The 51,128-nt window shown below is 35.1% G+C and overlaps 1 protein-coding gene across 3 annotated transcripts; it reads right to left on the bottom strand.

Annotated features, from left to right (window-relative positions):
- Positions 1-454: 454 nt before the first annotated feature.
- LOC149923522 (dual oxidase maturation factor 1-like) lies at positions 455-32,186 on the bottom strand. Of its 3 annotated transcripts, none has more exons than XM_090160980.1 (9): positions 31,944-32,186; positions 23,377-23,584; positions 21,102-21,159; positions 13,848-13,982; positions 13,692-13,754; positions 13,001-13,154; positions 7,102-7,313; positions 1,732-2,191; positions 455-1,432 (listed from the first exon to the last, which is right to left on the bottom strand). In XM_090160980.1, the coding sequence occupies exons 2-9, from the start codon at positions 23,542-23,544 to the stop codon at positions 1,375-1,377; spliced, it is 1,308 nt and encodes a 435-aa protein (XP_090017106.1). In that variant the 5' UTR covers positions 23,545-23,584; positions 31,944-32,186; the 3' UTR covers positions 455-1,374. The 3 variants fall into 3 exon arrangements, with proteins under 3 accessions (XP_090017106.1, XP_090017107.1, XP_090017108.1); XM_090160981.1 differs by lacking the exon at positions 31,944-32,186 and adding an exon at positions 26,811-26,929; XM_090160982.1 differs by lacking the exon at positions 31,944-32,186 and adding an exon at positions 26,024-26,066.
- Between the last annotated feature and the right edge of the window lie 18,942 nt (positions 32,187-51,128).

Below are 51,128 nucleotides of genomic sequence, written 5' to 3' on the forward strand. Positions count from 1 at the left end.
CTTATTAGGAGTCTTTCGCGGATTCAGTACGTGTTCTTTCAATAGTTCAGTACGTGTTCTTTCAATAGCTTAGTACGTGCTCTCTCGTTAGTTCAGAAGTGTTCTTTTGCTAGTTAAGACTTTTTCTTTTGCTAGTTTAGTAAGACTTCTTTCTCTATATTAGTATGTTCAAGTGCTAATTTAGTACGTGTTCTTTTTCTAGTTCAATTGGGTTTTATTGATACGTTAGTCCGTGTTCTTTTCGTAATCCTTCATGATCTTTTGCTAAATAAGTTCATGTTTTTAGGCTTACATTTATTGCTAAATGGTTATATTGTGGTTTCGCAACAATGTGTATGACATAAAAATAAACACAAGTATAGCAAATTTTTAATGTTTTAATTTAATCACAATTTGTTTTTTTTACAAAACAAAGCACTTTGTAGTGACGAATAGGATAATGTTTTAGCCTATTCTAATCGGACCTATTTCACAAACTAAGTTATAAAACTTCATGAAATAGGCATTATCTTCTTTACACTTAAATGGATAACATTTAAATCCCTCATCCCGAAGAAATTCTTCTTCGATCAGATGATTTGTTTTTCACTTTCTCGACTAGTTAAAATTACACAAATATTTAAAAACACATTGAGGAAAAACAGTTTGTTTAAATTACAAAAATATAATCACACTAAGAAACGGCAGCTTTGTTTTAATTTTGGTTTTTGGGAAATTCCTCAATTAAAACGATTTAAAAAAAAATAACGTAAAAAGCTCGAAAAGTTTCTAGTAAACTATAACAGGGAGGGTTACCTTCCCTGGAAAGGTCTATTGTAATTAAATGGCAGTTCAAATAGAGTTTAAAATTTTCATTTTCATTCGGTATTTAAATCTAATATGGCTAAAATCGCGGAGGTGGCTACCATTTTTGTTACTCAACATTTGAAAAATTAAATCACATTTTATTTTCACGTCGCTAGTACTTGAAATAGTTCATTAGTTCAATCACAGTTCAGTTTCGTTATAAATTTATAATATTCGCACTTTCGATTATTTTTAATTCATGTTTTTGATTTGAGAGTTTTTTTTTTCATTCTTTGGCGTTTTTATTTATTTTGCACGCAAACTTTATATTCATAAATTAAAAGTTCGTAGGATAGTAGTAAACAACGAACTGTTTGTTTACAAACATTTTTGGCAGTTTAGTTCTTTAATACGATCCATTGTTTACCTTTTGGTTCGAAGTTTTTTCTTGAGATCGACTCGATGTTCATTTTCGCCGTTTTCGATTTTTGGCGATAATCGACTTCGATCGGAATTTCGACCAGATTCGAACGGTATTTTCAAAAGTGTCAAATATTTGAATTCTTTGTTTCCTTTTAAGCCTCGGTTTCACCATAACGCGGCTGAGTGGATATCGATGTTAACTTCCTTTAAGACCGGCGACCTTCTGCAAGGAGAAATACATTTACGTTAATATAGTTAACATAAGCTTCATCATTCTTTTACGAATAAAATATAAGCGGATATATCGACAAGAAACCGTCAATCATTAAGGATTAAGGGCAAGATCATTGAGTTCTAATCCTCCGGCTAGTTGACGCTGCTGCAGTCAAACGCGGACATAACCCACTATCTATCTTTGACTGCGCGGCCAACTCAAATACACTCGCAACATCATGAACAACGCCTGGTAGAAATATTAATTCTGAAGGACATGTTTATGGAAGGGCGGGGAAGAGATCTCACCTGTTGTTGACTGCGAAGATCGCCGAGGTTTTCCTGGCCGCTTCCTTTTGAGCGTATTTCTCGAAATGGTGAAGACTGACCGCTCTCTTGCCGTCGACCATGGTACTTCCATCGTCGCTCAGACGGTCTTCCTCGAAGGCTTCATTCTCGATGCCCTTGGCACCGGGGTCGTTGGACGACGCCGAGTTGGAAGGCGTCGTCGTGTCGTCTTTCGGGTCGTCGAGCTCTTCGATGGAAGCCTTGGACGATTGGAAGTTTTTGGGCTGGCTCATCTGTGACTGTAACGAGCTACTGCTTGTACTGGCGCTGCTTGAGGAGTTGGGCATCTGTTTCAGTTGGTCCTGGCCCACGAAATATCTGTAAGGCGTGTCGTAGTCCACCTCCAGGATGGTTGAGAATGTGTTCGGGTATAGTGTGTCTAGGATGGCTACCGCCGCTCCCACCACGAAGGCAATTATACCTTTATAAATAGGAAAGATAAATTGTATAATATATCCGTGACCTATCTATTAGCGAAAGCGTATCCGATATAATCAAAAATCAATATTGTATACGGTAATTATAATTTTAGACAACTACTTATATAATAAAACAGACACGGTAGGTTGATTATTGGTTAAGGAATGTCTAAAATTGTTTACCGTCGCTCCGTCTATGTAGCTATCAATTACTCATAACGATCCGAAAACAGTGTCAGTGTCAGAAGCAACCAACCCTATCCAAACAATGGCCGTCATTTTTCGAATTAACACGGAAAAACCAGGAAAAAAAAATTTAACCGTTGCAGGATAATGAATTTTTTTCAAGACATTTTTTTTAGCAACGTCTCCACCCACTAAATTATCCGAAATACATTCTCCTCGAAAAGGGTAAACCTTGGTATATGACCTACACGCTACACCTACACCTCGGCAACCTACTAAGCATTGTTTAATTCACGCCGAATAATATTTTCCAAATTAAATGGAAATTTCAACACTCTTGGGCGGTTATATAGGGAATGCTACTTTCAGCTTTTTCTAACTTTTTCCAACGATTAATATAAATGGCTGTAGATTTTTTTCCGTCCCTAATTCGTCAAGCTCAAGCGCTGAGGGGTTACGGTGTATTTTTGGGTTAGCTTAACTTTCAGAATAAAAAAAGTTCAAACGCAGTTGATGGTGTAATATTTGCAATGTCACTAAATGTAATGGCTTTGATACTAAGAGCTTTACGGGTAATCCTTTAGTCGACATCTGACACTAAATTTATTTCGTAAATTGAGATTTTTTCCGTCCCTCGCTATAAACCTTAATAATATTGAACCCGCGTATCAGGCTGCTTTTATGGCTAATGTCGACAGAACACTGGTATTGCACCATGTCCCTTTCAAGCTAAGAGGTTTTGAGATTAAATATCCACTTATAGCCGTAATAATAATAAAACAACGTGGCCTAGATTAGTTGTTTTCTTGAAGTCCCGATGTACTTACTCTCAAAAAGGCTTTTACTTTGAAAGCCAAATATTTTATTCGTTTTACTTTTATTTTCAACGTGATCCGCAAACAGAGTAATTGTTTTATTTACATTCTTTTTTACGTTTAACCTTCTTTCTTTCCGTTTAGCTGGCGTGACTAGTCGTTGAATAATTTGATTCATTTTGACTCAGTTTTTTCGGAGAATTTCAATTTAGGGTAATTTTGCTGTCGCGACTGCCTGAAGGGATTTTCCAATCCTTTTTTGGTACGAGTGTCTACTCGGTGATAATGTCATTCCACCCCGATTACCGAATTGAAAAAACAAAAAAAAATAAATAAAAAAAAAATATATATATATATATATATATATATATATATATATATATATATATATATATATAAGCTAAAATATTTGAAATATTTTGAGCAGTTATATGGAAGTTAGGGTAGGTTGGATGAAGAATAGAGCGCAAACCATAAGTAACATCATAAATCTAGATAAGTATGGTACTTGCTATTCCTACAATGATCATACAAATCAGTGGTTATGGGGACTGACAATCTAGATCAGTATGGCACTTGCTATTCCTACAACGATCATACAAATCAGTGGTTATGGGGACTGACAATCTAGATCAGTATGGCACTTGCTATTCCTACAACGATCATACAAATCAATGGTTATGGGGACTGACAATCTAGATCAGTATGGCACTTGCTATTCCTACCACGATCATACAAATCAGTGGTTATGAAGACTGACAATCTAGATCAGTATGGCACTTGCTATTCCTACCACGATCATACAAATCAGTGGTTATGGGGACTGACAATCTAGATCAGTATGGAACTTGCTATTCCTACCACGATCATACAAATCAATGGTTATGAGGACTGACAACTCGTAGAGATTTCATACTAGTCTTTGTTATCACCACCCACAACATGTTTTTAATAGAAATTGAAACGCTTTGGTTTGACTATTATAAACATTCGCTTCATTTCTAGTGTGGGTAGTTATTTTCGAATTTGACGCCTAAACGCGTTTTCACTCGTATTTATCGACATCAAACTAGTCTGCCAGTAATTTCACCCAAGATTCCAAAAAGGGAGTAGAGTGTGACGAATTTCCTATTCGTCTGTGACAGACTATCATAAATTTAATTCATTCAGTGTCTTACTTATAAATAAATACCAAACAATTTCTATTACTTTCAAAATCGGAGTCAAGGATATATTAAATCGCCGCTTATGTTAAATTCTTTAATTAAAAAAATCTTGGTGGTAAATATTTTTGTTTACTAAATGAGACTTTTTAAATCTTTATCAAAACCAATTAATTTCGTAATAATAAAAATAAATTCCTTGACCCGAATAGCGTTGTTCTTATTTATTCAAAGCATTACGGCTTAAATTTTACAGCTAAACAAATCCCTAGCTAGAAAACGAAAAGTATTTCATTAACCTAATATAACAATTACTTTCAATTTCTTGGAGCCTTTATCGTTTCTAATCTCAAGATAAAGCGTTCGTGAGACGAGGGAAAGCAGTTCAGGAGGGACAAGTTAAGCTAATAACGGGCGGTTGTAAAGAGCTGGCGTTTAAATGGGTAGCAACCTTAATTACGTAACAGCGATGGAACTGGTCATCCCTATTCCTCGGAATAATTGACGCCAGGGAGTCCATCCCACTTCAACCATCACCAGGACGGACGATAGGAGGTTTGTGGGTCACGATTGACACCCCGCGCGGGGCCCCCTTCCAAAATGCTACTTCGCTATTAGCAATCAGATAAGGGTCGTCCAAAGCATCTCGCTCTACAGGGTGTTGCGGCGCTCAATTTCTCACGAAAGGCTCTCGCGTTGTTGGCTTTTTCTATTGAAAATTTATAATAATTATAATAATCAGCTAGCCTAATACCTAAGGCACCACCTTAGGCCTAAGTCATTGGCGACTTTTAATGCCTTAAACAGGTGGCCAGGTTCAGTGGCGTAGCCAGTATTTTATTTCGGGTGGGGGAAGGGGTGGGCACGCCATTGAAAAAAAAGTAAAAAAATAAAAATATTTGTACGTACGACCATACGTTTCGGGGGGGCATGTGCCCCCTGTACCCCCCTGGCTACGCCATTGGCCAGGTTACAATCTTTTAAATAATTAAATGCAAATAAAGGTAAAATAAAAAAATCGACTAATTGTAAAAATAATCAGACTCGAAACTTTGTGAAAATGATCAGATCCATAAATTAAAAATTTTTTAAAAATAATCAGATTCGATTTTTTTAAATAATCAGATTAATTTTTTTAAATAATTAGATTCGACTTTTTAAATAATCAGATTCGACTTTTTTAAATAATCAGATTAAAAATTTGCCAGAATAATCAGCTCAAACAACTTTTAAAAATAATTACTTTCGAAAAATGGTAAAAATAATCAGATTTTAAAAACTAAACATAATCGGATACTGAAAACTGTAAGAATAACAAGATTGTAAAATTTAGAAATATTTTGGAAAATTAAAAAAAAAAAAAAAACAGATTCTAAAATTTATAAAAATGATCGTAGAGACAGAGAAAAAGTCAAACACCCTGTAGAGCAAGTTGGAATCGCAACAAATACCGTGATACATTGAGAGAAGTGGTTAACCCGACTTGTAATGAGGGGCATTTCAACTTTCGTTGTGTCGGATACCCTGACCTGGAAATTCGTCTTTTATAATGAACTCCGCTCTCTCCATCTCTTACAAGCGGCTTCTCAGGCCAGGACGCGGTCAAATTGGTACCCTTCTCTGCCATTATTTGGGGTGCTAACGCCCGGTTTTGTTGCGCGCGTTTTTAATTTTTATTTAAGAGGGTTAACGAACAGCGGTCGCTTATTTTGCCAGAGAGACAGAGCGAGAGGGAATACTATTTTCAAAGGAAGGTGGTTTTGTGGCTAATTAGTGGGGGACACGCGATGGGCGTTAACACAGACACCGTATCACCGAATTGACTGGAGCTATAAATTCTTTCTTGATTGGAATGCTTAAGGTTCTTACGCCTCCCCTAAACTATTGTTTATGGGTAGCAATTTTTTGATTTTACACGTTATGATTTATATTTTTTGATTTGCACTGTGTCTAATTGGAGTTCTTACGAAATAAATTGTTCCTTAGAACTTTAATTTTTAATATTCGTTCTGACATTTAATTTGACCTTTAAATTTTATCTTTGTTTTTTTGAAATTTATGGATTGTAGACCATTGGAAATTCCATTCGTCCGAATGTACCATTCAACCGAATTCCAATCGACCGAAAACCGCGTTTTGCGCGGTTTTCATTCAATATACCGTTAGTGATACATATTTATATATCGTAGGTTACGTGACGATAGTATATCTCATTTGGACTAAACTATGTCTTAAATATTTATTATTTCGTACCGACGTGTATTTTTAGACCTTCTTCCCTTGAAATTTGATACTTTCCTTGTTTAATTTTGGAAAATAACCTTGATAAGACCCGACGTGAAATAGTTGCCTACCATATCTAATCTAACCCAACCTAACCTAACCTAACCTAACCCAACCCAACCCGAACTAACCTAACCTAACCTAACCCAAGCCAACCTGAACTAACCTACCCGAAGTGAAAACAAACCAGATTTAAATTTCCCATTCAACTGAATCCCGCCATGTTGGGCTATAAACGAAAATACTTTTCGGTTCAATGGGATTCGGTCAAACGGGATTCGGTCCAATAGTATACAACCAATTTATGTATTAAAAGGATTATATTCCAAATCGAAACACCGTCTGCTAACAGTTTATTTTGAACTTAACTAGTGGAAATGACCCCAACCTTCCGTTATACCTGGTGTAGTTGAAATGTGGAATTAGGTACCCTGAAACAGTAGATTAGTCAAAGTGTCAACTTACCAGCTGAGAGTAGGAGCCAATAACACCATCCATATCTAAAGGTGACGGTGCCTCCTTCGAACTGTATGGCGAGCGGTTTCCTGGGCAGCAGGATGGCGTACAGGGCATTGGTCATCACCATGACCGCCCCCGTCAGTTGCATGACGTAAGCGCCGTACCTCGGCACGGAGCAAAGTAATACATTCATCAGTAACCACAACGCGAACGCCGTCCTGTAAAAACAAATAGTCGAAGACAAACCCTTTAAAACAGCGCCACCAACAATAACCAATTTGTCAGGTCAGTACTACAAAGGCGACCCCGAGGGCTAAACCTTTAGTTCGGAATGTCTCGATGAGTCCTCTAACACTCGACCTAATTATTTTCCTGTCGGGGTTCACGAGTCGACCGAAATCGTGAGCGTCGGAACGCGGGGAAGGTATCTCTCCGTAGGACGACGAGATTTAGGCTTCGCTTAATGGCCGTAGAGAGCCCACGATTTCGCTGCCAGAAGCGCGGGTTACCGGGTAATTCGATAGCGCCGAAGGCAGCTACTCATTTGGCCAAACGGTAGTCATTTAGAAGCTTTATCTATAGAGAAAGCGAAACGCGAAAACTAGGTTTTCATGTTAAATCCATCTGATACGCGGCCATATTGTTTATCTCGCGTTGTTTTGCCGTATAATCCTCCTTTTCAATTTGAATGCGAACTGGCCCCCCTCCTTTCTGCTGTTAAGCACGATTTAATACGCGAAGAAGCTGCCCCTTTTTTGTTGATTTTATAGACCATACCTATTGTTTCACTACCTTTTACGAAAAACTATTGTTTTGGGGTAGTTAACTGAATATTTTAGTTAAACAATTTATTTATATTTCCTTATAGCATTTCCATGTAAATAAATCGTGAATTTAGAAAGTGTTTCTCCCCTTCAAACAATCAAAAGAACAAGGTGTGTAGTGTTTGCGTGAAAGGTACAATTACGTGGATGTCGGTTGTCCATGTCTAACTTAGAAAGTTATACCGACTTTTGAAGTTTTCCTGGAAAATCCCAAATTACGGATCTGCTATCACGAGATACGGAAAAGAAGGAGCTGCATATATTTTAACCCATATTTCGTCAAACGCCCATTTGGCACTTTCAAAATTTAACACTTTCTCGGTTAGGTTAAGTATTCATCAATTTTAAGCCTGACATTCAAATGAACCCAACAAATATAATAATTTAAACCCTTACTTAACATTCTAGAGTAAGGGTTTACTCGAATAACCAAAACCAGATTCCACAGGGTCGCGTTAAACTTGGCACGAAGCTAGGCTATTCGTACATTTTTCGGAATTAAGTGGGCCATTTTTCTTTTTAATCCCCCATAATTTTAAGACCCATAGCTATTAAGCAAAATAAATTTTGATTAATAGATTGGCGAGCGGGAGAATTAGTAAGAGCTGCAGAAACTTCCATGAGAATCCATAGCTCCTTAATAACAGCCGTGGCTGCGGTCAGACACAACCCGTTTCTCGCGTTCTCACTTTTCTGTCGGCCAATAAGAGCCCTGCTGTTGCGAAAAATGTCCGTATAGTATCTACGAAAAGCCGTTCAAACAGGCAAAAATCATTTATCATCAAGAGAGAGAGAGAGAAAGTTATAACGTTCTCAACGGCAGACGAATCCAGTACTTGAGAAAACTGCGTGATAGCGCGTGGTTTCAAAAGTGAAATCGTTCTTCAAGCATCGCTGATTATCTGGGCTTCGTTACTTAATTTTCTTAGAAATGATTAAGCGGGTCTTGTTTGATTAAAAGGAGCTCGTAACCGGCGCAACAGCGACCAGCTACATAATGGAAAACAATTAAACCAAGATAACTTTGATAAACTACTCGCGTATTAACTCCTCCGTCTTGGATAGAGTCAGGGCTACTAGGTCGCTTATGATTGTCATTTTCTAGAACTAATGAGGGCTACTATATTGCCGTACCCATCTTTGAAAATTGCAAAAGACTTGTTCACACGGACAGGAATTTTGTTTTTTATCGTGTTTTCACAAATCGCTCCCAGTCTTCTTCAGTGTTGTTAGAGAAACTAGAGGAAATATACAACCTGTGTGAACAAGACTTAATCTATTCTTAGTGTCGTTTTATCAATTACACGTTATAAAAAATATATGCTTTGCATTCTACAATGGATGAAATCCACAAGTGGAACACTGCATAATGGGTATCTTACACTGCATAATTGGTATCTTACAGTGCATAATTGGTATCTTACAGTGCATATTTGGTATCTTACACTACATATTTGGTATCTTACACTGCATAATTGGTATCTTACACTGCATAATTGGTATCTTACACTGCATAATTGGTATCTTACACTGCATAATTGGTATCTTACACTGCATAATTGGTATCTTACACTGCATAATTGGTATCTTACACTGCATAATTGGTATCTTACACTGCATAATTGGTATCTTACACTGCATAATTGGTATCTTACACTGCATAATTGGTATCTTACACTGCATAATTGGTATCTTACACTGCATAATTGGTATCTTACACTGCATAATTGGTATCTTACACTGCATAATTGGTATCTTACACTGCATAATTGGTATCTTACACTGCATAATTGGTATCTTACACTGCATAATTGGTATCTTACACTGAGGATCTTAATGGGATCGAATTCACACCAGAAAGAAAATATTATACGTTCAACGCTGATGCCAATTGAAAGAGCCTATTAAAAGCCCACATGAATTTCGATAATTTACTGCCAATTTGTACCAAGGTTCCAATACCACTTTATTTTATAAATACGTAATTCTTTTATAGCATTCGTAGCACATTTAGTGTTTCATGAGATTACACTACGAGAGCTATCTGAGAGGACTCAGAGGGCACTCCGAGGGCACTCCGTGGGTGGTAAAAGAAAGATGACATAACTTAATGTCGTAGTATCGCATCGTGTGTACGAATACTTTGTAAAGTGCCCAATAAATTCAACAACGATGAATTCCAAAATATTACCCCCTTAAACAAACTGTTCCTTAGTAAATTTCCTAGCCGCTTTTGCTGTTTTGCATAACCTAGAAAGACAGAGCCTTCCGTGGCCATCCATCCATTCTTACCGCCATTCTTCGAAAATCATAACTTTCACTCTCTACAAAATAGTTTATCGTCGTACCACGTGATTATCTTTGAATTTTTCAAGTGAAAGTGTTGACCTAGTTACGTCACGTTTTTCCAGTTATCAGAAGTTCTCAAAGCCGCCGTAAGGGGGAGTCGCGAGCGATTGTCTCTCTCTCAAAGCGCTTAATGCCGATTGTTACCTGGCAGTAAATGTCTCCGTATTCCATGGCAATTTTAGTTTCGATTGTTGTATTCGATAACGGTTGATTTCATTTTTAAGGTTTTGCCCATTTAATTGCGAAGGATTTTTGTCCTCTATCGAGTAATTCGTAAAGAATTGAGCCTCCAGCGATTTGGGGTAAAGTTGAAGATATTTAACCAGGAAATCTTTTCTCAAAAATTGTCTAGGACGTCACGGATAAAATATTCGGCGTATTTTTATTATCAAGGATGTCCAAATTTAGACTTTTTAAACGTTAGAACTTGACATTGTAATCGATCTTAAAAATTAATTAATATCATCAATTATCATTGGTTAATTTGTCCACCTCAAGACTTTGTTATTAAAATAATGAATTATGTTGCTCTTTATTTTGAACCGTTGCTAACATCTTTAAAAGTTGGTTGTTGGCCTAGAATTCATTCGAATAAAATTTCGTGTCAGCGTTTGATAAGTTCATAAACATTTCCGACTATAAAGATATAGGAGTAATTTGGCTTTCTGTAAGGCTAATTTTTTCCCAACGAAATGAAAAAATATGTGGATCATACTTAAAAATTTTGTAGGATAATTTCACCCGTGATTTACAGCGCCCCGGGGCTCGGAGTCGTTTACGACAAATGACACGCTATCGAATACTAACTCCTAGATAGTAAAATTGGCTGTAAAATAATTTTACTTCTTTAACGTTTTATATCGTTTTACGTTTAAACCAACTATTGAATGATTTAGGTACCATGTCTCGTAAGATTTTAATTTTAATGTTTTTAATCTATATATTTAATATTTTATTAGCTAGCGGTCACATATATCTTTAGCGACTTAGTTTATGAATAGGTGTTCCCATAAAATAAAACAATAAAAAGTTAACATAATAAAATGTTTTTCTCTAGGAGCTTATGCTTTTCTAGTACTTTATTGGCACGCGCGTTTCGCACGTGGGCTTCAAATTTCTAAATCTTTATCGACACCGTCCCGCTCTCTATCTTCAATAGCTATAGCTTCCCGTATTGTACCTATTGTAGAGTGTTCTTTACGAAAATGGTGGGTCAAATTTGATTCCCAATTATATTCAAAATTGGGCCAATTCCAATTTCAAGTTTGATCGAAAATTATAATTTGAGAAAAAATTAGAATTTGATCGAAATTTAGAATTGGATCGCAAATTAGAATTTGATCGCAAATTAGAATTTGATCGAAAATTATAATTTTAATATTCGTGTTATAATTGATACAATTACAATGTACGAAATTCATCTTAATTAAAATTTTTTGATCCGAATAGAATTGGATTCAAATTGGATGGGCCTTGATTGCAGTTGGATTCAAATTTGGACATTGGATCAAGTCATTTTCGTGAGCGTTCTTTAAAGGGAATATAACCTGCAAATCAATCTTTATGGAAGACCCCTTCAATTTTTCAAATTTCCCTGTACAGTGGCGCCAAATATTTCTAAAGCCAAAGGCAAGAGCGGTCAGAGCTGCAAACGTTGGTGTTCCACACTAAATACCTGAGGTTATATTCCCTTTAAGTTATTAAAATCAATTTTAGAATATTATTTTCTGACGAAATTCGAAATGAGCTAAGCCGCGAATCAAGAACGGATCTGGAGATGATGAGCCTGTGGGGCACCAGAAGCCAGAGGACATTAGATATATTTTCCCAATTCTTTTTAATATAGTTTCTGCAAGCGTAAAGGGCGTCAACTTGCATGGCCTCGAGGTGGCGCCGGTCTAATCTTCGGGGAGCTGCGCCACCGATGCAGAACTAGTTTAATATTCGAAGATTAAGATGCAAAATATTGCTCGATTTTAAAAAACGCCATCCAAAAGAGCAGCCTCTGGCGGAATAGTCTTTGGAAAAAGCGTAGGATTAGATTCGGCCTAAGTAGTCAATTACTAGATTACGCTTAAACTTTTAATTGGCCCCTTTAAATCATTAAACGCTATCTTGGAATTAAAAAATTGGAGTCGGTTATTTATTTTTTATCAACGTCGCATTTGTTTATACGTTTTGAGCTCGTGGGAATATCGAGTGAACATGAGAGCTGCCATGCAGATATATATATAATTAAAAGGGGGTGTGAGGCTTCAAATATATACTATTTGCTATCGGATATTATTATTAAGGAGTTGTCTTTGTTTACAGCCCAACATTCCATTGGCAAAGTCGTTTTGTTTTGGCCCAGTGGCATTTTTGCGTAATATATGAAAAATAGGTTGGAAAAAGGTAGCTGTCGGAGCCAGACCAAGCCTTTCTGGCTTAAATAAAAACGATATCTTAAGCGAGGGGTAAGACAGTCTCAGATAATATGTACACCGAGTTCGTGCATTTAGCACTGTTAAAGGTACATATTTTCAAGAGTTCGCGAGTTCCATTTAGCACTGTCAAAGGTACGGCAGTGTACACCGAGTTCGCAGAGTGTCTTACAACTCGATCTTAAGCTTAGTTCCATACGTTCGCTTTGGTACGTAATTTGTATTTGTAGATTAGATTTAGACGAAGCCCGTAAAGAGATATTTAGAAGCGAGGGTTAATGGGTCAGTGAAATCAATGGTAACACTTACCACAAGAGGATATACGTGTAGTAACCAGCTAAACGATACCGTCTTCCCCAGGAAAAGCCCTCCAAGTCTTGGCTGAGGTATTCGGCTATGGTTAGGATGGGGAAAGGTAACCCTTTCACTAAAGCTTTTCGGTATTCGTCTCTGACTTGAGTAGCTGAGGGGAAAGAACCATTACATTTCGGTTACACTTGTACGATTGCAGGGCTGATAATCAAATTCATAACTAATTTTAGTGGAAATAGTAACTAACCTCTTGCAAAATAGTAACCTAAAAGTAACTAAGAAATAATAATAATAATAAACTAAGCAGACGATCTTTAAGACGAGATACAATTGTGGCTGCCAAATAGGAGTAGACATAAGTTGGTTTAGGGATCGGCCGTTACATTGCTACGGAATCCGCCGGTGGCGGCCTCTCCCGCTAGTTTTGTAACTTATGAATAAAGGATACTGTTAAAAGACGGCATTTCTGATTTCTATGGGCAGTGTTAAAATTAAATATGGTAAAATCTTTTTTGTAGAGATAAGCTAATAAATTTCGAAATAGAAATTTTTAGTAACCAAATTAGACAAATATTAACTTTTAGTAACCGATATAAAAAAATTCAACTTTTAGTTAAAAACGTAACCCAGTATCAGCCCTGCGATTGTAATGATATTAATATCGTGGTATAATGACAATGACGCTTACCTCCTACCCAGTAGAACCTCTCATTGTAATTGATTTCTTCATTGTGCCTGTGTACAGGAGTGGCTGCGAGAAACGAGGTTAAAAATTTCTGTTAGACTTTCAATTTTAATTCTATGATTTCCTTTATATATGCTGTTATTGGGTTATGTTTCTTACCTTTGAGCGTAATGTTGACACTGTTAAGGCCAATATGTACCCCTATATCTGCTGATATTTTCTCGGTGGAGAAAGCACGGTAGGGACTAGATATTGTGGCGACTCCAACTCGCCAATCTGAACCAAAATTGGTCACTGCAAATATAATAAAATAAGTTATATTATTCCGCGATTTTTCATAGAAATCAAAGAAGTTTGAAAGTCCTGAATATTTCGGGGTTTATCACAGATAAATAATTGATTTCTTGTAAGTTGTGATCAACCGTGTGTATTTGAAGCAATCAGGAACTCCGCGTTATGGCATAGCGGAAATGGACCGTGAATTAATGTCTGGGTTGGGATCCGAATTCGAAATTGTGTTATTATTTATCGATTACCCACGCGTGATTTATAACTTTGAGATGCCTTCAAAAATGGTATAATTTATTGTTAATATATGTGCAAAAATAATTTGTCAATGTGATTACCCAAATATCCTGATAGGCCTAATACTGAATGTTATCATAAATTGTATGTTGATAAATTCTAGGCTTGGAGCGATATTATTTTCTTAGATAGTTATTTTGGGTAATGTATTGGTGTGGATAATATCATGTTATATTTTATTTTCCATATTTCTGTTGCTGTAAGTTAAAAAAGTGCGTCGTGTGGAATATTGAACCTAATTTTACTGTTAACATTAATTAAAAAGGTTGCTTAGGCGATTTGAAAAAAAAAAAACACACGTTCTGCAGTGCCTAGGTCAGCGATGCCCAATTATCCACCTAATTCTGGCGGAACCCCAACCAATTTTTTACTTGTCTTAAAATACTGTTGACAAAAAAAATATGGCCGCGTTGCGAATTCTCGGAACCCCTGAGACCCTTCCACGGAACCCCAGGGTTCCGCGGAACACCTTTTGGGAACCGCTAGTCTAGGTAGGTAAAACTAAAATATGAACTTTCGCCAACAACTAAATCATTTAGGATCTACAATTTATTTAAATTTACGAGTGGCGTTTAGTTAACCTTCACTGTCTAGACATTTGCCGAACAAAAGGTATTTAACCATGGTATTGCCTTGAACTTGAATACTTCACTATATATTTGACAGGAAGATGTAAAAGCCTGACCAACACCACGTGACCTACGCAATTAGAAGCCCAACCAAACCAAGCCTTCCCGAATCTTATATGACCTTATGATCTGTAAACGATAATTCGACTTAAATAGCTAGACGACTAAATAAAACTACGTGACCTTGAGAATCTGGAGACTCGAATACAACCTTAATGCTTGGAGCTGGGACTGTAAGATAAGGCTTGTATGACTGGATAAGTCAATCGTTTTCCATCCATTAACCTACCATTTAATTTATTCTTTATTTCATATCCCACCGTTAGGTTAATTTTATTCGTCCTTTCTGCGTTGTCGGTCAATCATCCGACCTTATAAGACTGGGCATCATGAACACGAAGAATTAAAAGGGAGGGGGTGATACTACGCTCGTTTAGCGGGTAATCGATAAATTTCATCTGCATTTAAAAGTCGCGAGTGACATCCAAGGTGACATGGATGGTTAACTAACCAGAAAATCACAGCCACGAGCCTACTAGGCATGGTCAGCTTTAAATAATCGAACAGACTTTACCTCTTCCTGCATTTTAATACAACTGGCAACTAAAATCAGTGAGCGGTATTGTGAATGGTGAATCACGTACCGCGTCAGTGACTTCCGATGTAATTGAGTTTCCAAAACATAATTTTCGCCGCGCTTTTTTGTCTCTTTTCTAAAAAGGGGTCGCGTGTGTTCAACGTACATGTTTCGTTTTGTCTGAAAACTAATCGCGCTGGCGTTTCTTGAATTTGCTTGGCTACTCAATGGTGTTTACGTTGCACTTGTGACAAGGTTATACGCGTGCAGTTTGATTTAGGTTTTTGTTAGATTTAAATAAAAAGGCACCTTTTTCGCTCTAGTCATATTTAGAAATTCGCGGGCTTTTGTGAATCAAGGTTCCGTAAACAGTTTTTGACATTCTTTCTGACTGTTTTATTAAATTTATTGGCCAATTAAACACTTTTAACGTCTTAAAATATATTTGAAGGTTTTCGCGAATGATTTTATACTTAACAGGTAATTCAAAAAATTATACTTTTTTTCAGTGTTGACTAAATATTTAAAGTATCCTACACGTAAATGAATTTTCTGTTAATATTTATCGTTTTGGTTATATATTTTTCGCTGTGTTCATTGAACCAGAAAAATCTTGTACTGCGCATTAACTGACTATTACGTAAAACTCGGAAAAAACCGTCAATACCGTAGAAAATTTAAATTTCCGGCAAAACAATTTGAATAAAGACCTTAAACTTATGCTTATTTGATAAAAAAAATGTGTAAATTCGAGTCCCTGGAGTAAAATAGGTAACGAGGTTTGTTCCATGTAAAATAGCGGGACTATATATAGTAATTTATACGATTTCAATTTACTAGCTTTAAAATTCACTTGAGAAATATGAAAGGGGAGGAAAAATACCGTTTTTGCAGGCCAAAATTACGCAAGCTTATAAAACAAATTAAAAACGTGTCATTTACATAGGGGTTTCGGCAAAGGACTTTTTTAAAACACTTATCTATAATAAATTTACCTTAAATTCAGAAATGGTTTTTATAGTACAACTTTTTTTTTAAATCTAAAATACGGAACCCCTATATTCTCTGAACCGTAAAACGATAAAAGTGGACAATTTTGATATCAAAGTGGAAGACATATTGTATTTATTTTTCTAGCTATTGATAATTGAGGTCTGGGTCCGTTGAAGATTTTAAAGGCAAAAAAAATTGTTTTTGAATGTAAACTGCAATAACGGTGTCAAAGATTCTAAAATTGGATTGAAAACAGCAGATTTTTCATTGTAAATTGAAGAGGTGATTTTTTGGCCTTAGTTTCAATGATAAGCCCGTAAATTGTGATATCTTTGTTAAAGAAAATGCTAAGTCACTCTTAATAATATATAAACATTACAGTACATCCAAAGCAAAAAGTGAAAAGGAAAAACTATACATTTTGGGTCGATATTAATTTAAATCAACAATTCGCTTTGGGGTCCAATTTTTTTAAAGTGAACCGGCAATTAATATTGTGGACACAAGAGTAGAGGGCGCGGCAGATTCACGTTTACCCAATCTACAACGCATTGTAATCATTCTTTACCCATTAATCTCACGATATATGAAAGCACGTGTATTTTTCAATAGCTTTCAAATATATATTTTTTTCAAAGGGACTCGGTTCTTTTTCAAACTCGATTTTTTTTAAATCGATTCAGGCGCGAACGTGCGTTGTTGGAGTGTAGGTTGAGCTTATAATTTTCCTTCTCTCTTTTTTTTCTTTGGGGTTAAAATATTTATTCCATATTTTTCGAAAAAGGGGCTTATACTTGTCAGACTAGTTACTGAGAGCCGGAACATTGGGGGGCCGTCATTCGCTCATACACCCATCCGCTAATATGATTTATGCATACTAATTTAATTGATTGAAGGTGTTGACTGACTTTTTCTTGTTCAAATTTAACTTCTTTATGGTTTTTCCCAAAAAATTTTAACCGCTTCTACAGAAGCGTTTTCGAAGAAATATTGTTATTACTTATTTTCGAAATGAATCTAGGAACTAAGATACGAGGTTTCTGTTTGGTATTTAATTCACGCTTTCCTTATGGTTATTAATATTACCGCTTACCTCGCGTTAATTACGAAACGAGTAAAATCTTCAATTTAAAAACCATTCACCATTAAAATGCTTTATTATTATATTAAAAATTAAAAAAGGTAAGTTGTTAAGATTTTCTAGTTGGACGGGTGAACAATAAACGTCTATGAAAATGAAAGTGTAGCGTTGTTATTGTTTAGAAGCGGCTCACAATTAAATAACTTTCACAATTAATGTCTCGCGCCAAAAAAATGTCCTCGTCCTTAGCTTCGTACCACTTTTGATATTGGTAAAAGAAAGAGACTGTACCCATGGGCGAAAGCGGGCCTACTTTCACTGATTTCCAGCAACCCTTTGCATCCCCGACGTCCCAGTAATATATTCTACGATTGTATCACAGATCAGCACCAGCGCCCCGGGAAAAGAGAACGCCATTCGTGTCATTTATCATTACGCGGCAGAAAACGGCACTAGGCCGAAATAAAGAGAGCAAAGGAATTCAATTCGCGCTTTGAAACTTCACCAGGGACAAATCTAGCTGTAATCCTCCGCTCTCTCCATCCCAATTCTTTAGATTTCCCAGCTGGACGTCAGTAGAAAAATTACGATGTTTTTAATGCCATTCAGGATTGAATTTTTATGGATTTGTAAAAAATATAAATTTTTATTGAAATCATTTTTTAAATTAAAATCGATTTTCATTTGTATACGATTTTTATGGAATTTAAAACAAAAATATATTCACAATTTTTTTATAGTGAATTAACTTAGTAGTAGTAATAACAATAATAGGATAATACCTAAGGCACCTTCTTAGGCACAATTGTATTGGTTATTCATCAAAAATTTAATTTTTATTACATTAAATTTACCTATTGCTTATTATTTGGTTTATTTTTGAATTGGTGTTTTTATAAATTAACGTAGCTTTCTTGTTTGAATGTAGCTACTACGTCACAACTTTAACTTTGGTAAAATCCGAGCACACGCTAAGGGCCCGTTGCAAAAGTCTGCTTTGCTAGAATCGCACATGTTAAATTCCATGGGCTAGCAATTTGGCTAGGGCTTTTGCAACAGGCCCTTAGAGCGCGAAAAACATTGGATTTACACGTGCGCGTGCAAATCGCACGTGTCAAAACTATTCTAATAAAGTTATAACACCGTGACGTAAGAGTTACATAAAAACAAGTTCGGCAAGCGTAGCTGAATTTATAAAAAGAACTATTGGTATTGTTACAGAATCAATTTGTGTCATTTTAATAATTTTTCCATTAAAATACGTTATATGATTTAAATAAATTATTTATTTAAACAATCTTTAGTTTTATTTGATGAATTAAATCAAATGGATTTAAATCAGTCAACCCTGTGCTCATTCTCTCTCTAGTTTTGAATAATATTTCCTAATATCTAAATTTCGAAATAGCAGGCTGATTTTGATCGTTAGGGAAGTCAGATCTCGATATTTTGTATCGAAAGAACGTTTTGATACCCACGACTCTGTTTCGCGTGAATGATTAAAAGAGTTTGATAAGGGCGGACGCCAATGATTTATTGGGTTCGGGTCCGAGAGGTTATCGTTAATACGATCTACAGACCAGCCGCTTTTCCATTTAAATTAAGATTGTTTTTAAACTATTAATTTGCATGTTTGTAACAAACATCTCACGCCATCATTAAATTAATCTTAAGTACCAAACAAATGTAAGAAGTTTTGCAAGTCCATAAGCGAGTTGGTATTTTGTCAGACGTTATAGGAAATATCTCAGTTGGTTTTCGTTCATGAAGTACAATTCTAAAATATACTTCGAAATTTTAAAATTTTATGCAAAGGCATTTTCTAAAACGTCGAAAACTCAGATTTTCTTTGTAACTTTATTAATTTAAACTAACCTCGTATTTACCCAACCGTAAATTTTTTAGTTTTGTAGTGTAAACAAAAATGGAGGTAATATGCAATATCTCAGTTTTTTTTCTGACAGTCGCCTTTAGCTATAGCTCAAGAAGTGAACTTATAGGTTTCATTAATACAATTTTGCTGGAAATCTCGCGTAAACAAAATTTAATCCTAATGTACACTTTGATATTTCTAAAATATAGTCGAGTTCATTACAAATACGAAGATAATCGGTTCGAATATAAATGATGAAAACATTGGCAATTAGCGAGAGGCGCTAGAATCGCGAAATTTGGGCCATTCTTTTAAACGTTTTGGTTTTCTTTTACGGGTTTAATTATATTTTGATGGGGCTGCTTTAAGTTTGTGTGCGCGACCAGAGTTTCTTAAATTTATTCGTCTCTTGTTTGTCATTTTGGCCGGCGGCGGACAAAGAGAGGGCCTCCCAGAGTTGACTTAAAAAAATCGACCATTCTAACCTGTTAGAGCTCTACGTCTGGCTAACCTGATAACGGTCTAACCAGTTTTTATTACCAATTGAAACGATATACCCGGGCTCTTCTGTACGATGAAGAGCATTCAGATTTTACTCAGTCTCTGCCTCGCGCAGTACTGCCGGGTTAGTTATAGAACGGCGTATGACGTTGGAGTTGGTTACCTATTAGCTACGTTAAAAGCGAAACTCTATGAAGCGAGTCGTACATCAAACTAACAGGTAACTAATAGACAATAAGGGGCAGGTAATTTCCCACGAGTTGCAGGTTGATTAGTCGTTCTGGAAGTCGATGGCCCGACTGTAAGAAACGACCTTCTAACGGCCTTCCCAGAGAACCCCTTTGCGATTACGCGTTGATGTTAGAGACAGATTCCGCTGGTGCTAGATTTTTCGTATCCATTATCCCAACAGCGCCTCAATATATTTGCCGACCGGAATTTGGGTCCGCAAGAGTATTGTAACCATCGTTCATTACGCGGTCGGATGGGAGGGGACATTCTCGATTCAATTCTATGCTAATTAGGTTTTAACTGTTGTACTGTCGTTTAAGAAATTACGACTCTCGAAATTATGGGCGGTTTATTGCCCTTTCTCCCCCGTATAAGGGTACGTTTTAAACTAGTTTCCCGCATTTTCTACGGCGGAAGTATTACGCAAAGCTTGGCTCTGTTTTGTCGCGATACGAATTAACCGATGACGAATAGGTAGAAGTTGAGTGATCTACAAAGGTTCTTCGATACTTCAAATGTGTTGTCAAATGTATACGCGCACGTGTATATCTAACTTTCTGGCATATTCACGGTTCCGAATGTAAACGGGAAATGATGTATGTGTAATGATAAGAACTAACTTTCAGGGGTAGAAACATAAATGTCTTTGAAATTCTATCCGTTACAAATGCACTTACTCATTTGGCATCGTATGGTTGAAAGCCAAAACGTAAACACCTTAACTAGATAGTAGACGCGTATCATTCGAAAATAACCGAAAAAGAGCTAAATGTTTTTACCGGGGAAATGTTCTTGGTGCCAATTGAATACTTGTATTGAAATTTGAATTGGATAGTTGAAAAAAAGCAATACTTAGTCTTTGTTTTAAATTGAAACAGAAAGTCATGTATGTGTAATGATAAGAACCAACTTCCAGGGGTAGACAATATAAAATGGCACTTACCGAGTATGACGGCTCCCACGAACAAACTTATCGTAACGCAAATAAACGTTGACAGTTTCTGTAAAAAATAAACAAAATGGAGAAACATTAAGAATTAATCTTTCAATGTTTTTCGATCGTGATTAAATCCGAATAACTGAGGGCGGCAAACGTCATTTCCAGACGTCGTTTGGATGTCACTAACGGGTTTTATCGGAAGGCTCTTTAATCTTAATGTACACGTTCGAAATCGTCTCGGGGGTGTTCTTCATGACATGTCAAAACTTTATTTCCTCAAAATCGTTCTCTTTATTTGAACTTAACATCGTTTTTTTTTGTTCTTCCACGCTATTGACCTCTACCGTCTTTTATTCTCTGGCTCAGGGGCTTCCCCAAATAATTTATACCTTACCACTTTCGCTCTCATCTGCTACGTCATTTATCGTTCATACAAGGAAATAATTCTTTCATTTCCACCGAGCCGCGCCGGGTTATTTTTTTAAGGAAACATTATGGGGGAAAAATCTTCGATTTTTTTGCCTGCAGCACCAAACTATACTTAATATAAGAAGCGTGATTTTTTTTAATTTGGAATAAGGTCAAGTGACTTCATCATATTCACTGTGTGACTTTTCCCCGATTCTTTTAGAGTATAGTGTCATCAATGATTACCCGAGAATTTATGCTAAGGTCGGATATAGGTAGACTTCACTTTCACCCTACCTTGTTATGAAGTATCCGCTCAGTCATTTCTCAATTATACGCTTTCATTGCTTTGTCGAGACTGAGAATAAAATGGTGGAAAACCCAGCAGCTTGGAACCAAGCGAAAGTCATCGCTTTAGAATTTCAAAATAATTCAAGGATTTATCTTAAAATTTGCGAAATTTTTCGGGAAATTACAAGCGTGTTTATAAAGTTAGCGTATCGCTTACTATCAGGCGTGACAAATGTAGTCATAATTGCTACAGTGAACCGGTGTAATTAGTCCCCCACTAATAAAGATTTTCTCTTTTAAGCGAACGATTTAAGTGCATGGCGTATTTTTCTCGTTTGTCACACGCTTTTCAACCCAGTTTCATCGTCGTAATTATTAACTGGGACATTTTAAAGATATGAACGTATTTGTTTTCGAAGAGATGGCTAATTTCTCGGGTAAAATACAATGAAAAAATCTGGGCAATTTATTTGAAATAAACGGGGGTATAATTGACATGACTGTTGAATTTGCTTCATATAAGTATATCCCTTAAGAATTGTGGCTTTGGTATATAATGGCTCCGTTTAGTTAAATATTTAGTTTCAAGTTTCTGTTGTTGTTAATTTTATGAGTTTAAAAACTGCCTAGGAATGTATGTGTATTCATAAGAGCCTATTTGTAGGGGCATTCTCAGTATTTTTTCAGCCTTTGACACCAATTTTTACACTATAATCTTAAACCTTTAAATATGGAATATTTATAGTCAAAGGCAGTTCATAATTGTATTAAATAATCCCATATATACCAATTATAATTTACGTGTGAATTGAAAATTTCTTACAAATCAATTTCATTAAATAATAAAAATAATAATAATAATAATAATAATAATAATCAGTCCGGCTAATACCCAAGGCACCACCTTAGGCCTAAGTCATCAAGCGATTTTTAAAGCCATTTATTCAGGTGGCCGGGTTACAATGCTTAGGAGGGTGGTGGCAAGCCCTTCATGCCACGCGAGCCAAATACTAAATTAATTTCTTAAATTCAACTTGACACTGGGTCTATGTACTACGTTTTTATCAAATAAGTATCGTATAAATTTCGATTTCTTAACTTCTGTGTATGCGTGTGTATTGGAAACAACTACCAGGGGCGGCGATTTCAATACACGCGCGGCTCCGGTGAATTAAATGTTTGCTCGTTTACTCGAATGTGAAATTGTTTAAGTGGTCTTGATTGAGTGGTTTTACACTCTCTCCCTTTCATTTGACGGAGAATCCAAGCTTATTATTTGCACCACTCGCGTCTGTATTTATCCAGCGGAACTTTTATTTTCTAGTATAACGTGGCTATAAAAAGTTTCTGTTTCTAAACGAACGTTAACAAATGATCAATGACAAAAATTAGGTTGACTTTCACGGATGGACGAGTCTCTTGCTCGGTCGCGATGTATAAATATTTTTACGGAGGATTTTGCAATCGTTTGAGTATTTTAAAGCGTATACGTTTAAAAAAACGCGTAATAAAAACATGTCATAGAAAACGAAAGTGAAAAAAAAGGGTTGCCTAACATTTGACGTTAATTGTATCTTACCTCTTTTCTGATTCCGGGAAAGACGATGAGAAAAGCTACGAAAAGTGTTGAGAATGAGATGTAGATGAGGATATTCCGAATGTCTTCGACTACAGGTGTCCTGTTGGAGTTGTGGTACAACGTGGGACCACCTTCGTTACGAAAAGCATCGAACCAACCGCTCAACATGTTGCAAACTTATTAAGCCAAGATCCGATGTCCACGTAATCTATACGGAGACAAAATCGTATTTTTTTTTGATTTCACACACAATTTTCTTCGCAAAATATTTTAAAAATATATTTAATTTAGATGAGAACGCGCACAACAAAATCGCGTTTAAATAAACCACCTTTTATTTGACGCGAATTCACCAAAATAGTTTAGCACCGTAAAAATCAATGTCGATGGTTTAATTATAGGCAAACGCCGCGCCGGTTATGTCCGGGAGGGTTTGTATCGTCTTAATTGATGTGACCGTAAGCGCGCGGTAAGCGCGAGTGACCAACAGACACGCTGGTGTCTCTCAGTTATAACGGGAATCCGAAAGAACCGTTCCTTCGATTTCCCTCGAATTCACGAAATGCGTCTGAGAATCCCGAAGGTTAACGGAGAGTCGCGAAGGTCGATGATAGCGTTGTTGGTTAGGCTGTCTTTGTCTGGCGGCGCAAAGCCAGTTGGGGCCTCTGAGATAATGTGGAAGCGGCAGCGGACGCGGACATGAGCCATCGCGGCCACCGACAGGGTGCCGAGTGAAGCTGAAAACCGTTATGCCTGCTAAAAAGCGAAAGTGAGTGCGATTATGGGCCAGTGTCGAGGTCTTCGTGCCCCTCTCTCTTTCCCGTATCGCTCTCTACTTTCAGACGTTGTATACATCGGGCTTTACGAGTTTCCAGCCCCCGCCGCCGCCGACGTTGTTGGTTATAGCTGCTAGCGGAGTTGCTCGAGCAAAGCGCGTGCCCCATATTCCCTGGCGCGGCTTACGGGAACCTTTTCGGGTCAAGGGCTGCCAGACGCGCCACACTGCCACTTTTGCCGAGAGAGAAGTTAAGTTTCGAAATAAAACAGCGACCGAGGGGAAAATGTGTTGCCATTTTTTTCCTACGCGTCTGATACGCGCGAATATCGATACGAATGCGCTTCATCAAGTTCTTTAGAAATTGTCCCTTTTTTCTGGGGAGAAATCTCCATTGGAATGGTTGTGGGTTTGAACGGTGGGCGTGTAGAGTCGCCACGTGTGACCAAGTTGGAGAGTTATATAATGTTCCCTTATGGTTTTTTTAACTGACAAAAGGATGAATTCTGTATTCGGGGTGAAAGTATTTATAGATATTTGGGCGTGGGTTTGAAAGTGTAGGGTCAACCTTTGTAGGTGTTGGTAGTTCATTCACTTCGCGTGTCGTGTTTTTGGGGATGATTGCGGGTGTTTCCCCCGTAATGGCGTACTTAAACCGAATTAGGCGTCATTTTAAAGCGCTATGGCCTGTACCCAATTTTTGACAATTTCTAAAAACCTTCCCTTGTATTTTTAGTCATTATCAATTAGTCCTTGAAACAGCGACGGGTATGTCAATGAAACCACCGCGCGTAAAAATTAGCATTACAAATAGAGTCTCATCTTTAGTCTAATTATGATAATCCGAATGTCAAACGTAATTATTACGCAAACGGCGCCCCATACCGGCATTAGCGCGTTAAAATTCGTCCGCTACAAATAACACATTACTGCGCAATCAATTCTCAAACACGTTTGAATAAGCAAATTGAATTAAAACTGGGAATTGAAATACCCTACTTCACCTTATGAAATCTGTTTATTTCGCTATGAAACTCCATAATCCACGTATAAAAACATCAAAATCACGAAACAACGTTAGCAAATTAACCAAAACAAGTATCCAAATATACCGAGTAACTTAGACATCATCGCAAGGAAATTGAGGGAAACTAGCGTAACGTGTTGAACTATTAAACGTTATTTTACGTCAAAAATGACGCGGAATTGAAAGCCATTGTTAAACGGTTTCTAACATTGCCTCCTTCGATTTAACCTCGTATTTTTCTAACCAAATTTACTCGTTGAAAAATACCCTTTATAGAGTGAAAAAAATATATAAAAGAACCTGAAGTGTTCTCGTAAAAGTGGCGCATTTTATTGAAGGGTCTCGAGCCTCGCCTAAAGATGTTTTATCGACAAAATTCTCCTGGGAAACCCTTCTCTAACCTACTTTAATTCGTTTTCTGCCAGAACTAACTGCTGGAGATTAGAAAAATCGGAATCTTATAAAGTAATAATCTACGCCGAAGACTATGGCAAAAAGGGGCCGATTCGGTGGTAAAGTTGGAAAAGGCAGCTTAGAAACCGGACTTTCCGCTGGGTGGTAGCACTATCGTTGCGCCGCTAGCCATCCCGCGTTCAGAAACTTCACTTTAATTGATAGCGCCAATCGTAAGCATTCGAGGGGGTAAAGTTTATCTGTATCGCCACTAACGTCCTGTTCCCGGTGATTGTCTACTCCGCGACTTCACTGCTTGTCCTCTTTTTCTCTCCCGCTCCTCCTTCGAAATGTACATTTGTGCCAGGCCTTTGTTGTACCGTTTCTACACGGTTTCCCTCGTTCACCGGTAGGGGCTATACTAACAATGAATTGAATTGACAAAATCTTACGCTTGAATGATTTTTTCTCTCCCCTCGCGCCGTGTAATTTTCGGCAATCCAGAATAACTTATATAGGTGATATGGAAAACGCCGACATTCTGGTGATTATGTTAAGAGCGTGGTAACGAGTTCCCCTTCTACAACGTGTTGAATCGACGATGTTGTCTTTGTAATTTGCTGTACCGATTTCATTGTGTTCAAGCTCATTTCATTGTTCGAGTTGATTTCTGGGGTTTATCTCGAAATAATTAATCTAACTGACATCATCACTTAATATATCATATTAAAAAATTTAATTACAAACTGAGATAGGCGTTATTAAGATTTCAGATAAATAAAATAAACATTTTCATTCGCACAGACAATACCAGTCTAACTATCTCCAACCATTGTTCGTTAATATACGCATCCATTAAACTAACCGTAAAAACTAAGCGATGTGCTAAGCGTCTTAATTATCATTTTTGTTTACTTTCACTCGCGACTATTAAAACGAGTAGATGGTCCACCTTCTAATTAACGTAAATAAGTATCACTTATAAATCACCATAGGCTTATTATTTAAATAAATTCCCAATTAGAAAGTAACGAGAAAAACATTGAAAATTTATATTAAATTATTTTCTTTAAGACGCCATTTTATCATATATTATTTTTATATAAAAAGATTCCCGTGGATTTAAATAGGTTAACAAAATGCGCGCGTACTAAACTCGCTACAAAGCGTCCTATATTTTAACGAGAAAAACCCTCGATTTGCCCAAACAGAAAAAATTTACAGAAAACAAACTCTTACCGAACTCTCCCATTTTTGCCTTCATTTCGTCTTCATTATTTATACCGAAAACAAATAGATATCCTTAAAAATTTTAACGTAAATCGGAAAGAACCTAATTTGTCACTAGATAAAAACGGCTGTTGACAATGCTTAAAACCTCGAGCGAAATTGGTTTCATAGAACACCCTTGCTATCAGCGTATACGATCGCTCTTCGAATAAGCCTGTTTTCTCGTTCAGAAAACGGCGCCGCGTTCTAAGTAAAGAAATAATAAAAATCCTAAGCAGACGACGTTACGATTTCTTTCGGGAAACATCCGTTAGAGGCGCTAGACTCGCCGACGCCCTGATTTTTAACGGTATATTCCCCTCTTGCGGTTTTTACGAACTAAATTGCGCATGTCCGAAAGAGATTTTCGTTTTAACACCCGCTCATAGTAGTTGCGACTTTATTAATAGGGTAATAAAAAATATTGTAAGAATATATATTTGGATTTGTTTTCAGTGAAAGTACTCTTTTGTTTTTGGAACCGCATTTTTTTGACGTTACGATATTTTCCCATTGTTTAGGTATTTGTCCCCATTTTGGGATTTGTACGAAAATATTTGCTTTCTTTTAAGCGTTTGGTATCTACATTGCCAGTTTGATTTGACTTGTATGTGTAGAGATCTGAAACAACTTCCAGGGGTGCCTAGCTTAACGTTAAATTCTGAATTTTAATATGTTTGAATTAGTGACAAGGTTTTATACGAAAACGCAAATTTTCCTGTTTTAACACATTATCCTCTTCTATTTATAATACAAATTACCAAACCGTTTCGTCTTTGTGAACTATACCGGTATGAATTATAGCGCGTAAATAAGTCTAAAGAGATAAAAGCCTTGGTAGCGGTTTCGCTTTATGACAACATAAATGAGTTTTTTCGAAGCTAGCCTAAGGGGTAACTAGTTCTACTTGTCACTATAAGATAATATGAGAGAAGCGAAACGACACTTAAACTTATTTGGCTGAAGAATTTTCTCTTTGAAGGTAGAATAAAATTCTCTTTCCAAACGAGTTTCGTGGAAACTGGTTCTTAGAGCACCATCTAGGGAGCTTAAGACAAACTACAGAGTCTTCAATTGTTAGTTCCCAGTTTCTCCGATATGTGGCGCAACTAGCTAGAGTTTTATTTTCCAAAATCTAGCGGGAGCCTCGATGATTATTCATTTCTGTTTCGTTTCGATAGGTGTTATTTTACCGGCTGTTTAATTTTATAGTTTTCTTGTCTTTGCTTTTTTAACACCTTAGAATTTCTTGGGCTTTAGTATTAGTTAAATTTAAGCTATGTAATTTTTTTTTAAATGTTCACAATGTGTTAGAAGTTTAAACCTTATAATTAAATATCGTGTTTAAAACATTTACCCGAAAAAATCTCTAAATCAGCTCCCATTCTTGTTCATTCTACAATTCAAGGTTCCAAATTTACCAAAAATGACAGGACTGTACCAACGAGTATTTGAGATATTTTGCCATTGATTTAAATTTATTTTATATTGTATATGAGATATCTTGCAATTGATTTCAATTAATTTTATATTATATTTGAGATATGTCAAAAAAAATCTAAACAGCACACTTGAGAAGAAAGATTAAGCCATAAGAAATAAACGTGTACAGAGAACACGTAGTATAATTTGAAAGCAATAAAGCTACGTCTACCAGAGTACACGTTCTTTGACAGTGTATTAATATCTCTAAAAGCTTAACTTAGTAAGTTTAATTTACACTAATCTATTGATAGACCGTAAAGCCCGTTTAACGAAATATTGACAAGATGACAGCTACGGCTGATAGGCAATAGTCTTTCATGTGCGTCACGTTAAAGAAAGATATAGTTCACAGACCTCCTAGTAACTTTCAAGGTCTGTGTATGAATCTGAAACATTCGGTGAATTCATAGGTTCATGACTACGTTTAAGATAACCTAAAAAAGACCAACTTTCAGGGGCAGAATAGAAAAAAGTCTAGAATATTCGTCAAAAATTTTAAATATGTTTTCACGTGACAGTTCGACCCTGGTGCCAAATAAAATCTTAATCCAAATCGGTAGCAGATAAAAAAAAACTGGTTTTTAATTTCAAAAATCCCAATGACAAATAATTCGAACAAAAAATAAAAGAGAAACCCTAGACAAGTTATAATTAAAGCGCATTATTGGAGTTTAACAAAGTTCCGATTGATGTAAAAAAAGAATTCGATTTTGAACGAGGTGTGGAGTCTCGGGCTCTTTCAAGGCGATTAAAGAAAGCGAAAGAGACGCTTTTGACGATCCCCCACCGCGCCCTGTTCCGTGGGTATCCACGTTAGGCTTACCCGCGGGATTAACGCTAGATCGAAAGCGAGACTGATAAGGCAAAACTGAAAACGAGGCTGCTCTTTACGTCACGCCTTGGTCGCTTTGTTTATCGGGTGTTGCCGTCGATGGTAAATCGTTACTTTACTCTACTCATGGAGTAAAGTAATCCAATCCCTCCTTTTTATCCACTGTCTAGGAACTTCGTACCCGTCTATAGAAATACGTTTTTTTCCCCGCTACCGAGATCTAAGTGAATGATATATATTTCCGCGGCGAATAATTGGAGTGGGGCTTTCATTTTATACATATTCTTTTTCGGGAAGTTGGAAAGTGTTACAAGGTCAATTCAAATAAAATTGCCGAAAAATGAAATGAGGGGGGTAGGGCACACGGCTCCCGTCGAAGGCGAACTGGTCCGAAATTTAAATAATCGGCCCCCTGGCTTCTTTGTTATATGGAGCTTTTATAGCTTTGTTCTTATCGACGTAAATTAGAGGTTAATGTGTTGTTAACGTGCGTTGAATTTTCCTCGACCGTTTGTATTCCAATTTTTTTCTGAGCTGTTTATTCCTAAACATTGTTTTATATATAGTCCCCATGAATAATAGTTTTTCTTTTTAATTTACTCGCTTTCAATTGTTTTAGGTTTTTGAGGATAGGGCAATTTTGGGAAATTAAAGTCAATCTATCCGTTAGAAATCCATTAGGTGTAGATTAAAATTTGAAACGTACTCTCTTGCGGCCTTTTTATAAATAACTTAGGTATATTACACTGTAGAGGTATTTTAATGATCCGAAATTTTAATGGTTATTTAAAGGTATCTAAAACACTGTAATTTTAAAAAGGTAATATAATATGTTAGGTGTATATGTATAAATCAGAACCAACTTCTAGGGGCACTTAAAGTTTTCAATATTTTCGCTAATTTGGGTTATTTTTTTATTAAGAGCAGGATAGTAAATGATTTATTTGTATGTGTATGTGTATCGATCAGAACTAACTTACAGGGGCAGTTTAACAGTGTTGTAGCCATAAATTCGTTAAAGAGTGATTAGACAATGGAAAGTCTCAAGGGGATAAACATTTATTCGAGTCAAAGCAAGGGGTCGGGAGCTTGACACGAAGACCCTATTGTCTACACCACTGTCTTTTATCTTTTTTATATTTTTTTTTATTAGTGGCAATAACTATTTTATAGACTTTTGGGAGGTGAATCGACTAGTTTTTATCCAGCGGAACTAAGTTATAAGTAAAGTAACAGAATGCAATATCGAAAGATTTAGTGACTGAGCACTCCGTAGGTCGAGTATATTTTAAAGCTTTTCAATTTTGAATGGATTTTCTTGGCACGGCTTAAAGCGATAACAACTCGCCAGAAAACGTCCGCACTTGCCTCGGAGCGCTAAAGACGTTAATAACTTTAAAATACTAGTTATGATTTCCTCATCTGTTACCAGCCACCGATATAAAATCCATTCTAAAGCCGTGCCTTGTTTTATCAGCAGCCAGTAATTAGTTTTAACCGTGAAATATTTTGTCGATTCATATCTCGTTGTCCGTGTCTGAGCGTCAATTAAAGGGTTTTAATGCTATTGTACGCGAGGGGGTGTTAGGGAGGGTCTCGCGAGGGCTGTGTTTAAGGGTAAAATTTCATAAAAAAATATATATATATATCATTCAATTTTGAGTTATTACGATCTTTGATAAGGAAATTTAACGATAGCTTATTTCTATAAACCGTTGTATAGAATTTAATTTTCGAAATTTTTCAAGCGACCTCGAACAAAATCTTTGATAATTTTTTTTTTCTGCGGTGAAGAAAGATTTTATAAAATTACCTTGATTTTCTATAATATGTGGGAAATAAATTTTAATTTTTGAGATTGAAGAATTTTTAAATTCCTGGTATTAGGAATTTAAATTAAATTTACGGGCTGTAATTATTAGTTTAATAAATTTAGAAAGAAAGTTGGATAAATTCATCGTCTAAATAAATGTAAAAGATATCATCTAATCATTTAATTTAAATTTAATAAATTTATTATTTAAATTTGGAAAATTTCTGGTTTAACTCAATTGCAAAAGAAAAATGTATTGTATTTATTAAAATTATTTAGTTTTTCATTCGAATAAAATTGGTTAACCTTTATAAAAATCCGACGATATTTTTTGAGGCTTCCAGTTTTAAACGAAAATAAATTTTAGCTTATGTTTCCGTAATTCGATAAGACGAAAACATCTAATAATACTAATACTAATAATGATAAAAATAAATGCGGATACGCTTCCTGTAATAGTCGCCGGTATTTTACCATCTCCATGGAAACGCAAATACGAAAAAAATTAAATAACAGGAAACGTTTACTTTTATAGCAATAAATAAAACGGAATACTTGTGCAATATTCATTTAAAACGAAAACACCTTTTGGGTATCTTGACTCCTAATCAAATATCATTAAAATGAAATATTATAAAAATCGAGTTTCATTTGACATATAGTTAATTTAACTTTAAACTAATAGAATAATTTAATTTTCTTAAATGTACTTTATATTTTTTTTTGGTAAATATCCCGGTAACAAGAATGGAAGTTAAATAAAAAAGAAAGTTAAATTTTCTTTATATACTAAGCCCAAAGAATTTGCCAGTTTTCCTTAAACTGACCATCTTTAGTTCAAAAAAATCTCGCTAAAAACCGGTCGATGAAAACCGACCGACACGGAATATAAATATTCCGTACATGCTTTAATCGTAAATTTAAAGTTATCTACAAAAATAAGCAATTTTATCGGAAAAAAAGTGAAACTCACGTGAAAATCCTCTTCGCAACTGCCTCCCCGTTTATGAGCCGTCTGCTCTAGATTAGCTTCAAATCCACTCTGAAGATAATAAAACGGTGGAGGTCCCCTCGATAGATTTCGGCGGATGGGAGCCCCAGAAGTGACCTTCCGGCGACTTAAAAGTGGCACAAGGTTAATCCAAAATATATATTCTCTAACCTTAAAATATCGGTATCTATCACGCGGGCGAATGCGCGGGGATAAATATGAACTTGACCGTCACCCGCCGGAATAGAACGTGAAAAGGCGCAAAATCCTTACAAATTGTATCTTTTATATTTATTCCGTCCGCCATTTTAACTCACCCCCTATCAACGACCGACGTCACGACGGCCTCAACCAATAGGAAGCTGTTTTTACGCTCGCCCGCGACTTCGGAATCCGGCTGTAGAGTTCGCCGAGTGAAAGTTGTCCGCGTGACGTCACCGGTTGTCTTTTCTTACAGATATTGTAGACGTTCCGGTTAGTCGGTTACGTTACCTTTTGCCGCGTCTGACTGAAACAAATAGGTTCTGCGTGGTTTTTTTGGCAACGAATGGGGGGGTGTTCTTTTTGTTCCTACCGCTTTAAATAATAATGGTACGTTGGGGTTTTTTCCGGCTCGGGTTTACGTGGATTTCGTTTTAAAATCGTTCATCCTTTTTCCCCGCGGAATGATTCCATCTTAGGCAATACGGCTGATAATTTGCGGTAGGATTGGTTAGTTTTGACGGGTACGTCTTCTAGCTTCTGGCGAAAAGTATTTATTTTTTTAATCGCACGTCGTAGCGCATCCGGTACATTATAGGAAGCTACGATTATTATTTTGGGAGCAAGGTTATGTTTTTATCGGATTCTAAGGAAATATTAAGAGTCATTTTATTATGGGGAAATTGTGGGATGGGATAATATTTGACATTGGGGAAATCTAAGGAGTTTTGCTTATGTCTTTTTAATGTCTTCTTGTTGTGATTTATTCTAGAGGCTACCAGCTGTCACATATACTGTACACCGATTACGCACTGTTAAAGGTAGAGACTTTAAAGAGTACGGGTACTCTTATTAGTACCTATTACGTGGAGTGACTAGCCCCTCGGATTTATTCATTGGATTTTTACACAAAAATAATGAGTTTTGAAAAATTTGCATTTATTAGACCGTTTTATCAACTCATGAAAATGTATGAACCCGTTGATGCTATAACACATTCATGGATCATCTTGCCATCTAAATTTTTAAATTTAGATGTTAATTGTTTCATGTTAATTGTTTCATGTTAATTATTTCATGTTAATTGTTAAATGTTAAATATGATATGAAATATTATTACGTATGACCTTCGCGACCCAAACTTTTAAATTGCCATAAAATATTAATATTGTATATTAAAGATTGATATAAAATACTTTCTTTAAACATTGGACGTTTCACAGCTATTTGCTGTACATTTATCGATACATTGACAAGTGAATAGCAGAAATATAGCTAATAATATCCACTAACTGTACCTATTAATTATTATGGTGGTGTGGCCGAGTGGTTAGCACTTTCACCTAACCGAATTCGATCCCAACTTGTGGCACTGGGTGAAAACTTGGAACAACTGCTTCCCTTTGAGTTTGAAAGCTATCTCCCCACAGATTAAAGGGGTTTCCCCCAAGTTCTTCTGTTTCCCCTTTATATATAAATAAATCTTTTATTAAACGATCTTAATCAATAACACACACGCATTGTAACCCGGCCACCGGAATTAAGGGCTTCATAAGTCGCATGATGACTTAGGCCTAAGGTGGTGCCTTGGGTATTAGCCTAGCTGATTATTTATTTTATTTTATTTATTTTCACACAAATTAGTAATAGGGCGAAGTAATTTTCTGACTTTTAAGCCCTCGCATTATTTACTTCCACTAATTAGGGTTTTTTATGTAATTATACTATAAAAGAGAACAAAAATAAAAAATATTAAAGTATTCTTAATTTAAATATAAAACAAAGAAGATGGTGAAAAAAAAGAGAATTGGTATACTAGAGCTTACAATCGATGGTTTTTACATATCGTTTACTTTGCTTGTGACGTCATTGGTAATTAACTCGTTGTAAAGGTTCACTCCTTTATAAAAAGTGATTTTAATCTGGTATTAAGTCGCGATTTTGGAACATCTATGGTTTTTTTACGTCTCATTTAGTATAGCTTTCTTAATCTTAAATTCATTATGTGCTAAAATACCGTTCATAAATTTAAAAATAAAATGTATACAGCAATAGTTAAATAATTGAGTAATAGTAAGGATATCAAATGATTTAAATATTGATTGTGTAGGTGCGTGGTGGTTTGTGGTCTATTATTCTAATTCCATGAAACCTTGTTGAGGCTAACGGTAGTCTTCCCAGGTAGTAGTAAGTATAGGGAGCCGTTGGCTCGCGTGGCTCGTAAGGCTTGCCACCACTTGACCACCTCAATTATAAAAGCATTAAAAATCGGTGGCTGACATGTGGTGCCACTTGTATTGGCAGATAGCTGATTATTATTTTTATTATTATTATTATTAAGTAGGTTTTATTTATCAAAGAAGACTAATACAATATCTGCAGTATAAAATATTAAGAATTAGAGGTTGATTCACTTTCTACGTTAAATGATTACTAATATATTTATGGGATAAACGTTTTCGGGGAACTAAATGGCGAGGCTGACCTTAAACGAGTCACGTTTTAACCGGAAGCCGCAGACTGTTGTTTTCCTGTTGTATCTCAACTGCAGCTTTTCTAAACAATGACCGAATTAATGACGTTTGGCTCCCCCTTTCTCATTAACTTTTTTAACAAAATTTTACTTTTATTCCGAAAAATCTCTTTAAGGCCACCTTATTTTCTCACTAGTTTTCCATCAATTCTACACCCTTAAAAGCCACGTAGCTTACGCTTAAAATTTCTGATTAATGTTTAAACGGCAATTTCCAGTAGTCACTCCTATCCAACGCTCGCTTCCTGCACAAAGGAAGGACTTCAGGAAGCCGATTAGAGTTAACCTTCGCTTCCGAGTAGTTTAAATTCTGGAAATTACAGCGTGATTACTATAGCTTATCACAGTTTCGCGTCTGGGGGTCATATATTACCATCTCATTGACGGCTAACGTACACATAAAGTTGTTTTAAAAATTCGCGTGGTCTGATACAAATTACATCGATAATTGCGGCAGTTCGTCTAAGGCTTTCGAGACATTTGTAATAACCAAAGGAGTTTACTCTTCATGGTCAACTGAGTCAACGTAATTGATTTTTCCGAGAAAAAGCTATGAATAAATTACATTATTTGGATTTGTTTACATACTAAATCAAATGGCTAACATATATTATATTTTTTATTCGACCTAGTTATTTTATATCTGATTTTTGTTATAGTTAGTTTTATTGACCGTTTGAGGCCAGTAATTTATATTCTTTTAAATAAGTGTAATTAATTTTGTATTTATATTAACTAGATATTCGATTATATTATATATTAACTAGATATTCGATTATATTATTTATTAACTAGTTATTCGATTATATTATATATTAACTAGATATTCGATTATATTATTTATTAACTAGTTATTCGATTATATTATATATTAACTAGATATTCAATTATATATATATTTATTAGCTATCAATGCATATTTTATACTATCTATCAATTCCTATTATATATTTATTAGATATTAATGCATATTATATACTCTCTATTAATTCATATTATATACTATTTATTAATTCATATCATATACTATCTATTAATTCATATTATAAACTATTTATTAATTCATATCATATACTATCTATTAATTCATATTATATATTACTATGCTATTAATTCATATTATATATTACTATGCTATTAATTCATATTATATATTACTATGCTATTAATTCATATTATATATTACTATGCTATTAATTCGAATTATATATTACTATGCTATTAATTCATATTATATATTACTATGCTATTAATTCATATTATATATTACTATGCTATTAATTCATATTATATATTACTATGCTATTAATGCATATTATATATTAATTAACTATTAATATATATTATATATGACTAGGCTATTAATGCATATTATATATGACTAGGCTATTAATGCATATTATATATGACTAGGCTATTAATGCATATTATATATGACTAGGCTATTAATGCATATTATATATGACTAGGCTATTAATGCATATTATATATGACTAGGCTATTAATGCATATTATATATGACTAGGCTATTGATGCATATTATATATGACTAGGCTATTAATGCATATTATATATGACTAGGCTATTAATGCATATTATATATGACTAGGCTATTAATGCATATTATATATGACTAGGCTATTAATGCATATTATATATGACTAGGCTATTAATGCATATTATATATGACTAGGCTATTAATGCATATTATATATGACTAGGCTATTAATGCATATTATATATGACTAGGCTATTAATGCATATTATATATGACTAGGTTATTAATGCATATTATATGTGACTAGGCTATTAATGTATATTATATATGACTAGGCTATTAATGCATATTATATATGACTAGGCTATTAATGCATATTATATATGACTAGGCTATTAATGCATATTATATATGACTAGGCTATTAATGCATATTATATATAACTAGGCTATTAATGCATATTATATATGACTAGGCTATTAATGCATATTATATATGACTAGGCTATTAATGCATATTATATATGACTAGGCTATTAATGCATATTATATATAACTAGGCTATTAATGCATATTATATATAACTAGGCTATTAATGCATATTATATATGACTAGGCTATTAATGCATATTATATATGACTAGGCTATTAATGCATATTATATATGACTAGGCTATTAATGCATATTATATATAACTAGGCTATTAATGCATATTATATATGACTAGGCTATTAATGCATATTATATATGACTAGGCTATTAATGCATATTATATATTAACTAACTATTAATTTATATGATATAACTTATTATCTAGACATTTATACGAAATATGCCTAATTATCTAGAAATGTATATGAAATATAGCTAATTATCTAGAAATGTATATGAAATATAGCTAATTATCTAGAAATGCATATGAAAAATACCTAATTATCAAGAAATTAGTATGAAATATGCCTAATTATCTAGAAATTAATATGAAATATGCCTAATTATCTAGAAATGTATATGAAAAATATCTAATTATCTAGAAATTAATATGAAATATACCTAATTATCTAGAAATTAATATGAAATATACCTAATTATCTAGTAATTTATATAAAAAATGCCTAATTATCAAAACATTTATATGAAATATACCTAATTATCTAGTAATTTATATAAAAAAATGCCTAATTATCAAAACATTTATATGAAATATATCTAATTATCTAGAAGATTATCTGAAATATATTAATTAGCTGTTAATATGTATGATATAGCTAATTATTTACTAATGTTTACCATCTATTAAGAAGCTATTAATTCATAACTATTTTATGTATAACTTTAATTAGACATAACATAATCTATTATCTTATATTAATAACACATAATAATTTATAATCTATTAACTTATATTAATAACACATAATAATTTATTAACTTATATAAATTAGACATAATAATTTATAATATATTAACTTATATTAATTAGACATAATAATTTATAATCTGTTAACTTATATTAATAACACATAATAATTTATAATCTATCAACTTATATTAATAACACAGAATAATTTATAATCTATTAACTTATATTAATAACACATACTAATTTATAATCTATTAACTTATAAATTAGACATAATAATTTATAATATATTAACTTATATTAATTAGGCATAATAAAATTAGGCATAATAATTTATAATATATTAACTTATATTAATTAGGCATAATAAAATTAGGCATAATAATTTATAATATATTAACTTATATTAATTAGGCATAATAAAATTAGGCATAATAATTTATAATATATTAACTTATATTAATTAGGCATAATAATTTATAATATATTAACTTATATTAATTAGGCATAATAAAATTAGGCATAATAATTTATAATATATTAACTTATATTAATTAGGCATAATAAAATTAGGCATAATAATTTATAATATATTAACTTATATTAATTAGGCATAATAAAATTAGGCATAATAATTTATAATATATTAACTTATATTAATTAGGCATAATAAAATTAGGCATAATAATTTATAATATATTAACTTATATTAATAACACATAATAATTTATAATCTATTAACTTATATTAATAACACATAATAATTTATAATCTATTAACTTATATTAATAACACATAATAATTTATAATCTATTAACTTATATTAATAACACATAATAATTTATAATCTATTAACTTATAACTAAATTATTTGTAGCTACTTGTGCATATGACTTATATTAATATATCTATTAATGTTGGTTTTATTATATTATTTAGCAATGGAATTATTCCGAACAACGAATGGTTAATGTTATATTATTATTGCCCGCTCTGTCTATCACCTTATAATACATTCTTACGCTGTCTTAACAATCCGATTTTTTCAAAATGACGTAAATATGGATGCGTAATTTTTAATCTAAACTGTGATTTTTTATTTAATCTCTTGTCAACAGTAACCGTCATTTCGAAATTCCGGCCGTATATAAACTTATTTCTTTGAGATTCCTTAAGTCCAAACTGTTTGCTATTGTCAAAGGGGATTAGCTGACTTTCCCCTATTATTAAGACGTGGAATTAGCCGTCCCTGAAATTCGGAGCGTATGATTTATGGCTATTCGTTTCGTCAGAATCGATAACGTGGGATCTAGGAGGGCAACTTTCCGGCGTGTCTGTCTCAAGGAAAGCCCTTTTGATTGACGCCGTGTTATTCCAACGAAGAATTTATGGTTCGTCTATAGCTGTCTACTGCTAATTAAGTACTCTTACTTAAAGGTTTTCCACTTTACTCATTTTTACAAATAGAATGACACGAAATTCACGATTTTTTTTAAGTTGCTGTTTTAGTTGCTGGAATTTGAAAGTGTTTTATTATTTCACCATGGTTTTTACCAATCGGTATTGCACTTTATCTGGTCAATAGGTATTTAGGATGTAACGGAAATTGGAATCACGTATACAAAGCCAATCAGTTGATATTTCTCCATATATATATTATTTATTTTGTATATCAACACGTGTTAGCATACGTATGTTACAAGATTGCCTTAATAAGTATGGAAGGTACGATTTTCGTATGTCACGCACTGGCCGCTCGTGTGTTGATACGCATTTCACACGCTGCCTACAGGTACTGTGTTGATTCCTATGTGGCCAGCTGACCACATGTGTGGGAATACATATGTCACAAGCTGATCTAATGTGTGGTACTACATATGTTACAGACGTATCTTATGTGTGGAAACACATATGTTACACGCTGACCACATGTATGGGAATACTTGTCACCAGCTGAACTCATGTGTGGGAAAACATATGTCACCAGCTGACCTCATGTGTGGGAATAAATATGTTACAGGCTGACTGCATGTGTCGTAATGCATATGTCACCAGCTGCAGCCGCATGTGTGGGAATACATATGTGACCAGCTAACCGCATGTGTGGGAAAAATATGTCACCAGCTGACCGCGTGTGTGGGAATACAAATGTTACAGGCTGATCGCGTGTGTGGGAATACATATGTCACCCGCTGACCACATGTGTGGGGATACGTATGACACAAACTGAACGCATGTGTGATAATGCATATGTTACAGGCTGACCGCATGTGTGGGGATACTTATGTAACACATTTACCAAATACCTATGGGCTATGGCACACGATAACCACGCGTATGATGATATGTCTATAAGAGCCTGTGGGTGAGCTGATAATTTATCCTCGAGGACGTTCATAAACTCGTCTCCCTTTTTTTGGTAAATTTATGAATTGATCCTCGCGATTTCCGACACGAAATCGTCGCTTATAGGTGGTCTTTTATGAATTTGAATATATTTCGGCAAACGGCTTTTACGAGAGGCTGGTTTTATCTCCATTGTGATGATGATTTGAGCTGGGAATCAGGGAAAGTGCTTAAACTCGAAGGTTACCGGGTGAAGGTCGTTTCGCTTTTCAGCACTGTAAGCCATCCACGTGCTTCGAGTAGCTCGTTGTGTTTGGGCGTTTTCTAGAAATATAAATATTTCGTCGCTTAGAACTCTTCGAGATATTTAATAATAAATATAAATTTCCCCGTTCTTAAGGAACAACCTTGTCGGATTTCCAGAGGGTGTGTTGTACGCTAATGCTCTTTAAGTTTAAGGAGGCTTTTGGGTTTTTTCGAGTTGGTGCTCTATAATATTATCGGAAAATCGTAAATGGAAGAAACAGACCTCACCTGGTATTTAGAATAAATATAAGGACACCTTTCTCTAAAATTCCACCTGATAGTTTTAAACATTTTTATTTAATTGGTAATTTTAATTGATTTAACTATTACGTAACCGCGGAATTTAGCTCTCATTATGGATAGGGATGAAATACACCTCCATGCACTACTAATTGGTGGTTTTTCTGCGTTCTGAATATGATCAAATCTTCCATATTTGACTAAATTGGGTTTTAAACATTTTCAAATTTAAAGGGTGGATTTTTAGCTCCTTAATGATCCAGTCTTGTCCGCTTGCCTTTTTTATCTCTTTTTAAAAAGAACGAACTAGCTGCGGCACCGGCTTTCTTTATAGTCAAGTAAGACACGTAATTAGCTTAACGTGGCACTAATGTAAAGGTCTACAACCTTGGCTGCCTCCCACCCTTAAACGTACGTAACTTTTTCGCGTTGTAATGATTGCATATTTTAAGTAAAGTCTCTTATGTGGTTGGATTATTGTCGTAAGTGTTATTGATAGCTTTGTCAAAGATAATAAAACAGATAATTCTTAATAGAAAAATTTGGAATCGCGTCTAGTTTGATGACGCATTTCATACGTAATAAGCGTGAATTTCGTTTCATTTCGAGGGCATTTTTTAAAATAATTTCTTTAATGAATTATCACTTTTTTAAAACCTTGTGAAAAACAGAGGAGAGTTAACTGACACCCTGTATCCTAGGATTTAGTTAGGGTCTCCCTGGCCTTGTCACGGGCAGAATCCTATTCAGCCTGACACTGGGACATCTCAAGACGTTAACAAAAATGTATTTATTTTTAATTAGGTTGCTATTTAACAATACTTAAGTTTATTTAGAGAATTTTCACAATGAAAAGAATCTTGATAAATCAGCCCCCTTCTACACGTTCTCCGTACACGTCAAACTACCGAACTTAATAACCGTAGTCCCTTCCGTGTTGCACGGTTAACATTTGCTATCTGTATAACCATAAATAATATATTAAACATAAGTATGGCCCAGAACGAAATCGTCAATGATAGTTTGTCGTGGAGTGATTGCGAAACCGGAAGTTTCCGAACAGGACACTCGTCACTTCCTACTCTTTCCGTTGGCAAAATAGTTTGTTAGTTTGATGTTGAGAAATTCACGCGTTTAGGTTTGAAATTCGAAAATAACTAACTTCTGAAATGGACCCAGTGATTATAATAGTTATTTTTATCTTCCGATGCAATAATTCATCATTATTTTCCAAAGTAAGCGTTATTTACACTTTTGAAAGCATTTCAATTTTCAATAAGCCTTGACTGGTCCGTCGAAAAGGGTACCGGTGGACCGTTGGCGATTTTCCGGGCATCCTCCAAATACGAGGAGCAGTTCGTGGACAGTTGTCAGTCCGTCGGTACGCAATGGATTACGTTGTCATTGGCGAAACAGACTATCATTAAAAAATTTGGATTGGGTGTTTATTATGTTAGTTATGGTAGAACTTAAGACCGAAACTGACGAGCTAGCGTATCTAGTTAAATTTTAAACTCTTTTTTAGAAAAGCAATCCTATAGTTCACGCATCGCTCGCTTGATAATTATTAAGTAAAATATGACAACCTCCAATTATATATCTATAAAAAATGCTTTGAATAGTATATATTTAAGTTGTTTTCCAGCTCCAAAACGAGTTTGTAGGGCGGAGACATACGCGCCCAATCAACAAAATACAAACCCGTGTATTTTCTAGCGGGAGATTCGGAGTTCTGCGCCATATATTTGTTTCCATAATTAATTTTTACGTCTTTTAAAGAAAGATTGTGGGCGTAACCTGGCACGATCGAACACTACGATTTTTTTGGTGGCTCTTTGAAATTCGTAAGGCTTTCCTTTATATTTAAGTTATTTTATCGAGTAAAGAATTCTCGATTCAAGTTCGACGTTGGCACGCGAGCTTCGTTAATAACTATTTTTAAAAGGAGTTTTTCTCTCCTCGCTAAATGCAAATTACAACATTCAGCGTGTTCGCCAAGCACACGCGAAGAGCCGTTCGATTATCTCTCCGAAACCGACCGGTCTAAGAGGATGGTCTTTTCCGCAACCTTGGCCCATTTTTAGAATGCCTTTCGGAGAAACGCGTCTGACCAACTGCGTGCTTAGTACTAATTAAAAATGCAGATTATATTTCACCACCTAAATTGTTTAAGTTTTCCCTTCTTCAAATATTCATAATATAGTAGCTCTTCCAACCGATTCGTGGGGTGGCGGAGTGGTTAGCGCTTTCGCCTCGCAGCAAGAGGAGCCGGGTTTAATCCCAGCTTGGAACAGTGTGTAAAATTTCGGAACAACTCCTTCTTCGTTGAGTTTCCCCACTGGCTTAAAATGTTTTCTCCCGAGCTCTTCGGTTTCCCCTTCCATAAAAACTTGTTGAGTTTAACGGTAAGGAGCTGTTGGCTAGCGAGGCATGCATGAAGGGCTTGCCACCACCCTCCTACGCATTATAACCCGGCCACCTGAATTAATGGCTTTAAAAGTCGCTCGATGACTTAGGCCTAAGGTGGTGCCTTGGGTATTAGCTTCGCTTGTTATTATAATAAAACAAAAGATTATCATCTGAACCGGGAACATAGTTATGATATTTCAGATATCAGATTATAGGCATTTAAGCTCAGATATTATCAGAGCAGTTAATTTCGGTTAAAAGGTGATTCCGCAGTTATAAACTTTACATATCCCCCCTTTAAATTTATTTCGAAATTTAAATTTATTATTATTTTGATTTGCTTTACAGAAGGTTATATATATATTAAACGTTAAAGTCAGATAACTGTTCGGCTAACTATTAACTAAATCTGACGATATTAATTAGTGATGTGGCTTCTTTTTTACTGTAAACACAATATAGCGCGTGAAAATTCTGTATTTTACAGAAATAAAAAGTCGCGCGTGAGCCAGCTTCTACAATACATTTTTTATTGATGCCGGTGCTTGGCTTTCTTCCTTTAAAACTGTCTCTACTTGCCGTGAGATGGCGCGCTCTTAAAAAAGCCTCTACACATTCGAGACATGAAATAATTGAAATTACTACCAGCGATACATGTCCCTCTTCGGTAATAATTTGACAATTTGACTGAAATTTTCAGAGCTGGCTGGTGACAGCCAATAAATGACAGTAAATGTTTTTGGTTGAAATAGGACGCCAATTGTAAGATTTATTTATCAATTTGTAATAGTAGTACCCTTTTATAACAAGGTGGCTTAATTTATATATATATATTAACTTCATTTAAAATCATGGTTGCAATATTATAAATCAATTTTTTTTATTGCAGAAACACGATACTACAATTTTAAATCGTTTAATTAAAACTTATTTTAAAAACATTAAATTTTAATGTTTTTAAAATTATTTTTAATTAAACGATTTTAAAATTTTTAAGTCATTTAGTATCGTGTCTTTGTAATTTATTTTTATTTTTTTAATTCTAAAGCTTGTTTTCCACCATGGCGCGCGCAACGACGCGTTTCTCAGCTTTGAAACGTTCAAACGTTTTTACGCGCGTAAAGAAAATAACATTATGACGCGCGCTAGTGGAAAACAAGCTTAAGGCGGCTTCAAATTTACCAGAAACCAATATTATTAAATTTAACCAACACTAGCGATTACTGAACATTTTTTCGTTTATGACACCTTGTAAAATTTGTAAATATATAAATTCCAGTATAAAATTTAGCATATAATTTCGCCAATTGTTCTCATCTTTTGAGCTTGTTTTGAAGTTTTTATCAACCATATCATTACTGAAATAATAATATACGTCTTTCGCGTTTTGATTCTCGTTGATTTTGTCTTTATCTGATAAACTGGCCAAAATTCGCAATAGCTTCCACGCAGTGAAGTTACTCATCTCTCTCCCGCAGCGCTGGTTTTTACGCTTGTCTCGATAGTTACTACTTCCTGGAGAAGATTTCAATGTAATATTTTCATATTTTAAACGAATATGTTTATCATTTTATAAGACCTTGAACTTGAATACCAGTCCTAAAATATACAAAAGCGTCCGATGATTAAAAAGACATTAGGTGAATCTATCATCTTGGCAAGCTTCTTTCCGCAATCAATTAGGTTTAATTGGAAATCAAATCAATGTTCTGAATAAATTTCGAAAAGGGTGCGGTATTTAAGGTGTTTTTTTGCACCAATTAATAAAAGATGGGTAGATTTTACGGTACTTAAGGGGTTTTTTGTGGTGCATTATGCCTATCGCGATTTCCTATTTCAGTTAATAAGGAAGAGTGTGTTTTTAAAATAAATCCTGTTTGCTCATCGTTTTGGGGATATTACCGTCCACCGGAACCAACCCGGTCATCGGACAGCAACATTCATCGGAACCCGGTGGGCTGGTCCCTTTAATCTAAAAAGGCGGATTACTTCTGGTAAACCCACCGCGAAAGGTGTTGGCTTTGTTCGGTTGGTACCAGTTCGAGATACTGTCAAAGTCGATGAGATAAGATATTATGTTAGTGGTGTTTTGGTTTTTTTCGAAGCCAATCACACGGTACGGGGAAATCCCCGAACCGCCCAAGAAAGTCAAGTGACTCAAAAAATAACTGACAAGAATTTTTTACCGCGTTCTTGTTAGGTTCACGTGAGAGTGGATTTTGCGCGCGGGAATTCTTCGTTCGACATTTTTGAAAAGGGCATTCGTGTTGCTGCGGGGCTTCGAAATATTTGCCTTTCAAATTCAAGGTTGATGATGTTAAGTTTAGAAGACTGGAACGAAATTTTATTTTCCTTTTATCTCGCTTCCGAAAAGGAAAAAATCGTGAGATTTTTAGTTAATAATATTTTGGTTACGCTTTCTTTTAAACTTCAGATTTACGCGTTAGTTGTCAGTCACACTGACATTTGTTTTCATATTCTGCTTCTTATAGATATAATGTGATTGACTAGTATTGTTCGAAATGAACCCTTGCACTTGTGATTCTACAATGTTATTATTTCTGATTTCAACGTTATTTTTATTATTATTATACATATAATTAATTAATTAATTTTATTATTTGTGAAGTCAATAGAGTACAAACACTGCGTAGCTTTGAACCATGATTTTGGGGATAATATATTTTTTCGTGTGTGGTAGCATAGTAACTTTAAAGGGTGTTTCAAAAGGTTACGCAAAAGTTTAAGGTATTGTAGGGGGTGAGTTGAGAAGTATGCCTGTTTTTTCCCCATTTTCCTACGATGAGTTAAAAGAGCGCCAGAGAGCTTCAAAGTGTGGCCTACTAGCCCCTGGAAGTAGGCTGCAACCAGCGCAAACTCAAGCAGCAGGGACTTCAAATACTGTTTAAGTTTACTTTTTTACGCTGGTTACTTCGATTTGTTTACAAAGTCCTTTTATTACTTGTCACACGAACCCAAACCTTAATGTTCGCATTTCCCTGCTGCTTGGTTTAGCGCTTGTTGCAGCCTAATTCCAGGGGCTAGTAAGCTCTCTGGCGCTCTTTTAACTCATCGTAGGAAAATGGGAAAAAAACAGGCATACTTCTCAACTCACCCCTACAACTCCTTCAAATTTTTTGCGTAACCCTTTGAAACACCCTTTATAGTATCGTTTCGAGTTGTGTTAACCACTAAATAATATATACCAATCACTTTGTTTTAAGATAAGGAAAGGTATAAATATGAAATATCGAGGACCTCTTGATAGCAATTTCAGGGTAATTTATACACTGAATCTATCTTTACATTATATCTTCGATAAAGATGCTCGCAGCTGTAGAAAACTAGACTTTACATCCCATAATAATTTAAAATTTTACCTTTATATATAATTTATGTCTAAGACCTTTTGCAGCTTTATTATTGAAGCCTTTAAAGTGTATTTATACTTTATCACCGGTTTCGCCTATTCAGAAAAAATTCCCCGGCTTTGAAATTCGGGTAAAATACCTCCATGATTTTCCGTTTAAGTGGTGCTATAGCGCGGGTCAATGCTTTTCAATGGTCAGTACCAGAGAAGCGAAAGAAAGACGACGGAGGGACGGAACAGAAAAACCAATTTCGCGATAATAGAGTAGAATTCTCGCCCGTTTTGGCATAAATTAGCGGGGGAATTCCCAAGTTGCTTTTGAAAGGTACGTTATTTAATAAGCTGATGGGTTCACTCAAAGACACCTAGAGGGTGGCTAAATATTGTATTTCAATTGTAGTCGTGTTCCAAGATCATTAACTCGCCCATAGTCTATGCACGACGCAAACAATATGAAGTTGGAAAAGCCAGAATGTAAATTTCAACTTTCATGAACAGGGCTGTTTTAAAATATCTTCGGTCAACGAAAGCGTGAATTTTTCCAATTTAAAGTTATCCATATGGCGCTGCATTTCTCGTACAAATGCCCAGGGGTCGATCGGGGTTGGGGCGTACTATATTCCCAATCGTAACACCTCAACCGATAAAATTTGGGGGCGTCGGAAAAACCAATTGGAATTAGGCTTTAATTGGGTCGTTAAAATACCTTAATGAAAGGTAGATTAAAATCATGAGCTTTTTTCCTTTTGGTACGAGAACTGGCATTGACTTCGAAGATTTTAAAGTTACTGGAAAAAATCTATTAGCGTGTTTACAGGTTTACAGTCGAACCGCGTTAGAACGATTGTATTTGATTAAGATTGTTCAGTTTGATATGGACGCGGTGTTCAATCCACCGACGGGTTATCCTTCGAATTCTCGATTGAATCTGCAGGCGGATACCACCTTACATTTCTGTCAAGGCTGTTCCCTATAATCGTCATTCAAAAAGCCATTTTTTATCATAAGTACTTCTGTTATAGTAAAACGTTTCGCTTAAAATTATAAATCATAAGTAGGCCTAATTGCTTTCAATTTTGGCCAAAATAGGAAAAATTACTCTATTTTCCTTTCATTTCTGTTGAATTGTAATTTTAATAGAATAAAATTTAGGATGGCTGAATAAATAGAAGTCGATATGCTCTATTTTGACCTATGTGCCCCTACATTAATAATAATAATAATAATAAAAATAATAATAATAATAAGCTAGGCTAATACCCAAGTAATCTAGCGACGTTTAATGCCTTATCCCAGGTGGTCGGGTTTAATTGCGTAGGAGGGTGGTAGCAAGCCCTTCATGTCACGCGGGACAACGGTTACCTACACCCATTATTACAGCTAACCTCAACAAGGTTTTAATCGAAATGCAGAGGCGTAGCGAGGGGTGGGGCGGGGCAGGGAGGCATTTGTTGGATTATATATTTTTCTAATTTTTCTCTAAACTTGAAAAGTACACTTTTTTTTAATAAAAGAAAATAATGTGGTTTTCCAGAGGCAACGGGGTGGGGGTAATTTGTGTGTTTTGCCCTAGGCTCCAAAAATCCTCGGTACGCCACTGTGGAAATGGGAAATTGATTGTATGGTTTGAAAGCTGCTTACAAAAATTTGGATGAGATTTGGATGACCTAACTCATTGAGATTTTCTTCACAGTTTCACACCGTCACACCAACCAACTCATTCCCAATATACCTCAAGTGGTTTCAACAGTCGCACCTTGACAACAACTTGAACAGTGTGAATAGGCCTTAAGGTATATGTATAGTATCTATCAGTAATTTTGTTAATGCTAGAACAATTAGCTTTGGTCCCATTTTTTAATATACATTAACGGGATAGCGTACGGGTTATCCTTGTAATGATTACCGTAACTAGTTACAGCATTCCTTTTACGGTCTCGAAACAAACAGCTGTACAAACTCGTACAATTTATATGCCTGACGCGATTTTAAATGTCACTTTGATTATAGTACTTAGGCCGGGGTATCGTATTTTTAATTCAACTACAGTTATTAATCGATATATTTAAGACATAAAAAAAGCAAAATTTTTCATTCTCAGCGACAGCACCCCTTTTTATTCAGATTTTTTTCCCGCTCAAGTTATATCGTGTACGTTTAATGATATTGCACGTCCTTGCCTGGTGGTTTTGCGAACTATGTACGCATCTTACAAACTGGTTTTTTCTCCTAACTCTAAATTAAGCCCCGCAGCCATTAAATAAATAATTTGCCTTCAATATTTCGTATCGAAAATGTCGATTATTCAGCTCGGGAATTCCCTTATAGATAACGACCTTACAAATATTAAAACTTATTTGAAAGGCCGGTTCATATCTCGCTCGGTTCTATTTGGTTATGAACGTCAGCTTAAAGACACGCGAAAATCACTGCATATTAAAAGTATAGCCACGTGGTTGTATTAAGTTATATCAAATAGAATGGGTGATTCTGAAATATAAAATCGACAAATACTTGTAAGAAAGAGTTATTATTAGTAGATTGTGGCTCGCGCGATTTTTTAGAAAATTAAAAAAGAAGTGAGCGCTTAAATACTATAATAATAATAATAATCAGCTAGGTTAATACCCAAGGCACCACTTTAGGCCTAAGTCATCAAGCATATAACATAAAGTAACCAAATGATGTGACCACCGATCGTTTTCGGAATCACCTATTTAGAAAAATAATAAATTCGGTATTAATAATAGTCTCATTTTAAGCTATATTTCAATAGACCCTTTTTGTCACAAACTATACCAACCTAACTATTGGTTATAAAACATCTTCAAACACGCCAGGTGTTTATTTAAAGGGGAATCTGAAGTGCTCGTAGGAACGATCTGTGGATAAAAAAGGTTTTCACTGTGATTAAACCTGGGCTGCTAACCATTCTATCGCTCCATCTAGCTGTATCGACAAATTTGGAACTTTACAGACCTAATTAACTATAACTATAACCAAAAGTAGCATAAGACCCAAAAGTGTGTCAGCTGTACCTTCGCGCCTATTAAAATTTCTAGTGAGACCTAGTCACACTATAGACTACATAACCTACTAGTTGGAATAGTACTAGCAACATTATATTTAGTCTATAGTCTGGCGCGATTTTCCCTCTTCGATTTACTCGCCCGTAGTCATAAGTTCTAAAACGCCTCACTCGGCGGCGCTGGAGTACCTCGATTTTGATGACGTATTTTTCGGCCCCCCTTCGTTTCCCAGTTTTACTTTGCGACAAACTCTCACTAACTACTATACCGTTCTGACACACTTTTGGGTCTTATGCTACTTTTGCTATAACTATAATAATCAGCTAGGCTAATACTCAAGGCACCACCTTAGGCCTAAGTCATCAAGTGACCTTCAATTGACTTGGTCATATGTGAACTAGTCTTGAAAGACATCGGTACAGGCGTGGAAACTTAACTAAAAGGCCTGTGGATATATTTAGTCGAGGATTAGTCAGTGTGTCAAAACCGCAAGATGGTTAGCCTCTCCTTTTAACTAAATTTAAATTAACGCGTGTTGAGAGTCGCTAATAGCCGACGCCCAATAGTGTTCGGGATATCTTCGAACGAAACGAATTCGAAATAGCCAATACCAGCTTCTTTAACCCTTTATTAGTAAATTTTTCGTGGGCGCGGTCGCTACTACAAATTATATAGTCTTAATGCCGTTAAAAAAATAGGTATTTTTTCGGGTTTCCCTGCATTTTCCACCAGCAGCGCGCGCGGTCACTAACCTTGACTTGGTTTTTCGCGAATTTACCATTCCGAATTGTTCTTCCATCTCACAAACTGGTACAATAATCATACCGGATATCTCCATGGGTGTTTTTCGCGTGGGTTGGGTCGTTGTTATCAATTAATTTGCTAATATTTTAAAGGTTAACTTGGATTGTAGAACAAAGTTTGACTTTTAGTGGTGCATTTTTACAAAATTAAAAATAATAAAATATCAAACGTAGTTATTTGAAAAATCCCACACTTCCTATAAATTCCAATAATTTTTCAAAAGGGTGAAACTGTTAATTTTTGAATTTATTTGATTATTTATTTATTGTTATGGATTTACACGAAAGCGGTTTGGAGGAAAAATTGATTTTTTTAAAACTAAATTTTTGGTATGTATTTTGTAAATTAGTTTTTTTTTTAATTTTATGTCCAAGATCTTAGAAGGTCGAAAGTTCACGTTAAACAGGCCATTTCCAATCTATGTGACTCACCATTTGATGTATTTAATTAATTTTTCAAACATTCGAGTACATTAATTTTTCAACGCCATTAATAAAATAAATTAATTATGAAAATTATAATACCAATTGCAGCAGGAGGATTATTAGAGAATATTTTTATATCTCTACTACCATTATATTATATGTCATTATAATTAAAATATCATGAAGTTGTTAATAAAAACTAACCATTATACGGTGTTAAATTCAAACGTATAACCATTTTAGAAAGTAATAAAAACTAGTATTATTTGTGGTTGAAGTTGAATTGGTCGTTCGTAACTATTCAGGGTGGAGCTGTTCCTATCAATGCACATTTTAATTTCTAAGCGACATAAAAATAATAAACAAGGCGTCATTTAAATTGTGCTAGGCTGCCAAATATCCATTTTTTAAATGTATTACTTATTTTAACTTCTTTTTGCCAACAGGTTTAACATACGTTATTATAGAGAATAGTGCACGTGAAATTTCTCAAAATTATTTCTGGAACTGTAGCTCGCCAATTCTAGCCGCTAGGATCTTTCGTATCTGGACCAAGAATTAGGGCGTTGCAAACTGTGGCACTGTAACCAAATTGAGATGTTATTTACGATTTTTTTAGCTTCTTTACAGGGAGGATAACCTT

This window comes from Leiobunum rupestre, chromosome 10 (assembly GCF_980474605.1).
Source record: "Leiobunum rupestre chromosome 10, qqLeiRupe1.1.hap1, whole genome shotgun sequence".
NCBI lineage: Eukaryota > Metazoa > Arthropoda > Arachnida > Opiliones > Sclerosomatidae > Leiobunum > Leiobunum rupestre.

What these genes read in the sequence shown, in the direction of transcription:
- LOC149923522 (XM_090160980.1), bottom strand. Translation starts at nt 23,544, where the DNA reads ATGTTGAGCGGTTGGTTCGATGCTTTTCGTAACGAAGGTGGTCCCACG. An exon ending in CGTGGGAGCCGTCATACTCG is followed by an intron (nt 13,983 to 21,101) that starts GTAAGTGCCATT and finishes TTATATTTGCAG; the next exon opens with TGACCAATTTTGGTTCAGAT. An exon ending in ATCTTCGCAGTCAACAACAG is followed by an intron (nt 1,433 to 1,731) that starts GTGAGATCTCTT and finishes TTCTCCTTGCAG; the next exon opens with AAGGTCGCCGGTCTTAAAGG.